Below are 72,089 nucleotides of genomic sequence, written 5' to 3' on the forward strand. Positions count from 1 at the left end.
GTGTATGTGTGTGTACGTGTGTGTGTGTGTGTGTGTGTGTGTAAGATGAGGTCAGAAAGAAGTGAGAGCTTTTATTCTAATATTGATAAAGTAGTTAGATGATCTGTAATGATAAATATTAGAATGGTACATGGCTGAGAACCAGAGTAAATTAAAGAAAATACTTTGATATAGGTTAGCTGCCTTTTTTTTTCCCTTTTCTTGGTCATTTGCAATGCCATCTTTTACTGTTTGTCTACAGTCTTCCTGGGTCATATGAACAAGCCCACCTCCCAGCATTTCTCAGGAGAATCACTAGCCATCTTGAAATAAATAGATTAATCCCTGCTGCAGCTCATCATGGAGCAATTTCTTGGAGTTGTCCGAGGTAGGAACCTCCCAATTGCAAATCAATGCTTGTAGATCACAGAACCCAATTAAGGACTCTGAGTTGAAATCTGTCTTTTTTGTGCATCTCTCTTCTCATCGAAAGGCCCTTAGGTATCTTGTTGCACCTCGGTTTTGCCTTCTCTAGAGACTGACTGCTTCTCTCATGGAGAAGGAGCTCTGATGGGCAACTCAATATGTATTTCCCCCTTACTACTCAGTAGAAATTTTATCACGCCATCCAAAACAGATCTTCCAAATCTGATGGAAATTCATCCCATCACTTCCATGTGATGTGGCGACAGTCAGAAATGTGACTCTACTTATTTGGATGGGAAACGTTGGATTTTTACTCTGTGCTTTGTGTTTAGGGCTTTCCAACAGCTGCTTACAGCTGAAACTATAGGAGTGATGGGTACCTCGGGAGCCAGCTCAGTGTTTCTCAGCATTCAGAGCAAGATCTTTTCCTTTTTTAAAGATTTTATTTAGTTATTTGAGGGAGAGCGAGCGAGCAAGTGAGAGAGAGAGCACAAGCAAGGGGAGGGGCTGGCAGAGGGAGAAGCAGCTCCCCTCTGAGCACGGAGCCCGATGTGGGACTCAATCCCAGGACCCCAGGATCATGACCTGAGCCGAAGGCAGACACTCAACTGGCTGAGCCACCCATACGCTCCCCAACACTAAGATCTTTTCAGTAGAACCCTAAGAATCAGTTGTCAGGATATTTCCAGAAGTCAAGAGCTACTTGACATTTCTACTGAAGTTTGGGCTGTCTTCAGTTGGTGTGTCCTGCAGCCACGAATCCATCCTTTACATCCTGGCTGTGGGATGCAGAAGTGAAGAGGGTCAGATATTGTTTCATTCTGAAGCATCTTTGAGTGAAAAGGTGGTTATGGTGTATGGACAACTAGATTTCAGATTGGGGTGGTCATGAAGTGTGGAAGGGGACAATCACATCTGGTTCTCTTTCCTTTAGAAAGCGTGGTTGGAAAATCCATTGAGATAGTAAAGCGTGCTTTGTCCTCTCTATATTTTTGCCTCTTGGATTCCAAGAAGACTTGCTAGCCAGATCATTTCCCCTGTCTTGGAGAGATTTATGTCACAGGGCTAAGTACCCCACTGTGCTCTGCCCCCCTTCCTGGCTTTTGTTTTCTGCCTCCCTTCCTGGCTTTTGTTTTCAAAAGCCACAGCATGGGGAGTTAGGGATTGGGGAGAGAGTTGCATTTTCTTCCACTGCTGATTATGAAAAATTTCAAACATATGGCCAAATTGAAAGAATTTTACAGTGAATACCCATTACCCACTATTTCAATTTTACCATAAACATTCTACAATGCTTGCTTTATCACATTTATTCATCCTTCTATCTACTCAGAGAGCTATGTGGTTTCGAAGCAGATGCTACAAGAGCAGAAAGAAAAGAGGGAGACCTCTCTAAGACTGGAAAGAAAGGGGTGATAATTGTGGGTAGTGGAGGCCTGGGCTTTTACAGGGCCTGAGGGGTGGAAAAACCCAAGAGAGGCATGGGTAGCGAGTTGGTGAGCAAAGGAAGGAGATCCCCAGGCATTTAGGTGCTCAAGTGGGAGCACAGACATGGCAGATCTGCAGTCCAGGAACTTTGGCGGCATCAATGTTGGCAGTCATGAGATTGGATTGAAGACCAGCGGGCCTTTCCTGACCTTGGACTTCTGCATCAAGTCCCTGGACACATTTCAACAACTTTCAGGAGTCAAATGGGAGAACTCCCTCATGACTGAGAGAGGTTATCTTTGGTGCTGTGGGAACAGGAGCTCAGTGTTCAATGTGATTTTATTTCTGAAGAATATGTACTTTCATTTGCACACCTGGATTTGTGGAGTCCAATTTCCTCTGTTGTAAATCTACTTGTATGTGGGAACTTTATCGAACACCAGGTTTTGAATGGTTATATGGTACAGGAGAGAAAAAGATCCTTGAGAGTGTTTTCTCCATCGTTCTGGTGAGCAGTGCTTGGAACATCTCAAGAAGAGAGAAGGAAGGGTCTTTGAGAGTGTTGTATGTTTCTGCTTGCTTAACTCAGAGCTACAGTCACTTAAATTCTGTCTCCTGTTTAATGTTCCCTGTTAACCAAGGCAATTATTTTTTTCATTATCTACCTGCAACCTCCCACTTTAAGGGGGGAGGGGAGGTGGAATTCAAAGCGTAGCAGTGGGAGGGGTGCATCAAAGCAAGGAATGATAATGAGCAGCGATTAGTATCCAGAATCCCCCTGGATAAAAGATGTCAAATTAAATGTTTCTTCACAAAGAGTGGGAAATTATATCAATTTTCGTTCTTTGGTCCTCCTCTCCTGTTTAGGAAGCAATTTTATTCAGAGGGACCATCCTTTTAGAATAAAGCATTTTAGGCTCCATATTATCCTAAGCCCCAAATACATGTTTGACTGCAAGATCGGATAGAGAGGGAGACTATATGGATTAATGGATCTTTTCACAACCAGGGATGTTATTTGAATCATATTGTTACAAAGTCAGAGGAGATAAAGTCTTTGGTGGCTCAGCTAAGCATCTCTGGTCTATGTTCTATAATAGATCACACTTTGGGGGGCCTGATGCTTTAGCTCAAGGTCCTGGATTTCAATCTGTGCTTGCTTCCTGTTTCCTTTCCCAGACCCTGTTTTTCCATAAGGGGTCATGTGGAGCTCCTCCTCTGTTGTGTTTGAGCGAATTTTTGAGCTGTACAATAGAAGATAAGGAAGGATCAGATAAGAAGCTGCAGAGACTTCAAGATGAAACTTAACCACACCAATGAGAGAAGCAGGGAGGTTGGAACAGGCTGACTGCTAGCCCAGATGGGATCCTGTGCCCGTTGTGGGTACAGGGGCAGGCCCTCCAGCCATGGGACTTCCCCTGCCCTCTGGTCCTTGGGTTTTAGGATACAGCCATAAGCAAGAACTGTACACTGCCTGATGAATACAAAAACAGGTTAGAGAGAGATTAGCCAAGCTTTGGTATAATGAAATAGATAAGATCATTAGAGAACTTAGTCTAGAAAGTGCCCCCTTTAAATTGTCACTTAGTCTGGCCTATGCCTTTTTGTTCCCCATGAGCTGACGAAGTGCCAGTATAGTGCCTGGCACATCACAATCCCTCCATAAATATTTGAGTGAATGAATGAATGAGTGCATGAATCAGTACTCAAACAAAGCCAAGACATCTAAGACCTCTTTGGATACCCAAGACTCCCCTCTGGTTAGAGGCCTTATCTTTCCATCCCTTTTTTCTGTTTGGTTAGACTTTAAAGAATATCTAGAGAATTACGCTATGTTCAGTTGCTTTTTCTTTGGACTTGTTAGGCTAAAGTCAGGCTAAGCTACCACATATGTGTTGGTCTTTACTTGGCTAGCCAACTGGAACCTGGCAAGGAGCCCCTTACAGAGCCCCTTACAGAAGTTTTACTGACTTCCCTGGAACCCTGAGTAGAGGGCAGAAGGACTTTAAATAGCCAAAGATCCCTTGTCATGTGAGTGTTGGTTTAGTGCTACATAAGTGGTCAAGGGGTAGAGTGGCCAATTCACTGAGGCTCAGCATAGGGAATGGTAGACAAGTGGAGAGTTGGAGTAGAGTGGAATAGAATATCGCAGTATTTTAAAACATGTTTAACTGACATAAATGGTTATGGATTAAAAAATGTGTTAGTTGTGTTGGGTATAGATTCCAAGATGGGGCTAAGAAAGTGTCTGTTTCATTGAACATGTGATCTATCATGGTTACTGAGCTGCTACCATGATAGATACCCATCATTGTGCAGTGTGCTCCTGCATACAGAGAAAAGTATGAGGTATAGTTGCCTTCAAGGAGACATCAGTGGGATTCATCTTCCCAACCAGAACTTTGAAGAGTCATTCAGTTATCTACAGTAGAGGAAGATAACATGGAGGAAGATGGCCGTGAGCTGTTCTGAAGTACCACTCAGGTCAGTAACTTCTGTAGATAGTTAATGGGCATCTTTCAACCCTTTCTCTGTGCTTGAAAACAAGCAAATGCCTTGTATACCATAACAAATGCCCTTGGCACTTACAAATTCTGTACATGCTGGCTGGACTTCTATCAGCGAGTATGGATCTGCATTTAAGGATTTTTCTCCAACTATGGGAATGTCTTCTGTCTGCATGTTAGACAAGCTGGCAGCACTGGAGACTCAACATGACCCAGGAGCAGCACCTCAACTGATAACTGATGAGCGTTGATATTTAATCCCCCCACTTCCTCACCTCCCAGTTGGAATAACTCTCAAGTGTGTTCTTCTAGGTCCCCTGTGGTCCCCAGAGTAATTAAGCTCCAGTTGCTCATGGTGTTAGTCTGCTTGATAACACATTTTCTATTGGCTTTCTTCCCTTCCCTGCCTCACATCTTTGCTCTTCTGTTGATGTCTCCTGGGATCATCTCCTGAAAAAACTTATTTGTACTTGTATCCTTATCTCAGGGTTTGCACACCAGAATACATATTATATATTCTATATAACATATATATCAAATAGGTGTTGGAGATCTCATGTTCATGCAGTTCATGCAGATTCATGCAGTTCATGCAGATTTATCTCATTATTTTTAGCATTTCACAGTATGGAGTATGAATACATCTTATTTTATTGACAATTTCTCTATTGATGGAAATTTATTTCTATTTTCCTGGCTCTTCCTTCCCTCCCTCACTAACAACAAGCTCCTGTTAAGATTCAGTTTGCATCATGTCTATTACAATGCTGGTACTGCCCGCTCCCCCAAATGCTTAAGAAATCCTTCTGAAATGTTATGGCAATAAACTTTAGCACAACATGTGCTTGAGGATCAGGAATGGTTATGTGGATAATAGGATCATTTTCAGGACATGATTGTGGTGTCTGCATAACTCATGCTTCTTACACTTCTTAACTTAAGCTTCCATGGGAAGAATCCTTCATTCATTAGGGGTCTGTGGGTCTCAAATTCAGGTTCTGATGGGAAGTGAAATGTTGACCATAATTACTTTGGGAATCTAAGGAAGACAAAGTGGGCAGGGTAGAGATTAGGAAACCTACAACCAGGCTGAACATCTCATGTTTTGGCAGAGGTATTGGGTGTGTGAGGTTATGTGGGCCTTCCTTTCCTATCACCATCTTTGAAAGAGGTTCTGTCTTTGAAAATTTTTGAATTTAACGGCACCGGATTTAGATCCAGGTTTTAGTTCCTGCTCCATTACCTAATTGAAAGGGCCTTCACATGGTCATGTGGAGCTACCTTCTACATATGTAGAAACTGAGGCCCAAAGTTTTAGTGTGCTGCTTGAGGTCATACAGTGAGATGACAGGTTATATGGAGTTGGGGACATTTATAATGAGGAATGTTCTTGGATTGTCTTGAAAAGCATGTGGGCTATCTATGGGAAGATGATTCCAGATGTAAGCTCTGATAAACATTGGAATGATGTTGCCTTCCCTGGAGATGTAAAAAGGAAGACCTCACAGTGAAATGTGCTGGGAAGTTTAGACGTCATAGCCTCTCCTAGAAACAGGAAGTTAGACCAGAACAATTAATAGACAGATTTTTCTTGAACATCTGTTGAAGGTGGAAGGTGCAGAGGAGGTCATACATGGTCTCTACCCTCCTGAAGCTTATGGTCTACTTGGTAACACAAAATGTTGTCATCAGAGTGACAGCTCAGAGGCTGCAAGTAGGGCTGACTTATCCATTAGGCACAACAGGCACAGTGCCTGGGGCCCATGAAAATGTTTTAATTTCTTTTAAAATCAGAAGAAAAACTTCTAGGTCGAGGAATGTGTTTGGATAGCTAATACTCTAATATTCATCTTAAAAACCATTAAATCATAAAACATAATTTTTAATGTTTTTGTATGCAAAAAGGGGCATCAAAATACACACACACACACACACACACACACACACACACACGTAAAATATATTTGTCTGCTGGGGCCACCATAACAAAGAACCACACACTGGGCAGCTTCAACTACAGAAATGTATTGTTTCACAGTTCTGGAGGCCAGACATCTAAGATCAAAATGTCAGCCAGGAATGGTTCCTTCTGAAGTTTGTGAGGGAAACAACCATTCCTGGCCTCTCTCTTTGGCTTGCAAGATGGCCATCTTCTTCCCGTGCCTTCACATCATTTTCCTTCTATGCAAATCTGTTTTTCTTCACATGGTATTCTTTTCATAAATCACCAGCCATATTGCATTACGACCCACTGGAATGACATCACCTGAACGAATTACCTCTATAGCTACCCTGTTTCCAATTAAGGTCAAATCCTGAGATACTAGAGATTAGGACTTCCACATATGAATTTTGGAGGGGACACAATTCATCCCATTATGGGTTGTGACAGTAACTGCCTGGGGTGAGGTGGTCAGTGCAGGAGGGAGGGTAGAAAGCCCAGAAGCTGGAGGACAGAAGACGAGGACCTCAGGCATTCTCAAAGGATGGGACAAGGAGAAGAGGAAAGAGAAGATGGCAGACATGTAGAAAGAGACAAGGTGGAAATTGCATGATCAAAGGTCTCAGGTGACAATGGAGGGCATGAACTTGGGGGATACATAGGGGAAGTCAGTTTGTCTGGTATTAGGGGAGTAGCAAAAGGAAGGTTGGAAAGGGAGCTGTAGCCTTTGTTCTGGAAAGCCTTGAACACAGGCTAAGTGGGAACACTGATGCTATGATTTCTGAGTCTCTTCCTTCTTTTGTCTACCTGAACTAATCAGCTTGGTAAGATTAAGAACCCGAAGGTTCATTCTTGTTTTAAAGCTGTTGGTTTGCATTGAGATTATTGAAGCTTATTGAAGATGATCAAGCCTCCAAATTATTGAAAAAGGGAGTTGACCTATTTCTGATAACCTTGAAATATTAATTAGTCTCCATGTGTTATTACTTAATCAGCCTCTATTTCCTATTCTAAGGGCATGGCAAGAGAGCAAAGAAACCATAGCCTGTCTCAGCTTTCAAATAAAACTCAGTCTCTTTGGAAAAACATCTGGGACTAATGTGGATACTAAAACTGTTACCTCACACACACCAGCTTCATTTGCTCTTTCATGAAAAAAATTTTCCTCTTATGGTTGCCCAGATCCACACGTCTATTATTCAGGATCTGATGTAGCATGGGCACCATTTGTGACCACATCCTCTGAAAACCACTTTAAGTGGGTCCGGAGTCTTTAAAAATAGGCTGGGCTCTGGCAGAGCTTGCAAGCATAGGAGGGAAAAAAGCAACAGCTTAGCTTTTTTGAAAATAGTTTTAATTTTAGCCCTTCTTTTCTTACTTATATGCCCTTACAGATCTCAGGATATTAGTGGAACTAATATTCTGAATTTCTTATTAAAAAAAAAAAAAACACACAACATAGATTCAAACCGACTGTCTGATTTAAAGTCGTGGATGACAAAAAGCCCGTTTTCTATATAGTTCTGGTCTCCTAAAAGTACTTAGCTCTGTGTTTTCTTGGCAAACCAGTCTGTGGGGCTGATTGAATCTCTCCACACGGTGACAGGACTTCTTCTTAATTATTTCAATTGTGACTCCTGGGACACTTCTGAGCAGTAGTGTGTTTCCATTCAGCGGTGACATTAGAGCAAGTTGCTTCTAAATGGCTGTCAAGCACGTTGCCATGGCAATGGAGCCCGGCTGGTCATCTGGAATGGAAGTTCTTCAAGTTCTGCCGGTAGTCATTCTCAGACTTGGTGTGCCACAGAAAGACTTATCTGTCTGGGTGTTTGTCTGAAACACTCACTCCCGGGACACCGCCCTCCCCCAAGCGTTCTGATTCAGGAAGTTTGGGGATGACGGTATTTATAACCATCTCTCCAGATGATGACCGTTCAGGTGGGCCATAACCTCATCATCAGAAAGACTGCACGCAGTACCCCACTATGACTGAAGCCGTGTCCCCTACAGAGTGATGGTCTTCATCCTTGTTGGGTCAATGTTCAGGGCTGCCCCCTCTTTCAAGTCTTCCGAACATCTGCATTCTGCCTGTTGCAGGGTCATTATATGTGAGCGTCTGCCATGCATATGCTTTGTGTTTATTTTCTGCCTTTTCTGGGTAAGATTCCCCAGCTCCACAAGCAAGGTCGGCTGTTAGTAATTCTCTGCTTCAATTGGCAAATGACCTACCAAGGACATGCAATTGAAATTAGCATATGCATTCTGAGACATCTACAATTTCCTTCTGCCTACAACTTCCTGAATAGTTTATTAAGGTGTGTGTATGGGGAGGGGAGGTAAATGGAAGAGCTCATGAAACCCCTTTGAAAGACCAGCACCTCATCTGCATGAGAAAGCAGCTCCTGGGGGCAGGATTAGAAGGGTGTTCTGGAATTCAAGAGTTCTGAACCTTAGGGTTTTTTTCCCAAAGGGGTGAGGATCAAGCATGTTGGTTTATGTGAATGAAAAGAATGAATTCTTTGTTGAAAATAGAGTTCAGTATCTTTGCAGTGCTTGCCATCCACCCTGGTGACTGGGTGATTTACCTTTATTTGGTTCTTTGTAAACTTCTGGAGGGACAACTATTAGCTAACTATCAAGGGGTAAAGTTAGCCCCTTGTTAGTATTGACTTGGAGCAGGAGGTGGAGCTTCTCAGCCCCTACCATTGCAGAAAGTCTAGCAGAGCCGGCTCAGTTGGAGGAATATCTAGTTATCAATTAACCTCTTAACTTCTCAGCTTCTCAAAGGATATCCTAGATGACCCTTTCTTCTGTTTAACAATCGCTAATAAATTCAACTGCATTTATTCAACATGCAAATATTGAAAGCACTAACCAACCATGTCTTAGGCATTGTGTTAGAAGCTGCTATCTGAAAGAGAGATTTTAAAAAACCCCACAATATTTTCTTGGAAGTTTTGAGCCCCACTTTCTTCCCCGAATAGGTGGCTCAGACAGGACTTCACAGGGCATGTACCAAATACGCCTATTTCGGAAACTAAAACCCACACAAGACAGCATGGGGGCTGGTACTTTATTAGTTCCTGGTGAGGGTGGAGAATCACCTTTCCAGTTCTACTTTGCATTTTACGAAGTGGAATGATCTTTTAGAACCGCAAAAACTCTCATTAAAGTGCTCTCGATCTTAAACCTCTCTTCCGGGCTGAATATGTTCAGATGCCTTCATTTTCTTCCACTTGGTCTGGGTTTTAAACATTTTTCAAACATTATCGTTTCAAAGCAATTGAGTTTGCTGTCAATGGAGGCAATTTTTGCATGGAAAACACATTGCTACTTGGAAATTCAATAGCTGCAAAATGTAAGTGGGTAGTATGGAGAAGAGATGGTACCAGTGTGGGCTTTGGTGCCAGATACTTAAATTCAAATCTCATCTTGGCCAATTAGTAGTTGTTGGGAACTGAGCATGTTTCTTAATGTACAAGGCTCAGTTTTTCCCTGTGTGTGAGCGACTAGCTCCTTGAGGAGGATGTTGAGCTGATTAAATGGGTCACCCAGTATAAAGCATCTCGCCCATAAATGTCAGTTTCCTTTCTTCATTTTCCTGCTACCCCAAATAAGAACACTTAAGGATGGAAATGCATTAAGGGCAGGATGTATGTCAAAAGGAAAAGATGAGAGAGTTTTGGTCTTAAATGACCTTGATCTTTGGTTATTTATGGAGTTATCTCTTGGTTCTGAGAAGGTTTCCAATTAGGCTTCTAAAATGTATTGGCTATTATAACTAGAAGCAAAGCTGATCTCCTGTCTATTTTCTTCTCTGGGTCTGTCCATCCGTCACCCAGCCCTCCCACATTCTTTCTTTGAAATAAAATACTGTGGAAACAAGGTAGTTGGCCAGATGCATACTTTAAAGCTCTCATGGGGGACCACATGGTAATTCTTATTTAGGACTGAGTCTAAGAATCACAAGGGAGCTTTTTAAAACTTTTTAAAATGTTCTGGGCCCATCACAGACCTAGTAAATCCCATTCTCTGGACGTGGGGAGCTGGCATGGGAAAGGTGCCCAAGTGATACGAGTAGTAACCATTACTTTAGGGCAGTGTTTGCAAACTTGAGTGTGCATCAGAATCACCTAGAGGGCTTGGCTCTCCCCATTCTCCACTTCATTCCCAGACTCTGATTCTACAGATCCAGGGTGGTGGGGCCCCAGAATTTGCATTTATAACAAGATGATGCTGATGCTACAGGTCTGAGGATCGCCCTTGAGAACCACCGAGGTAAGGCTTTCTTTGTATTAATACAGTGGGAACTCGGTTACAACCTCAGCAGCCCTAAGCAGATACAAATAAATGAAGAAATAAGCCCCTTTAAGTCAAGTTGAAAGACAACAATTGTCAAAGACAATGGATGGCAAGGTTAAGAGGTGAAAATGACTGTCTTCAATAATGTGGATATTTTCGTTTGTTATTTTTATGATTCTGATGCCAGTGGCTTGCAGAGAAAGTAGACTTTGCACCTTACTAGTGAAGGTGGGCTATGAACAAGCAGTCAGCTGCTTCTGGAAAGGTGGGCAGCCTCTTGGGGACTCTCCCCCTAACCTTCCAATGGGCTGCAGGGAGATTAGGCACTGAGTTTGACACTAAAACCACAGGCCTGGATGCCCTCTTATGCTGCCGGTGTGGGATGAGGTGTCCCTCTTACCTGTGCGTGGTTTTTTTTTTTTTTTTTTTAAGACTTTATTTGTATTTATGAGAGGTCAAAGAGGGAAACAATATATAGTTACATTTTTCGATGTTTTGGTCAGATCTCTATGGAAGTCTGCAACATGTGGCTTCCAAGCATCAGTCAGATGGAAGTGTGATTGTCAGGGTTTTCCTGTCGGCAGAAGGGTTAGGCTTCTTCGTGTAAAATATTATCTTTCTGCTTGGGAAAAGATCTTCAAACAATTCCTCAAAATATGGATTTTTTAATGGAGCTTGAAAGACAAAGCCATAATTTTCACGGAGACCATGGAGTTTTCAGAAGACATTTAAAGAGGTGGATGGAATGTTGAGTGCTGTAAAAAGAAAAGTGTAAAAGAATCTGAGGGCTGGTAAGCTGCTAGATCACAGGAAATATACGGAGGATGAGCAGAGTCTGAAAATTACATAGTTTGGTCAATTTGATTATCAGTGGGTGGATTATTTGGTTTGTTGATTATCTGCAACAAAATTTTAATCCCAATATGGTTTCTTTCGGCTAGCTTTGCCTGCAATTAGCTAGCATGTGCTTGGGGAATGCCGACACACTATAATATTAGCTAGAGGAAAATATAATCGCCAAGGTAAATCTGCAGCCACTGCAATGTGTCCAAAAGCCAGACGCCACTGGGTTTTATTTTGGATGTGGTTTTGGATTATTCAGGCTCTAAAAATGCAGATAATCAGAAGGGGAGTGAACTCTTCCCTCCCAGCACGCGGGACTTCCTTTTGATCCCCTTCCCATAGCCCTGCTTTCAATGGGCTCCCTTCCTGCTCAAAAACCTACCTGAGCATCCTGCGCTGAGAGCTGGAGCACCGGCTTTTCAGTGCAGGTGTGCGGCAAATGCCAGGAACCGCACTGGGCTTCTCCCACTATAGTTATTTGTAAATCTCTGCTGTCAATTTTAGGTGAGGTCTCCAAATGCCCCTTATGGGTCACAGGCAAGTATTGCTCTGTCCCCTAGGAAGCTGTGTACAGGTGAATGAGCAGAAGGTAGTAATGGACGGCCGCACAGAGTTGACGTTTAGCTATAAATAGAAATGCATTTTTCAGAGAAACCACAGTAAATTTAAATGGAAATTCCCCAGGAAAACAACTCAAACTTTCCCCAGGGTTCCTCCCTCCACCTGTTGGGATTAGGTTCAGCTGCATGTGACAGAAAACCCAAACCAAAAGAGCAGAAACAAATGTGAGTAAAATAAAATAAAATAAAAGTTAAAGGTCCATTTCTCTCTTATGCAGATAGTAGTTTTATGAAGTTATCCCAGTGAGGGGTTCCTGTCAGCTTGATGCTTAGCTAGGCTCAACAGGTGGAGTTCACCAAGATGCCTGCAGAAGCTCCAGTTTGTCTTTTAGCTGCCAGAAAAGCAGAAGGGTCAAGGAAGGGCATGTTCTTTCCCTATGGGGACCAATCTTGGAAGTTTCCCAGAACTCTTCTGCTCACACCCCACTGTCCCGAAGACTTAGTCATGTGAACACATCAGTGAGCCTGAGAAGTGTTGTCTTTATTCTGGATAGCTCTGTGCCCAGCTTAAAAAAAATGGTGGATTCTATTGCTAAGAAAGAAAAGCCGAATGGATATCAAGAGATAAATTAAGTCTCTGTCACACACTGCTTGTCTTTTATTAAGGGCAAAGCAAACAGACTTCCAGGAGGGCTGGTCTTCTATTACAGGTCGCCCTTATGGTTCAGAGGAAGAGAAAACCTGTTCTTTCTCTTTGTCTCCCTTCATAGTCTCTCCAAGTCCCCCTCTACTCCCTGCCCACCTTTCCCGTGGCCCTCACCTCAAGAAGCTGCTGTGATGGACCACTTTGGACGACTCATCAGGATAAATTGTGCAAGTCTTTGAAATAGAAAAGAAAATTACTAAGTGTTTCGTCTAGTGTACCTTTCATGGTTATCCCCACTGTTCACTGTCATTGAGCTTTTCTTTTCTTTTCTTTTCTTTTTTTTTTACAACTCTGTAAGTTGTTGACAACTGATAAGAATGTGAACTATTTTTCCCCCACAGGAACACAAATTCATTGTGTCTGGAGGAATGCAATTGGTTATTGGCTCATTTTGCACATCTCTGTAATTTTGTCTCAGGATTCCTTTTCTGCTTATATATGTGTGATGCTTTGAATTCTTTTTGGAATAGGCTGTAAGAATTCACTGATTCCCTTATTAACTAATGAGTTAAACCTCTGACAGGAGTTCAGTTCTTGGGTGTAAGAGAGTCACAATTATACCTTCTTTAAAAAATTAACCTTTAGGATTCTTGAGCCTGATTTTGTGCCTGGTGTTTTGGTATATTCTGATGTTCTCAGTCGTCTCTAAGCACCCCCACCCAACCTATTCTCTGTGGGTTTTTCCTGTACGCTGTCATATTTAAAAAAACAAGCCTTAAAAGGCAGCATCATTAATAACATACTAATGGCAACACCATTTACTGAGGGAGGATTAGCTGGATGACACACACACCTTCCTCACCCCACACTGGTGAAAGGAGGGTGATTATACCCATTTTACAGGTGTGAAAACCGAGGTCTGGTGTGGCTCAACATCTTTTCCAAATTTCCATAGCTACAGAATGGCAGAGACTTGATTTGAGCTCAGCTCCAACTCCAAGGCCAGTATCTACTTCCCAGTTCCCTAAGCTCCAGTGTTAATGGCCAGAAGTGACCATTGCACCTTCCCTTTCCGGGATATTTACACAGTAATGGAGAATTGTGAGACCCAAAGTTTAACCCAAAGGGATGGCTTTCTACTAGTGGGATTTCAGACTTTTTTGGGGCTGAGATACTTCCTTGGGGCACAATTCCAATCACTCCACAAATTATTCCTTGCCTATTGAGCTTCTGAGTATAACTAGCTTTGCTGGGAGTGGTGAGTGTTGGAGACAGTGGAGTTCCAACTCTCTTAGACATGGGACACACAAAAGTAGGAGGCTCTCTCTTGCTTGCTACTCATCTCACAGAGGAAGAAACCAAGGGCCAGAGAAACATCTCTGACTTTCGGCAGGGGTGGATCTCCCTGCTAGAAGAACACTTGGCAAGTAAAGGATTTAGAGGGTGTGACACAGTGATGAGGACCCAGGAGGAGACAGCCAAGGAAGTGGAAAGTGTCTGAGATGTGGATTAGAAACTCTGAGGTTTGAGGGCTGATTCTGTTGTGCGTTGCTGGATAGGTAATTTTAGCTCTTTCCCCCTAAGGGCTCTTATCTTGAAAATCAGGGAGCTACGGTTTCTGAGATCTTTGCAGTGCTAAAAATCTTTGAGTCTATGAAACAAACACATTGGATTTATTCATCACTGTCAACTCTAAGTCTTCTTGCCTGTGAGGATAAGTCACATATCTCTTTTGTTCCACCACCACACTGGCAGTGTTCACATAATTACCTTCTTTGGTCCTTTTAATAATTTCTGGAGGACATCAGGAGATTATTCCCATTCCCATTTTGGAGATGAAAAACAGAGGTCAAGAGGTTCAAGAATCTACCCCAAAGGTCATATTTGAATTTCAGGGTTCCTACAGGTGGATTTTTGGAGCATTTTGATATGTCAGAGGATTGGGGACCTTTTTTTTTCCTAAAGATTTTTTTATTTATTTGAGAAAAAGAGAGTGAGAGAGCAAGCACGAGGCGGGGGGAAGGACAGAGGGAGAAGGAGAAAGAGAAGCAGACTCCTCACTGAGTAGGAAGCCCCACACGGGGATCTTGATCCCAGGACTCTGAGATCATGACCTGAGCTGAAGGCAGATTCTTAACCAACAGAGCCACCCAGGCGCCCTGGATCTGGGGCCCTTAAGAAAGTCCCAAGTCCTCAATGCTGTGATGACAACTAAGCATGCTTTTTGCATGTGGTTTCAAACATTTCAAGAAATGATTTGGAAGAATTCTCTAGCTAGGAGAGGAAGAGTTGGCTTCATCCTGAAAATGGGATTATGAATACCCACCTTGCCTCTGCCTTCGGCTCAGGTCATGATCCCAGAGTCCTGGGATCAAGCCGGGCATTGGGCTCTCTCAGCAGGGAGCCTGCTTCCTCCCCTCTCTGCCTGCCTCTCTGCCTACTTGTAATCTCTGTCTGTCAAATAAGTAAAGTCTTTAAAAAAAAAAGAATACCTACCTTGCAAGGGTGTTGTGAAGATTAAATGAGATAATGCAGGTGAGACCCTTAGGACCCAGCTGGGCACACACTGGGCACATCCAAAGATCTGCTGACATTATTCATAATACTGTTGTGTTGGAGGTATTACTGTTCAGTAGTACTACTGTTCAAATATCTGAAAAGATATTTGCTCATGATACCTATCAATGAGGATGTCTTTGCCAATAGGCATTCAATTCCAGCACTCAGTATCAATACAATAGCCCTATGAGTATAACTCACTTATCTCTAATTTAAAATCAAATAAAATTCCTCTGGAGCAAAACAATCAGCTAATAGCATACAGAATATAAACACGATCATTGACTTGGGCAAGAGGCACATCTGTCTCTTTAATTTAAGCTGCTGGATTTGATGGCGTGTTTAGAGATTTTTTAAATTTATTTTTATTTTTTTAAAAGATTTTGTTTATTTATTTAATTGACAGAGACAGAGAGAGAGTGAGAGAGGGAACACAAGCAGGGGGAGTGGGAGAGGGAGAAGCAGGCTCCGAGTTGAGCAGGGAGCCCAATGCGGGGCTTGATCCCAGGACCCTGGGATCATGACCTGAACCAAAGGCAGACGCTTAATGACTGAGCCACGCAAGCTCCCCTAGAGTTTTTTTTTTTTTAAGTACTTTTCATTTTTAGCATAAAACGAATACATTCACAAAGTAAATATTTCAAACAGAATAGGACTTTATAAAACCAAAACTGCTGACTAGACTATTTTTTCCCCCTAATCCACCTCCTACCCTTCAGAAATAACCCTGTTGGTCATTTCTGGAATCTTCCTAAGAATTGTTGGTGAATCTAGGTGTACTTATCTCTACATCTTCTTCGGAACAAAGCTAACAGGATTGCATTGTATTGTTCTGTGCTTTGGTTTTTTCCTCTTAAGAATGATCGTGGACTTTATTCTCTATCTGTTCATCTCTCTACATTTAGTATTCCAGGTATTAATATATCATAATATAGTTAATCTGTCCCTTCCCTTTGGTTACTCAGGTTATTTTCCTTTTTTCTTCCATCACAAACCACACGATAGTGAACAGCCCTGTAATGAGGGCTGTGTGTGGACTCAGCATTGCGCTGCCAATCATTACAAGATGCACTGGGGGCTTGAAGTTCCCCAAAGGACCAGCTGTGACCATCACAATGTTTATACTGTGACCAAAAGCAGTGACTACTGAAGAGAATGTGGAAGACCACTGCATTGCTCTTATTAGCATGCAAATATTTATTGGGATATTTATTGGGATTCTCCTTGAACAGAACAGATTGTCTCCTTAAGCCCGTATGGGTCACAATGTTACCATGAAACAAAAGAAGGGATTTGAAAGGGCTCTTGTCAAGTCAAAAGTGCTGTACAGTTGACCAGTCCTGTTCTGAGCAGCATTGTTTACTGGTTACTAGCATGTTCTTTTGGGATGAGGCTCACTGAGCCCCAAAGCCAAGGGCTCTGTTCCATCCTTCTCCATCAACCTTCTCATCAATCATTTACTGAATATATTCCATTTTGCCTACACAGTGGGTCCAGGTTGGGTTCTTTCCAAACCCTTCTCTTCCCCACTACTTTCTTTCAATATGCCATCCCATCTGGCCATAGGGAAGTCCTTACTGTGTGCTAGGCACCATTAGCAGTATAGTAAGTACACAGTCTTGCAAGGTATGTAACACCTCCCCCCTTTACAGGATGAGGGGAGAAACTGCGGATCAGAGGGGTTAAGTGACATCCACAGGGATTACACAGTCTGTATTTGGTGACCTGGGATTGAAACCTAGATGTAATAAACCCCTAAGGCCACGTGTTTACTTCTGTATCAGCCGCCTGCTACCTGGTCTCTGTTAAGACTCATTTCTTCCCCTCTGGTTAATTTTGCTAGATTAGGGTCTGTAAAATATCATTTAAAAACAATTTTCCACCCAAAGCCTACAAAGACCTACTTCCCAAAACCATGCTGATTTTCTCAATGAAATGAAAATGTTAATCTTTGAACTCAGAACCTTAATGAACTTTCCAGAAAAATTGTCTGCCTGTCTTTGCCCCTCTATCACTGCAGGGAAAGAGTTTATTTAGGGAAGTTATAAGGAGATCTTTTGAGTCAGACTGACACAAGCTCCCATTCCTATTCTACCACTTACTAACTGTGTGGATTTGGGCAAGTGAGCTAATCTCTCTCTCTTTTTAAAAATATTTTATTTCTTTATTAGAGAGAGAGAGAAAGAGAGAGCAACCGGGGAGAGGAGCAGAGGGAGAGGGACAAACGGACTCCACACTGAGCATGGAACCTGATGAGGGGCTGGATCTCATGACCCTGAGATCATGACCTGAGCTGAAACCAAGAGTCGTTGGATGCTTAACCAACTGCACCACTCAGGTGCCCCTGTTTAAACCTCCGTGTCCTCATGCATAAAATGGAGGGACCATACTTATATTATCCAGAATCCTTACAACCCTACTGGTTACAAAAAGAGTCAGGGAGCTATTTTTCTGTTATTCTGTATCTAGCTCAAGACTCTGCACCTGGTGGGCGAGCCATGACAGCTACTGGAATGAATGGATTGAATGAAAGGTTTGTTAGGTGAAATAAGCTAAGCAAGGGACCGCCTTGAGAACTGGGGGATGGTGTGTGTTTGTCTGCTGGAGGGACTGTGATGAGGAAGAAGATGTGGAAAAGACAGTAGTCTCCGAGGAAACACATTTGAACAGAAAAGCCATTAATGATGGTGCCTGACCCCCAATGGAGAGGCAAGGAAGTCTAAGAAAGAGGCATTGGTACATGTGGCTCCTCCTCGGCATCAGACAGTACTTGGGCTGATTTGTTTGTGCCTATCAGAGAAGTACGGTGAGACACAAGCTACATTCTGCAATCCCCATGACACAGTACGCACACGACTGAGGTCTCAACATTAGAGTGCTAGAGTTTGATATCCTCAGGAGGGATGTTATAATAAAGGTATGTTACTATTTAAAGGATTTTTGACTGATGTTCACTGTGGTTTCTTTACATTCTCTGAAGGCTTTTATTTACTTACCCGAGAAAGTTAGGGCCCATTAACATTAAAAACACATTAAAACATTAAAACATTAAAAACACTGTAGTTTCAGATTGACCATCTAAAAGTCACTTGACTGGGGGTTTGATGCTTCATGAGAGTGGGGTGAGGGGAGGGGAACAACAAAAAACAGCAAAACAAACAAACAAAAAACCTCTGAGAGATACAGTCCCACCAATGTGGGATTGAAAATTGTTCTTTGTGTTATTATTTCACACCTGGGTCAGATCCGTGTTTGCCCAAACTGAAGTTTCCCTACATTTCTTTTAGACTTTTGTCTGTGGGAGTATATAAAATGGAGGGAGAGGCAGTGTGGCCTAGGGAAACAAAATAAAGGAGCAAAACAATAAAAAGTAAGCATGATCGTAAAATATATGAATATGTTCAAATTCAAATGATATTTTAGAAATAAGTAAATTTAAATCTGTGAGGAATAAGACAGATTGGTGCAGAAAAGCAAAACAAAAGAACAAGGATAGTGAAGAAATAGATCTGTTCATGTAACACCCACTGGTGTAAATGTTTGCTTCTTGGTATAATTTGAATAAAAAAAGCATAATATGATTTATTCCATCTTAAATAAAACCAAATGGCATTAGGGATCTCCCCAAGGAAGGACTTCAAGGGCATGAAAGGAGTTGTCCTAGGACCTACCTGCACAGGATACCAAGAATGTCTCATTGTGTGTGTGTGTGCACGTGTGTATGTGCATGAACACGTGTGTGTAGTATGACAGGCATATAGAACACTCCAGAAAGGGGATAGTGGAAACCTGGGTGGAGTCCAGAAAAGGAAGAACAAATGGTGGGGTGTTGGTGTTGGTTGTATATACATCTGTAATGTATGCCTAGGTTTTTGAGAGCATCTGAGGGTTCTGCAAATGTAGCATTTCTCATTTAGAAATCAATAAACATTGGCAGTTTTGCATTTCCTCCTTTCTGTCTATATGCAGTGATTCTCAACCTTAGTTGCACCTTGGGGTCATGTGGGCAAGTTGCATAAAATAGGGTGCGTTATGACAGATCAGTTAAATCAGAAATTCTGGGAGCTGGAACCTGGGCAGTATTTTTTTTTTAATTTCCCAAGTGATCCTAAAGCATTGTGAGAGTTAACCATTGGCCCAGAAGTATTGTTTAAAGTGCAGTGCTTGTAACTTCAATTAGGATTGTAGCCAGCAAACTACTTCTGGAATTTAAGGGTTCTTAGTGGCCATAAAGCCCTGAGACAGTCTTTAGATAACAGCTATGTATGGGTTTTGGTGATCCAAGTAGGAATCCTGGTTCCATCACTTACTATTGGTGAAGCCTTGAGGAAGTGCCGTACTTACCTGAACCTCAGTTGCTGCACCTGTAAATTGGAAATAACATTCATTTCATGGTGTCATTAAGAGGATTAAGCAAGAGAATGTACATATGCACAAATTATCTGGTACAAGTCAGCATTTGTTCCACACTTTCCACTCGTTCATCAGGCCCTGCCCCACCCAAACCAATGAAGATGTTTAAGACATTTATCAAATCTGCAGACACAAAACGGGGAACTGTAGCCAATGCAAGAAATGTTAGAATCAAAATTCCAAAAAGGATTTTGACAGGTTGGAAAGATGGCTGACACTTGCAAGATAAATGCAGGGACTTGAACTTAAAATTTAATAAAAAATATAGAGTCATGATTTATACCAGGACAGGATATGAGAGTAGTTCCTCTACACAAGGTCTGAAGTTTCACTGACAGATTTAATAAGGGGCAGCTGTGTAGTGTGACTGCTAAGAAACCTGATGTTGTTGGAAGTTGAATGAAGAGAAATGTGGAATGTCGGTCTCAGGACTGAATCTGATTTTTTTTTTTAAAGATTTTATTTATTCATTCGACAGAGAGAGATCACAAGTAGGCAGAGAGGCAGGCAGAGAGAGAAGAGGAAGGAGGCTCCCCGCTGAGCAGAGAGCCCAAAGCAGGGCTCGATCCCAGGGACCTGAGATCATGACCCGAGCCGAAGGCAGCGGCCCAAACCACTGAGCCACCCAGGCGCCCCCTGAATCTGATTTTTAAAAGCTCATCATACCACAACATATACAGAAGACCTACTGTGTGCCAAGCTCTGTTCTAGGCTGTGGGGATACAACCTCTTTGCCTCCTTGCAATTTAAATTCTATGAGGAGTAGGGCTGAAGAGACAATACACAAATAAATAAGTTATACTAGCTATTAGATAGATATAAGAGCTTAGGAAAAAATCAGCAGGGAAGGCAGAAAGGCAATGTTGTAATTACAAGGGGTTATTTGCAATTTCAAATAAGGTGACAGGAGCTAGCTTCATTGACATTTGGATAAAGATTTGAGGGCATTAAAGAATAAGATGTGGGGGAGGGGAGCACCTCAGGCGAAAGAACCATGAGCACAAAGATCTGGATGGAGGGTGTGCTTGTCTTATTCAAGAAAATGAAAGAAACCCTAATTGGAAAATTGCATTCAATCCGGGGCCTAATCTTTACTCTTTTTAGCTGAGTATAAAAGTAAAATATTTGGAAACAAAGCAACATGAAAAATACAAAATAAACTAAAGACAGTATAAATCACCCACTATTCAGGTATTCTTGACATTTTGGCATATTTCCTTCCAGGTTACAAGTAGACTGACATGCAGAAGTAGCAGAAAACAGCAAAGTTGAATTGAGATTTATTTTTTAGAGGCTCTTCAGAGCTCCATTTCTAGTTCCAGCGACTCTGTCTGTACTCCTAGAGTGTGGCATTCAAATTTGGGCCTTAGCTTACTTTCAAATTACTACAGGTCAAATGTAGCCTCTGACATTGCTTTCAAATAGTTGAAATTGCAAATGTTTATGCTACAGATCCTTTGCATTCAAAGGTGGATAACTTTTAAAGACAGCAACTTTGGCAGATAAGAAGTGTCCTCTCGGAGCTTTCATTATTATGGGCATTGAACATTTTCCCCTATGTTTATTGCCCATTTGTAATTCCCCTTCTGTGATTTTCCTGCTTGTCAATAACCCTTTACAAAATGTGCCACCTCAACTAGAGTGCTTCTACGAGATGCTGAGCCAAATGGCGAAGACTCTTTTTGTTATAGGTTGCAACCTTCAGTGGTAAGTTGTTACCAAAAATGACTGCAATGATTCCACCCAGGCCATGTGCCCTTTTGTAACATGATTTTGCCTCTCCTTTTACCAAGAGGTAGAGTTGATTTTTCCTCCTTTAAATTTTGGCTGGCCTTGCAACTTGACAGTAGAACATGGCCAAAGTGACGATGTGACTTCCTGGCCTAAGACTTCAAAGGTTTAACAGCTTCTGATTTTGCCCTTTTATGAGAGAGTTGCCACAAAATGAAACTCAGGTTGGGTGACTGAATGAGTGACCAAGTGGAGAGAGAGAATCCACATGGAAGAGAATCCAAGTGCCCACCCAAGAGACAGCACCAGTCATTTATTAAGGAGTGGGACTTCAAAAATAGATGGTTGAGTGGGCCCATCTTCTATCCTCCAGGCCCAGTGGAGTCACATGGAACAGTGAAGAGCTGTCCTGTTGACCTGTCCAAATTTCTAACCCACAGAATAAAGAGTAATAAAAATGGTGGTTATTTTTAGCCACCAAATTTTGGGGTATACAGTCATAGATAATTGACATGTAACAAATGTGGGAACATGGAATTTTTACTGTTTTCCTTTGAAGTGCTCCCATTGGGAAGCAGGACTAGACTTTTTTTATGTTGCTCTAAAGAGCAGAACTAGAACCTGCTCCAGGGAGGAGGTCACATGGAAGCATGTTCTTAGCTGGATATAAGAGCTGACAATAAGTAGGTGCCAACAATGGAATGGGTTATTTTGCAAGGTAGTGAGCTAGCTGTCCCTGAAGATAGTCCTAGAGAGCCTGGATGACCACTGATCAGAGACACCCATTATGGGGACCTGTCAAGTCCCTTCAAGTATTATGACTTCACTAGTGGGTGAAGGGGAAGGGAAACTGGATGCTGGGATTTTTAGTCAAATATGATCACTAAAAGTTACTCAGAGATGAGTTTTCTGTTTGTAGAGTATCTTTATTTTCCATCTTGGGTTCTTTTACTGTTAAATTTTTAATGAGGAGCTCAAAATAAAGGTAATGGTCAAGATATTAGGATGGCTTAATTGTCATAAACATGGTGATTTGGGATAATACAATGGACAGTACTTTATCTTGCTTACATTTCTAGTTTCTTTCTTTCTTTTGAGAATCCAGTGGCAGGATTTGAGCCCTTCCCCACTCTTCACCTCCACTTTTATATGGAAGACTCCTATGAATTTAAATTTTTTAAGAGAAAGACAAAACATTCTTGAATGATAATAATGATGAATGTTTGGTTACACAACAGTCTGGTGAACTATTCATCTATGTTCCAAATGAAGGACCAAGTTTTGCTCACCAAGAAATAATATTTGTAATATACATAAAAGCACATAATAATATGTGCTTTTAGAATATCTCTGCATTCTTTCTTCCCTTCCATTCTCATTGCTACAGACCCTTCAGAATACAGAGGTAAGAAAATGCTTAAACAGAAATCTGTAAGCAAGGTCTTTGTAAGTCATAAGTCAGAGGCTCCCTGTGCCCATAATGGCATGTTAGAAGAAAAAAATCTATGACTGTGGTTGAAATAGTCAGATGGAAACTATAAGCTCTAAAGAGATTTCTTTGGCTTCTACAGTTCTTTACAGGAGTCTGTGACCCTGGGACATGAAAGGGAGAAAATAAATATTTCTCAATTCTAAGTAATGAAATAATATCACCCATACTTTGAATTTCCAAGAAAATGATAGTAATATAAAATTTGGAGCCTGTTTTCAAGGTTGGAAGGAAGCATGAAGTAGCTACCAACTTGGCAGATCTCAGTGTATATTGATGGAAAATTACGATCTATAATTATTTTCAGGCTGGGAGAAGGGGAAGAGTAACATCTTCATTAGACATATTTAGGTATGAACTCCATAATTTGGGTAAGCTGGTTGAAGTTTAATGAACTTATATACCTAAGCCAGGTATGGCTGCCTTGGTTCTTGTCAATACTTTTGGTTGTATGGGACTGTTCTTCCCTTTAATAGAGAAAAAAAGTCCAAGCTTTTATGAAACAAGTAACAGCATGATAAAATTTAACTTTGAACGAGCCATACATGTATGGATATCAAGTTTCCAAACTAAAATATAAGACCAAAATGCAATTTGAAAATGATACTGTTAAGTTTGGGTAAGAATGGATTCTTAGAAGGTCCACCCTCCTTGGTAGTGAATGGGAGAGTACTGAAATGGGGGCTTTCCCCCTTAGTCAATCCTAATGAATGGCTCTTCTGTGGGATGACTCAGAGTGTCTGACATGTGTTTCATTCAGTTGGGGATATAGTACCTGGGGCTTGATCTTCATCCGAGAAACCTGGAGCTGTTTGCGGTGTCAAGATCAGGGTAGCTATGCTATCCTATCAAGGGTTTGGTGGGGCAAGGGATGGGATAGGATGTATATGCTTATTTTAAAGGAAATTTCACTCTAGATAGAAGCATTCATTTTAAACTTTTCTTACAAACATGCGTGTGAAGGAAGAGGACCATATGGGCCAATTCAAAGATCTACCCTTGAGAGGGACATTTTATAGGGAAATAGAATGGCTAAATAATAATTTTTGGTACAAAATATGACAGACTGGTTTAAGATCACTAGACTCTTGACTTATAGTCAGCTATCAGTTACCTTGGTAGGTAATTCATTTCTTAGAGCCAAGACTTAATCCCATTGAGGTTTTTTTTTTTTGGAAAATTGTTTAAACATTCTTCAGAAAAGGGATTGTGAATTATATTCTATTAAAAAAAATTCTGTCCCAGATTAGGTTTGAAGGAAGTTTTCTTTTACTTGCATTTCTTAGTGACTAAGGAAGTAATCACAAGTGGCCCCAGAGTTCAGAGATAGAGCTACCTGAAAGAAAAGAACTGTGAGGGGCATGGAGGGGGGACACCTGGGTACTCAGTCAGTTAATTATCTGATTCTTGATTTCAGCTCAGGTCATGATCTCAGGATGGTGAGATTGAGCCCTGCATTGGGCTCTGCACTGAGCATGGAGCCTGCTTAGGATTCTCTCTCTCCTTCTCCCTCTCACACTCTTTCTCTAAAATAAATAGTTTTTTTTTTTTTAAAGAAAAGAACTGTAGGGAATGTTGCCTGGTAATTGATGTGTAAGAAAGAGTCATTTTCAAACATCTGCCAGGACCAAAGGGTAGAGAGTAAGTTGTTTAAGTAAGATTTTTCTACCTCTACCTACCACCACCATCACTGTGGTGTATAGTGTTCAAATATGGCTGCCAATCATTCCTCCCATCTCTGTACACACTTCTGGCTCTGCTCACTGAGAGGTAGAGTCTGTCTTTTCTTCCTTTGAATCTGGGCTGGGATTGTGACTTGCTTTGACCAATAGAATTTGGCAGAATTGACTCTTAGCCTTTAAGAGGACTAGTGGATTGGACTTAATTTTAAAACCCAGAAGCCAGGTAAGAAGTCTGCGTATCTGAAAGCCAGGGTGTTTTGAGAAAGCCCAAGCTCACCATGTGGAGAGGTCACATGGAGTGAGATGTCCCTGCTATTGCCACCATCCCAGCTAAGGTTCTATTTTGAATGTACCAGCCTCAGCAAAATCAGAACGGCCCAGGTGAATCCAGGTCAGAAGGGTAGGTGCGGGGAAAGAGAGGTAATGTGCAAGTTGAGGAAGTAGACCAGAAGTCACCTTGCATACCTTCCCTTTGTAAGATTCCAATCTGAAGCCCTAGCTGGGAAAGCAAAAAGTTACAAGGCTAAATCAAGTGCATGGTTTTGCCTCCTGTCTTGGACTGGACATTCTAATTTTGCAATTGAGATTCTTTTGTGGTGCAAAATAAGCATAGGACTGTCTTTTACCTAAAAGGGAGCAGAAAATTCATGGGCCTGCAGACATTTTCATTCAGGGGCAGGGAAAGTCACTCCCACTGAATTACCATTAAGAGGGAAGTGTGAGGACAATCTAACAGTAAAGTTGAACTTTCATTATTTCATAAATTATGCTTGATCAAAGTATACTGATCACCCTGCACATGGCCAGAAGCCCAACAGCCCACTTGTCAGGGAGAAGCTTACCTTTTCCTGAGTCTAAGACACTGCTCCCATTTCTTGGCAGCCCTGGGTTCCTGACTATCATTCTGAGTTCTCTTGCTATTGCCCTTTCTGACCCTTCACTGAGGATCCCCAAAGGAAAAGGTCTCCCTTTCCCCAATTTCCCAGAAGCATCATCCACCCAAGGAAATTCTATATAGCAACATTTTAATAGTGTCAGCTACTCCAGTAAATGACTTGAAATTAACTCTTATAAATCCACATTCTTAGTACTCTTAGGCAGTGGGAAATTCCCAGTGACTGCTGCTTACCTTGGATGATCTCATCTCTCTTCTGTGGTATCCAGCCTTGGAACACCCACATTTCTTCTAATTTCTAAAGAAGAAGAGTTCAGCTCCTCTTACCTATCCCAGACTACTTTCCAGATTAACAAAACGGGTCTTTAAACTTGTTAAGGCACCTGCTACACACTGCCTTAGGCACACGATAATGGCCGACTAATATGTATTCCTGTTCTGCACCGGCCAGGCCCACATGTTAAGTCCCATATGTGTACTCTACAATGTGGACATTGCAACAACCCCAGCGTCTCATTTCATAGTGAAAAAGCTGGGGTACAGAGAGCTAAGTAAAGTGTTCAGGTCACACAACTGGATAGCTGAATTAGAACTTGAATCCAGGGCTATAGGGTACAGAGGCCAACAACTCAACCATGGCCCTAGCTCCACCTTTAAAATGATAACTCTCTCTTTTGATGATGCCATCCTTAGGTAAGACCTCACTTCCCAGTAGTCACTGTTGAGAAACTATATGCACATTATTTGTCCCCTGTTTAGAACTAGTACCACAAGCGGCTTGGAGTTTTCCCCCTTATTTCATTTTTATGGGTACTTTTCCTGAATGTTGAGAACTTATCATTTGTTTTAATTTTTTAAATTTGAATATAGTTGACCCACAATATTACATTGGTTTCAGGTGTACAACATAGCGATTCATCAAGTCCATACATTATGCCGTGCTCCCCGCCAAGTGTCGCTACCATCTGTCACCACACGATGCTAGTACAATACCATTGGCTATATTCCCTGCGCTGGCTCTTTCATCCTCAGGGCTTATTTATTTTTATGTTTAATATAAAAATGTTCAGTGGCAGTTGATTGAAATTATGGTGATGTGGAATGGTTTGAGATGGCATTAGGAATTTGATACTTCGATCCTACCACAATCTCTTGCTCATACTCCTGAGATGCCTGGAGAAATCATCCTCCTGGGAAAAAGCCAAGAAACGGCAAAGCAGTATTTTCTCATGAGCTGTGGCTTTGTCTCCAAACCTTCACTCTGAACTCCAGTGATTTCTACCAGGCTTTGAGGAGCTAGCTAGGGGCCTAAAAGTGCCTTCCTCCAAACTATAGTCTTACTCCTCAAGGAATGAAGGGCATTCTGACTCCTTCCTGAAGTTCCAGAAGAAGGAAGGAAAATTCTCTTTCCTTCATGTTCCTTTACAAATATATGCTCAGTGCTATTGACCTGCTGGGCAGTGCAGAAAATGTCGAAGACCAAACTCCATGCCTACTGCCATGCAGTTTATAGCCTAGTGGAGAGACAGACATTAAACAGCATAGCATGCAATGATGAGAATCATTTATAACATGTGCTCTGAAGAACAAGGATAGGATGGGATGGCCACTCTGAGATCTTGGAGGTGAGCAGGAGCCAGGCAGGTGAGGGTCAGGGTGTGTCCCAAGCCAAGAGAGTAGTAAGTGTGAAGGTCTGGCATCAAGAAAGGGTTTGATGAGTTGCAGGCACTGGGTCTTAACAGCAGATATGGGGCAAGTGGCATATCAAATGATATGGAGTAGGGCCTTTGAGACTATGGTAAATATGAGAGTTATTCCCCGCCTTTTGATAACCAGACCCAGACCCAGACTCTTGCCTCATTCTATATGGTCCCAGTGGGTGTTGGGCAGGGACGTCACACAAGGTAGGCCAATCAGAGTGCACGTCTTGAGGATTTGAATGTTAAATAGAGTGATCAAGGATGGAGAACATTCAGGGCCATTGTTCTGAGCGTTTGTGTGAAGAGGTTTTCTGTAAGTTTCTGAGATTCCTAGAGCCCATGAATCTCCTGTCCTTTCCAAGTCCTGCTTGTTCAGCTTTTCCTTTAATTCTGGTTGAAGTTAGGTTTGATTGCTGTGACTCGCAACTAAAGAGACCAAATGGTAAAATCCTCAATTATTAGTAATCAAAGTAGATTAGGAAGCCAGCAATGTTGACCTTTAGAGGTTAGCATGGGCCAGACACGAGGCAATGTATTTTAAAAAATCACTCTGGTCTCCTTGCTTCCTCTTTTGCCCCCTTCCCTCCTCTCCCATAACCCACTATGAGAGCCTTGTACAGCCCAGGTGAGTGTTGGGGTGTGTTCAGCCTAGAGAAAGGGCAGAGAAGTCATAGAAAATGAGACAAAGGTGAGAGCCCACTTATTTCAATGCCCTGCTGTAGGTAGGAGAGAGAACTTGGTGGCCTGCTCTCTCTCTCTCCTGCCACCCTCCCAGCACAGGTGGTCTTGATGTGTCCCATCTTCTGAGTGGGGTACCTGAAAACCTTAATACACAATGATTCCATCAGCTAGAAACGATGATCCTCTGAGAGTCTTGCAATTCACCCAAGCAGATCAGTACTCACCCTTGTGTGTAGAATGAAATAAAGGCCTTAATTTGGATATATCCTTTCAAAAGGAATGAAGTATGGAAGAAAGGTGGAGGCACTGCTTGTCTTTTGAAGTCAGCAGGGGGTTTCTAGAGAGTGGTGTCAACTCTTCTATTTGCCCCTGCCTGCTGGGAGGCAAATTTCTTCTCTGATTCTAGGCTTCCCAGGCTAGATGGTCAAATTTTTAAGCCTCCCAGGGAAAGGCTGCAATAAATACCCATGACCAAAAGGAATCTGTGACTGAGGGTACAGAGGAATTTGTGGTGGAAGAAGAATTTGCCCATACAGCAACCTAGTTCTGTGAGGGCTGAGTTCTCTGGACTGAGGTAGGATCTGTGGACTTCCTTGGTCAACGAGAATAGTCCTCACTGGCTTGGTTCATGGCCATGAACAGAGGAACACACATCATTCTCGTTGAAGTTCCAGAGTAGGAACTGGATAGACAGAGGATTTGAGTGGGTTGTTTGTCCAGGAAGGTCCCCCCACTGAGAGTGCCCTGCATTTCTTGCACAGCCCATAGATTTTTGCCCTCAGCTCTTCTCAGACCCTGATCCAATTTTCTGTGGACAGAACAGGGACACAGACACAGAGCACGCTACTAAGATGATGGTAAGTTGGGGTGGAGAATCATGGTTGGGCTGCTGTTCTCTATAGGTGTCTGAAGGACCTATGCATTCTCAGAGCCCTTCTGGGTGTCCTGGGTGGGCACCAGTTCCCATCTTCTCCCTGTAATGTATTTCCAGTCAAGTTCTTGGCTATGCAGCAACTCCCACTGTCCTGTCCCTTGCATTACAATCTCATTGTTTTAGTACAGAACAGGGCCGTAGAAGCCGTCTAGATCAGCTACTCCACTTTATGGACATGGAGACCAGGAGTACTATAACCTACATATTTTAGGATAGAAGTGTCATGGCCAAGTCCTGAAGAGGAAAAATGTGATTGTTAAGGTCAATTTGAGATGGTTATATAAATGGAGTCATACCATATGGGTTGTTTTTGCATCTGGCTTCTCTAACTACAAATGAAGCTTCTGAGATTCACCCACGTTGTAGTGTGCATTGATGGCATGTTGCTCTTCATTGCTGGGTAGTATTCTGCTGTATAGACCCAGTAGCACATCCATTCACCTGTTCATGTGCCTGTGGATTGCCTCTGGCTTCTGGCTATTTTGAGTAAGGCCACCAATGAGCATTCTTGTACGAGTCATTGGATGAACATATATTTTTATTTCTTTGGGGTAAGTAGCTAGAATTAGACTTACTAGCTCAGAAGACTTAGATTTTAATACCAGCTGTGCCACTAATTTGTTGTTGCTTTAAGCAAATTATATACCTTCTCTGTGCTTCAGAGGACTCATTTATAAAAAGAAGGGGTTGGACTATATGGATCCCTGTGAGCTGTTCTCCTTAAAGCCTCTACATTCTGAATCTGTTGGTTGGGCGGGGAGGGGAGTAAACAGTGAAGGGTTGAGTCTCCCCCTTACACTGCCCACATAGCCTGACTAAATGTCGAAATGTTGACCTTCCCCATTGGAGTTTATTTGAAGAGGGAAGTGTTTCATGATTCAGAATGTTTAAAAATCATTGGCCTACATAATCTCTCAGATTCCTTTGACTCTAAAATTTTTGGAGTTGATGAGAGAATTTGCCTTCTTCCAAACTTCCATGAGTAATGTTCTGGGAACAACATCTAAGATCACAGAAGAGCCAGCTTGGGTGAAAATTACCTCTCTTTTCTCTCTCTCTCTTTGGCAGAAGGTGAAACTAAACTGTAACTGAGCTGAAATACAAACTCAAAAGAACATTGCAGACTTCCAGTTCAGACGAGATGGTATATGCATATTTCTCCCTGCTCTTCCTTGCTAAATGTGATTACAATCCCTGCAACTCTAATTCAGAAGGCAGCCAAAGGAGAAATCTTAAAGGTGGTAGGAGAAAGAAACTTGTTTGGGACTCCCAAATTAAAACCACAATACAGCTTCAGGGCATTGTAATGTCAGTCACCCCCACTCAACAGAAGAAAATGACCAGGCCTGGGGTTTCCTAACCCATACCCTAGCAACAGAAGACACCCAGCTGGGCTTGTTTCTCTCCTAGGTCAGATGGAAGTCCTTCTGACAACACCAGGCAAGCCCAGAACCACTGGTAAAGGAGTTCATTGGGGAGCAGTAAGTGGCAAGGGTAAGGCTATCCTTCCTCGCCCAGCCTGAGATTCCTCTCTTCTCCCAAGAGATACTGAGAGATGCCTAAGCAGGCAGCTCCAGCTAGAGAGATCCCAACCCAAATGGCCCAGCAGGCCAGGTAGTCTCTTTGTCCGCATGGGCTTACGACTCCCCTCCCCCCACCTAGAGACACCTGCCTGCCTGGCCTAGGGAAACCCCTCCCCACCCAGCAGCCCGTAAATAAAACAAAACAAAACTGGAAAATCTCCATAGAAAAATAAACGTTTTCAAAAGAGAGGATATACAGATGGTGAATAAACACACGAAAAGCTGTTCATATCATTAGCCTTCAGGGAAATGCAGAATAAGCCCACACATTAAGATATCACTACACACTTATCAGAATGGCTAAAGTAAAAAATAGTGATGATACCAAATAGTGGCAAGGATGTAGGGAATCTAGATGTCTCATGCACTGCCGGTGGGAATGCAAAATGGTACAGTGATTCGGGAAAACCATTTGGCAGTTTCTTTCATTTTTTTAAAAGATTTTATTTATTTATTTGACAGGGGGAAAGAGAGGACAAGCAGAGGGAATGGCAGGGGGAGAAAGAGAGAAGCAAGCTCCCCGCTGAGCAGGGAGCCCGAAGTGGGGCTCAGTCCCAGGACCCTGGGATCATGACTTGAGCTGAAGGCAGAAGTTTAACCAACAGAGCCACCCAGGTGCCCCAGTTTGGCAGTTTCTTAAAGAACTAAATGTGCAACTACCATATGACCCAGGGATTGTACTCTTGGGCAATTATCCCAGAGACATGACAATTTAGGTTCACCCAAAAACATGTACATGAATAGAAACTTAATTCATAATAGTCCCATACTAGAAACCCAGATGTCTTTTGGCTGGTGAAGACTTAAATAATTTATAACACATCCATACCATGGCATACTTCTCAGCAGTCAGCAGGAAAAAGGAATGAACTATGGATACAACTTGGATGACTCTCCAGAAAATGATATTGAGTGAAAAAAGCCCATTCCAGAAGGTTATATACTCTGTGATTCTATGTGCTTAACTGTTTTGAAATGACACAGTTTTTAGAAAGGAGAACAGATGAGTGGTTTCCAGGTGCCAGAAATTAAGGACCTGGGTGCGGCAGGAGAGAATATGGTGGAGGGGGCCAGAAGGAGGTGGGTGGGATCATGAAAGGGCAGCAAGAGGGATCCTTGTGGTGACGGAATGTTCTGTATCTCCACTCCGGTGGAGGTCACAAGGACCTGTGCATGGGGTAAACTGATATTAAAACAAAACACACTCACACACAAGTGAGCACAGGCAAATATGGGGAACTCAGAAGACGATGGCTGGATTCTATCAATGTCACTGCTCTGGTTGTGGCATCAAGCTATAGCTTTGCTATAGTTACCCCCTGGGGGACACTGGTAGAGGCTACACATCTCTCTGTATTACTTCCTAAACTTGCACTTGCATCTAACAATGATCTCAATCAAAAGTGCAATTAACAAGGGAGGGCTTTTCAAAAACAAGGCAGTAGATGGTGAGTGAACACATACCTGGATCCCCGGAAGGACAGATGTTTGAGGGAGTCGGGGTTGCTCTTCATTTCCAGAGAGCACAGTGACTGCGGAGGTCTCCTTGTCAGAATGTGAGATGCTGGGCTGCCACGGTTTCTTGCTCCTGAGGAGAGTCCTTAAAGCTCCTAACACTCTTTTTTCAAATTTAAAAAATGAGGTAACCTGCTTTGAGGTGGGGGAGGGGCTGCCAGTAAATGAGACTGTAATTAGTGAAGTATTTTCAGGAGCACTAGGGCTCTTATCCGTTCGTTATACCGGATCCAGGATGTTTTAATTGCCCTTTTATAACAAGTGCCTTGACAGACACTTTTGTCTTCACTCGATGTGTGAAAAAAAAAAAAAAAAAGTCCACAAACTAAAACACTACAGCTTAGAAGAAACACCCCTTCTGAGAGAGGATGTTTTGAATATAACATCACATCGTTGATGGAATTTAATTATATACGAGCAGGTAAGTTTAGCACCTTGTAGCCAATTTTTACAGTTGTGATTTTAGGTTTCTGTAATATATTTACTTATATTTAACTTAACTTTTTCTAAACACTGAATCTGCAGGGAAGTTCCCCCTCTAAGTCAAGGCTGGCTGCGAGAGACAGAGATGATTGAACTTGCAGGGCTGTGGAGCACTGCCAAGAAGGGGTGACAAAGCAATGTTTTGGGGGGTCCCTTGTGCCTGGTCCAGATCCCTCCTTAAGACAAACACTCCTACCCCAGCTGCTGGGAGTACAGACTGTAGATGTGCCCCTCCCTGGAATCCTTCAGGGGGCTTCAGGGGACTTCCTCACCCAAGGCAAGGTCACCTCCCAGGGATGACCTGGGATCTATGACTGGCCGAGCCCCCGGCCTCCATCTGCGACAGCTCTGAGGGGCCCTCCCAGCTCCTGAGAGTCACATCAGGACTGGCTGAGGTTTCAGCTGCAACCACCTTGCCAGCTGCTTCGGCTTTCCTCATTCCCTTGGAGTTATATCTCCTCAGAGTCACCTTCCAGGGAACCCAACCTGGGACAGGGTCTTTGACTGGGTTCCCAGAAAGCAAGTCTGAGGAGAACTTGGGTTCACGTAGTTTACTAGGGAGGTGACCGTGGGTATCAGGAGTGAGGGAGCAAGAGGGAGAAACAGGAAAGGAAAACAAGCCAGTAAGAGGTATGTCGTCAAGCAGGTCATGGCTGCGGGCCCCTGCGGAATCAATCCCTCTGGAGATGCCTGAGGAACATGTAGGGTCTGACTCAGGTTCGTCTCAGCAAAGGCTGGGGCGTTTATCCACATACGTTGGCCTGCAGTTAAAAGATTGTTCCCTAGGGACACTCATCCCCCAGACTTCTGGCTGGCCTGTGCACACACTGAGCCATTTCTCAGGGTTTCTGTGAGCACTTTACTACAGAAAGTCAAAGAGGCCCAGCAGATATTTGAGGTGGGATGCTTGGCAGCTGGCAAGGACATTATCTACTATAGTTGAACCAAAATCAGAAGTGAGTAAGGGTCTGTGGCGGGGGGCACTCAAAGTGTCTGCTAATGGGGGGAAAGTTCCAGCCTCTTACTCTGACCAAAGTCAGAGGAGCTCCTATTAGGGGGGTTTTCCACACACTGAGTGACTGTGTGTGTGTGTGTGTGTCTGTGTGTAGCACAGAACTGGCAGGGGAAATAAAGGAGGTAGAAGAGTCGAAAGGAGATCAGTGAAAAGGTCTCTTATTTACTTGCCTGCTGAGCTGGCTGAGCGGCCATTTTATTGGCCTCCCTTCCCTCTGTGTCGAGCTCAAGGTACTGAGATGAAGTCCTAGAACATCCCAACTGTAAGATGTGTTTACCTTCAGGAACTGAAAAGAGAGGAAATAAGACTGGTTCCTGGAAAAACAAACAAACAGAAAGAATACACAGGGGAAAACCAACAAGAAAACATCAGCGGCTCCTCTGTGTTCATCCTGAAACATCTAGGCTGGTGGATCTCAAAGCTGGTCCCCAGACCAGCCAGCTCAGCATCACCTGCATGGAGGACTGGCTAGAAACAAAATTCTGTGACCCTGCCAAACACCTACTGGCTCAGGATCTCTGGCTGGGGTGGGTGGGGGCAGCCCTCTGCTCTAGCGAGGTGTCCCAGGGATTCTGATGTGAGCGAGAGTCTCAGAACTATCTAATTCCAGATTATTCGCTCATACATGTGATTTCAACAACCAGACCACAGATCGAATTCCCAAGATTTGCTCCAGCCAGGTAGGTCAGGTAGCTAGAATCGGAGGCCAAATTTTAAAGAGTTTTCAAACCATCTAAAAGGCAAGTTTTCATCTTTTATATTCTGCAGTCTGCTGCTGCCCACATCTCGCCTCTCCACCCAACACTGTTGGATCCTCCGCAATGTGCCCAGCACTCTTCCAGATGCTAAGCATATAGCAGGGAGTGAAACAGACAACAACTCTTGTCCTCACGGAGCTTGACTTCCAGTGTGTGCGTGTGTGTGTGTGTGTGTGTGCATTTGTGTCTGTGTTGCCTATTATGGGGCCCGTTTTGTTGATAATGTATATATATATCTATATATATCTAAGTTTATCTAGACTGGTCTCTGTATGTTTTTTATCACATGGTGTCTTCATGGCAACGCTTTCTTTTCGGATCTGTAAGACAATTAGTAAGGATTTCAGGGTGGATCAATGTCAGGTGAACTAATAAATCTGGAAGGTCCTTCCTTCAAGGCAAATAGCAGTCAGGGCTGGAGAGCTGGGCTGGTAATAAGGACAGGAGAGCTTCAAGTGTTTATGAAATGAGCCTGCTGATATGCAGCTTTAGACTTTCCCGTGTCAGCACTAAATGCCTTGATGTAGGTTAAACAAAAACCACCTTTGCTTAGAAGTAGCAGTCCTCAGCACACACTTTCATAACCAATTTGCCAAAGACGATGATTTATTTACTGCATTCAACAGAGGGGCCACTTTCCTCACCAGTCCGGGAAGTCTTTGGAAGGCAGTCTCGGGGCTTGATGTCCCGGGCAGGCTTATCCCACAATTCCATACAGTGCCTTGGACTGGCCGGAGGTTCAAGAAAACCCTATGTGGGGAGGTTTCAGAGCAGGTCTGGCTAAACACGAAGGGAGGATTCGCCCAGCCATTCTCGGCCTTCTTGGATATGAGAAGTCTTTTTTTAAAATCTAAATATTTAGGGTGCCTGGGCAGCTCAGTCGGTCAAGCGTCTGGCTTAGGTCAAGATCACAGAGACATGGGATCGAGGCTGGCGTGAGGCTCCTCGCTCAGCCAGATGTCTGCTTGTCCCTCTCCCTCTGCTCCTCCCCCAGCTTGTGCTCTTGCTCTCTAAAATAAATAAATAAAAAATTTTTAAAAATCTAAATATTTAGGGAAACTACTGCTCTGGTTATTCTCCTATGACCCATTGACAGAGAAAATATACAACAAATGTTTTTGAGTGTTCAAAAACATTACTTAGTTTACTTATTTAGGCTGTGAATTTTACTCATCATAATGGCATCTATAAAAGATTTGGAAAAAAAGGCAATTGTCCATATATGCGTGAGAGAAGTGTTTTTTTCTTAACCAGTCCTCAGATGAATTCATGGTTTGCACCTGACTCCCCACCCCCTCCCCCGCCCCCAACACACGGTGCCCATTGCCCAGCTGTTGGGAATTTTGGATTAGATGTCTTTCCAGAGGGAATTCTTTTGCACCTCACAGCCCTCCAGGTCTACCTTCAATGACACAGTTGGTGAATGTCTACACTGGCATTCTGGAGGTGGAGGGATCAGGTAGGAAAAAGATCTTTGAAACTGGACTTTTTTCCATCTGTGGTGGTAGGGAGAGAGCACGACCCATCTGCCGTCATTGTGCGAGACTTTCTGTCTGGCGTCATCATGCCGGCTCCCACTGCATGGCTAGAAAGAGATCCCGAGCTTTGCTCAGAAGAACTTCCTGCTGTCTTCTTTTCACTGTGTGGATTTATTTAAGTCTCAAGGTCACTCCGCTCCAGTGTCATCATTGACAAGCTCTCCCATGAGGGTCTCCTCTAGCTGTGTCGCCCGTATATGGAGGGCCCCTCCTCCTCCTCTTCAGGGACAAAAGGAATTAAGTCAATAGGTACCAAGAGCTGGAATAGAGAGGCCTCACTGACCCTGTAACTCATGTTGTTGGGAAGACTTGATTTTATTTTATTTTTTACATGGAATCATTTGCAAACTTGAATTTCAAAACAAGAAATTCGCTCTTTCTAAAAATGCGAGTGAAATGAGTTTGGAGTAGTTCCAGTTGCTTCTCTTACTCCAGCGATGAGTGTGGGTGTTTTATATATCCTGCCATGTGTAGGACTCACACAGACCTTTTAAAGTTAATTAAAAAGCCTTCCATGGGCTGCCAGATTTGGGCAGCAGTATTCCTCTGTAACCTTTTGTATCCGATTAAAAACCTCTGACAATCAGGGATGTTGCCAAATTACAAATGAAGTGTTCTGAGTAAATTCAATCAGTGGGACAATTCAGTCGGCTCTATAGTGACTCCTGTTTCTGGTTCAGTGAGATCCAGGGGATTGAGAGTGACTGAACCCCTTCTTTCGAAAACCTGCTTACTTGTCTTGCCCTTTTCAGTAGCAAACCCCCCTACCCCACCCCAACACCCACAATGTTTCCAACCAAAGAAGAGTGCTGCCCTGGGTGTGTTTTTGACAAAAATCTTCCCTATCCTATGCAGGAGGATAAACCCTGCACACCTCATTCCTAATTCATAGCAGCAGAGCAAACCTTCTGAGTGTTTCTGTAGAAAACGGGTTCATTTTGTTTAACATGGTGCTTTCCAGATAGGCTTGACCCTACTGCCTATTTTTCCCTAATAACCTTTAACAACTTCCCAAAGAGCTTGCAACATTTTGCAAAGGACTGGTGTGAAGGCTCTGAAAATGAGCACTCTGACTCATGAATCTTGTAAAGGCCATGGTTTCCTGTGATAAGCACAAAGGATACATCCCTAGCAGAGCCTACTAGGGGAACTGGGCTGGGGAGGGATGGTCAGTGAGCAGCTGTTTTGAGTTTCCCTGGTTTCCTGTAGGAGATTTGATGTGGCTCATGGTAATGGATTATTTATTTCTTTTTGGACAGAGATTTGGTCAGCTTATATAGAACTAAGACCCTCATGCTCCCAAGATAGATCACTCTAAAACATCACCTCATATGTATGGTGGCAAAAATTGTCTTTAGCCAACCATGTCACTGTCATCTGTCATCTGGCTATAATTCAACACCACTGACGCCATCTTGCTCCTTTGTGCACTGTGTGTATAGTGATGAGCAGGCATTGCGCATGTGTGATGGCATCACAACCATGTAAGGAAGACCAGTCTGTGCATGCACCTGCTTAGGTCCTTACCAGGTTTATGTCGCTCTCAGCACAGCAGGCTCAGCTAGAGTGTGCCCCCGAACTAGTGCTCTATGGAGAACATTTTGACCTGTCATTACTAGTTCTCAAATTCCTCAACTGTCTGGGCCAGTAGTCTGGAGATCACTGAACAAAATTGGAATGCTTTAGTAAGGGCAGAATCCGGGTCGCAGCAGGGGACAAGTGGCACTCCCTGGAGGTTTTAACTGGAAGAGCGTTTAATGGAGAGCTTATTGATGTAGGAGCTATTGTAGGTAAAGGAAATGATAATTATAAATAATTAACTACAGGCATGCTTAGACCAGCTCTGGAGAACAGAGAGAACCATGTGGAAACTTTAATTGTGTACTATCTTTTACCCTCCTCCGACTCCATCTTCATACTGGGCAAGAGAAACAACAAAGAGGGGAGGGAAGATTTTATAAGAATAACCCAAGGGTTGTAGATAAATTGTGCTAAGAGTCTCTACACACTGGGGCCCTATATTTAATTGTTAGGTTAGAAGCAAGTAACAGGTTACTTATATTTCAAGTGTGTTTTGAGAATTATTTACTTATAAATTTTAAAAGCTTAAGGGCATTCCTTGTATTCTGATACCCTTCCTGAGTGAGAGACAGGATGGGTGAGAGCAGCAAGTTCAGGCGAGGAATGAATGCCATGCTCGCATGATCAGAACTCTGTATGAGTATGGCCATACTCATTTTTAAAATTAAGTAACAACAGTGAAGCCTGGATTCTTAGCTATAGAAAAATGTGGATTTTGATATAAATACCAAAGCAGTCCAAAAATAGTTTAATCAACTTTATTCATACAAATTTATATATTTCTAGGTCAAGTGCTGGTCATTAATCAATTTCTGAGAAAATTGATGTGAATCTTGACATTTTACAGATTGAATGGGGTCTACACTTCCTCAGAAGAGCTTAATTAAAGTACTCTTAGATTCATTTGTCACATTGAGATCATTGCTCCTTCCCCATCTCTTTTGAGGTTGTGTTATCCTCTTCTTTTTTTCCCTTGGAATCATCTGTTAACCTCCTGTGTAACTTCTTCCTCGTTTATTAAAAAAATCTTTGTCCCTATGTCACAGTTTTCATTCTTATTATTCTGGAACTGAATTAAATGTCCCATGGAGCACCCTTCCCAACCCCCTGGCTGCTCAGTTCTTAGGCCTCTTCATGTTCAATGGCTTTCTCTCTCACCCTCTATCAGCTGCTTGATTCCACAGTCAGAGTGGGCGCCATCATCAGTGAAAACCACACCATCTCTATGTGTACTCTTGAACATCTGTCTCACTCTGTTCACAACTCCTTCCCTTTCCAACTTATTGCTCAAATATACACACTTTAACATTCCTAAAGTCCCATAGACCATCTTCCTCCAGATCTCACTTCTCTCTTTATCCAGTACTGATTTAGGTGAATCTCATCATTAAAATAATTCCCTTGTAAATATTCTTAACCACTATTTCCCCCTTTTTGGATCCAGTATGACCTAGCAAAACTATTTCCTGGATGAACCCCATCGTTCATCACTTCTATAAGGGTCAGTTGAGAAATCCACCATTGCTGGAGGACATCTACAACTACTTAAAGAATCATGATAAATTTATGATCACCAGTCCCAATCAGCCTTCCACACTGCCGAGCAAGACTCATCTTCCATCATCAGAAATCACCATTTGCTACCTTTTCTATCTTCCTCAACTTCTGACCTTCTCTTTCACCCCCACTCTTTTCCCATTCTTAGTAGAAAATTACTTCACACTTCATGTAGAATATATGAACACCATTGGAAGGGAACTCCCTTAACCTATGGCCATTGAATTTCAAAATCTACTTGCATCTTAACTCATGGCTCATTTTTCTTCCTTCCACAAGGTGCACAGTGCCCCTCCCCCTTGTATCAAAGGTCAAACACTCCACTGTCCTCTGGATTCCATCATTCCTGCTTTCTGGGGGAACCTCATTTCATTATTTTTCTTTACTCTCTCTTGTCTTTAGTCTATCATTTTCACTACTGGATTCTTCCTAAACATGGAACTTGAATTAGGCCGTGCTTCTCTAGGCACAGACAAACACACATAAAGACACCCAGCCCCACCCCCAGGCATCCTTTCCCTGTCTGGCTCTCATTCTATTTCTTTTCTTTTCTTCCTTTTCTTTTTTTTTAAACTAAGCTTCCTAAAATGGTGACCTACACTTACTGTCTCTGTTTCATTATTTCTTATTTGTTGTTGTAGATATTACTAGGGATCACTAGTATCTGGTTCTCTTTGTTCTTGGCACATAGAAAGTTTCATTTTCTGGCTTCTTTGCAGTATGAGACCATGTAAGTAGTCCAGCCAATGAACTTCCAAAATTTAAGAGTGAGTACACGAGTCTCCATGCTTTCTTCCTCTGCAACAACTACTGAGACAGGTGCATATTATAGATGGTCCAGCTTTAGGATGATGGAACCTCTGTCACTTTATGTAATCAAGTGATATAACAGGGATCCCTGCTGATCTGCACAGTACATATTCCACAAGCAAGAAATAAATTCTTATGTGTTTAAACAGTGAAATTTTGGAGTTTATTTTTACAACAGCAATACTTACCTTATAGTAAATAATTCACTCTTTAATCCATTCCCCTTTGGCATTTTGCTTGATGACCATCTACCAAAACTGTGTTTGCTCAGATTGCCAGTGTCTTCCATATTGCTGAACCCAGTAAATTCTTTTCAGTCTTATTTTTTTAAAAGATTTTATTTATTTATTTGACAGAGAGAGAGATCACAAGTAGTCAGTAGGCAGAGAGGCAGGCAGAGAGAGAGAGAGGAGGAAGCAGGCTTCCCGCTGAGCAGAAAGCCTGATGCGGGGCTCGATCCCAGGACCCTGGGATCATGACCTGAGCCAAAGGCAGAGGCTTAACCCACTGAGCCACCCAGGTGCCCCATTTTCAGTCCTATTTTAATGGACTCTTCAGTAGCATGCAGTATAATCTATCATCTTCCTTCTTGAAATAGTCTATTCCCTTGGAACACAAGGGAACACAAGATTCTCTTTGGCTGCTCTTTCTTGGTCACTTTTCCTTTTCTTCTTTTCTTTCTCATCTTTATATCTTGGAGGTCCTCAAAACTCAGCCTTAAAAGTTTCAGCCATACTGGCCTTCTCTCAGTTCTTTGAGATAACTCTTTCACAACCTTTGCCCTTATATATGCCTTAGCCAGGAGAAGAGAATGGAAGAGCTAAGGCAAATGGAAGGAAGGGGAAGAACATGCCAGACAAATCCCAACTTATACTTTCGATTTCAGCTGAAATGAGTATGTCTGTCACCTTTCCACACTAGGTTGGGTCCCTCTAATTACTCTCTCTCATAATACTCTGTATGTTTCCTTCATGGCATTTACCATCTATGATTGTAACTATAATGACTTATGCAATTATCTTCCTCCTTAATTAATATGTAAGCTTCTTAAGACAAAGGTTGTTTCTGTTTTGTCTACCATTGAATTTTTAGTGCCTATTACAGTGCTTGGTTCATAGTAGGTGAGCAGTAAATTTTTGTTGAATGAATGCATGAGTGGTAAGCCTCATCTTTGTTGTTATACTTTTATGAAATATAGTCCATTTTTAAAAATTATGGGGAGCAAAAGTATGGTCACATGGTCAGAAATTTTAGTTTAATCCTGGAAATCATATACACCTTCAAATTCTAGGGACTGTGTGTCTTCTTAGGAGGTATAGTTCGTGTTCAGTCTAAATGCTTCTTGAAATTGAGCTACTCTTATGGAACAGATGCTTAATAATTCAGATACATTGTTAGGTTTGTCTTTCAAAGAAAACTGTAGAAATTTAAAGTATAATTCAGTGCATAAAAGTGTATGAATCTCTTCTGAAATTGCATTTTTATTTCTACCTAATATGTCTACAATTTTTAGTCTGCCAAACTACACTGAACTCAATGACATCCATACAAAATAAATGCAGTCTTAATGTCAATTTGTTCACTCAGTTTGAATGTGAAAACTTGTACTTCCTTGATTAAACAGCCAAATCAGTCTCTCTATCACCCCTGTAGAACATTTTGATAAGAAAAAGACTTAATCTATGAAATTAGTTTAGATGGCTGGATTATATGTATTTGTTGAAGAGATTTGCTGAGTAGCATATTTTCACTTATCTGTCAAATAGCTTTTCAATAAGGAGGTTGATATGAATAAATTAACAATTTTTGATAAGTTCCTATATCTTGTACACAGTAAACCTTATTTGCAAATTTAATAGCATAAATTACCCTTACAAATATTGTGGTGGGTGTTCATGCACAACAGCCTATTTCCACTCAAAAGGAAAAAGACATAAGTTTCTAATCACATGATTATCTCGGTAGATGCAGAAAAAGCATTTGACAAAATCCAACACCACTTGATATTAAAAATTCTCAACAACTTGGAAATAGAAAGAAACTTCCTTAGCCAGATTAAAGAGGGCAAATGAACACCCTAAAGCTAATATCATACTTAATGGTGCAAGACTGAACGCTTTCCCCTAAAGACTGAGAACCAGGCAAGTATTTCTTCTCTTACTATTCCTATTCAATATGTACTTGAAGTCTTAATGCAATAAGGCAAGAAAAAGAAATAAAAGTCATCGAGGTTGAAAAGACAGAAGTAAAACTGTCCTAATGAGCAGATGGCATGATTTGATGTATAGAAAATGATGAGATATATACAAAAGTTATAGCTATAACTAACAGCTTTAGCAAAATCATAGGACACATTATCAATACATAAAAATTAACTGTATTTCTAGTTATAAGCAATGAATGTTCCAAAATACAAAATTAAGAAAACAATCCCATTTAAAATAGCTTAAAAACACAGAAGAAAATACTTAGTAACAAATTTAATGAAAGAACAGGAATTCTACACAGAAAACTGCAAAACATTGCTGATAGAAATGAAAAAGTATCTTAATAAATGGAGAGATATTGCATGTTTGTGGATTAGAAGACTCAATACTATTAACATGGCAATTCTTCTCAAACTGACCTATAAATTCAAGGCAATCCCTCCCCAAATTCCAGCTTGTTGGTTGTTTTTTTTTTTTTTTTTTTTTTTTTGAGAAACTGATAAGTTGATCCTAAAATTTATATGGAAATGCAAGGGACTCAGAATAACCAAAATTGTCTTGAGAAAGAACAAAGTTGGAGAATTCATACTTCATGATGTCAAAACTTAGTGCAAAGCTAATCAAGAGAGGGTGGTCCTGGCACAAGAACAGACCTATGGCTCAAGGGAATGGTATAGGGACAATTGGATAGCCACATGCGAAAGAATGGATTTAGACCCTTACCTCGCACCATACACAAAAGTGAACTCAAAATAGATCATGAACCTAAATGTTAGAGGAAAAGCTATAAAACTCTTTTTTAAAAATATTTTATTCATTTATTTGACATTTATTTGACAGAGATCACAAGTAGGCAGAGAGACAGGGAGAGAGAGAAGGGTAAGCAGGCTCCCCACTGAACAGAGAGCCCGATGTGGGGCTCGATCCCAGGATTCCGGGACCATGACCTGAGCCGAAGGCAGAGGCTTTAACCCACTGAGCCACCCAGGTGCCCCAAAGTATAAAAGTCTTAAAGGAAAACAGGAGTAAATCTTTATGACCTTAGGATTAGATTTCTTAAAAATAAAAAAATTTTATACTGCAAAAGACATCACTGAGGTGCCTGGGTGGCTCAGTCGGTTAAGCATCTGACACTTGGTTTCAGCTCAGGTCATGATCTCAGGGGCATGGGATTGAGCCCTGTGCCAGCTCCAGGCTCAGTGCAGGGTCTGCTTGAGATTCTCCCTCCCTGTTCTTCCCCTTCTCTTGCTTACGCATGTGCACACCCTCTATTTCTCTCTCTCTCTCTCAAATAAATAAATAAACAAAATCTTTAAAAAAGACATGATTAAGAAACTGAAAAGACAAGGGGTAGACTGGGAAAATATTTTTAAATCATAGATCTAATACAGAAATTTTATCTAGAATGTATTAAGTACTCTTGCAACTCAATAATACAAAATGCAATGTAATTTAAAAAACCCTATCTAGGGACACCTGGGTGGCTCAGTCGGTTAAGCAGCCACCTTCAGCTTGGGTCATGATTTCAGGGTTTGAGATCGAGCTCTGCATCAGGCTTCCTGTTCAGCAGGAAGTCTGCTTCTCTCTCTCTTTCCCTCCCTCTGTCCCTCCCCACTGCTCATTCATTTTCTCTCTCTCTCTCTCTCTAAAATAAATAAATAAAACCTTTAAAAAACCCTGCCATTTAAAAACAAACAATGGATATGAGTAGGCATTTTTCCAAAGAAGTGATACAAGTAGACAATGAGCATATGAAAAACTGCTCAAAATGATTAGCCATCAGATAAACAATCCAAATGTCCACCATCTGGTGAATTGATATACCAACTGTGGTATATCCATTCAATAGAATACTATGGGACAATAAAAAGGGATGAAGTACCAACACATGCTCCCTCTTGACAATTTCAAAAACTGTATGCTAAACAAAATAAGCCAGATATAGGAGATCACATATTGTATGATTCTCTTTATGTGAAGCATCCAGAATAAGCAAACCCATATAGAGACAAAAAGCAGATTAGTTGTTGCCAGGGGCTAGGGTTGGGATGGGATGGGGAATTGGGAGTGACTGCTAATTGGTCTGGGGTTTCTTTTGGGATAATGGAATATTTTGGAATTAGATAGTAGTGATGGCTGCCTAGCTTCTTGAATTTACCAAAAACTGTTGAATTGTACACTAAAAAATAGTGAATTTTATGTTACTTAAATGCTACTTTCGTAAAAGCAGTTAAGAAATAAAGATAACATTTTAAGAATCCCTTCATTACCAGTGCCATTTCTGTGGCAAGTGAAATCAGTTTTCTGTATTAGATCAAACTTTTAAAATGCTTTAACCTGTGGAATGTTAGTTCATTGTTTGTGTGAGCAAACTCATTAGGCAATGGTTTTCTTTCTTCTTCAGTTATTTTTTTTTCCATTGAAAACTCAGGGGGAATCTTTTCCAGGGTCAACTGGACTGCATTTGTTATATGATGGTTAAACCCTCAGGCTCTGGGATTTGAGAATCCTGCCACTACCATTTAGCGGTGTTAATTTGTGACACAATCACTTAAACTCCTCAAATTCTCTTTCATCTTTAAAGTGGAGATAACAATAGAAATGACTTCATGTTTATTGAGAAGGATTAAGTAGGCTTTTTGCAATTCCTGGTCCAGAGTAAGTGCTCAGTGAAGATAAATGCAATCTACTCTATGAGCTGAGGGCTAGACACGCTGATAGAAACCAATAAGCCACTTCCTAATTACAAGGCTTGCTTAAGTTTGTCTAAGGCTGAGCGGGAACTAAGATCTGGCTCTTTGTTCCATTTTAGTTCAGATTTCAGCATTTAGAGTGGCTGCCCTATCTGTTTGGGCCCCATGCGCCCAACCTGGTCTCAATTTTGAGTTTCCTGGACTGCTGGTTTGTAGAACCATCTCACCCATCTTTAGGCTGAGTGCCCCCTCAAAGTGACTTCATATGTGTTCCAAACCCTCAGAAATTCTGGGTAAAGCCAGAATGGCTTTGAGGATGGTCTCAGACCTATGGTGTATATGTAACAGGAAGAGCTTTTACCTTCTTTTGGAAGTGTCTGTCAAATTGTACTTTCTAGTTCACCATGATGGAAGTCTTCAAAGCTTCAAAATCAGACAAGAACTGTGCCTAAGGAGAAATTTATAGCTTGGATATAAAATGAAGTGGATATCAAAGGGGGACAATTGTCCTCTAAAAATAACAAAATCAGAGGAATGGTCTTAGAAGCGGTACCTCTGAGAGACCTTGACAACAGAATCCAGCTCGTTGTTAAGTAAGCAGTTTGTAGAGTAAAAGATCCCATTCCAGCGACCCAGACTCTTAGCACTTCATAAATTAATGTGAACCCGACTCCAGGTCAAAAGCACACACTGACATTGTGAAGGAGAATTTTTGCTATTTGCACCTCTTTGAAAAAGCCTTGCTTCAAAGGGTTAAGCTGCTTACTCTGTTCTTTGCCACTACCTTAATTGTCTTTCCTGTGTGCCTCTCCTCACCTCTCCACCATTGGCTTTGGTGATTTCTACCTGGCTCTCCCTTGTGACAAAATAAAGAGAAGGAGAGAAGCAAGTGAATGTGATATAGCCTGCACATTGATTTTCCTCTATCCAAATCTTTCTGTGCTCATTTTAAGAAAAACGCTTCTTCCATAATCCACCCCCCAACACTTTTGATTCTACTTTATAGTAGCAGTGCCTCTTGTTGGAAGAGCATTTTCCTTTTATGACCCCAAGTACAGAGAGCTGAATCTATTACTCCTCCCAGTTCAGGTCATATGTTCAGGTTATTCTTCATTTGTTATCCTGAAATCTTCTCCCAGAAATCCTCCCAGCCCCCACTAATGGAAAATGCCCACCCTTCTCTGCCTTGGGATGTCAACCACTGCAGACTCCATTACCCAAGCTCCTTTGTTGCATGGTTTCTGGTGAGGTTTGCCCAATGAGAAGCATTGGCAGGAGAATGGGGGTGGGGTGGGAGAGGTTGGGGTAATTTTCCCCCATACACTTACTCCTTAGAGCAGTGTCTGGCAATGGTTGCCCCACCCCCCACCTCACCACAGCACCTTTTTGATAGTTCCTAGGTTCTAGCTCCCCCAGAGTTCCCTTAACACTAAGTCCTTTAATTGTTCCTTCTGCCCTGGGGATCCTAATGGCTTCCTGCTATTGCTTTCTGGGGTAGGTAGAATAATGGTCTCCCAAATATGTCCACATTCTAATCCCTGGAACCTGGGAATGTGTTACCCTACAGGGTAAGCAGAATTTTACGGAAGCCATTGAAGTTATGAACCACGAGATGAGAGATTATCCTAGATTATCTGGATGAACCCAATCTAATTACATGGGTCCTTGAAGGCAGCTGTGGTCAGAAAGAGGAGATAATGGAAGCAGGGTCAGAGAGAGGTTAGCTGCTGCTGGTTTTAAAAATGGAGAAAGGGGGCCATGAGCCCGGGAATGTGGACAGCTTCTAGAAGCTGGAAAAGGCAAGGAAACAAATTTTTCTTCAATGCCTCCAGAAGGAATGCTGCCCTGCTGACATCTTGGTTTTAGCCCATTGAGATTCCATGCCAGTATTCTGACCTACAGAATTGTAAGGTAACAAATTTGTGTTTTTTTAAGCCACTAAATCTGTTGTAATTTGTTAAAGCAGCAATAGAAAACCAATACACCTTCCCATCTTTTTTTATTGAAGAATTATTGACATGCAATATTATATTAGGTTCAGGCATGCAACATTGTGATTTCACAATTATATACATTACAAAATGCTCACCACAATAATTCTAGTTACCATCTGTCACCATACAACGTTATTACAATATTACTGACTACCTTTCCTATGCTGTACTATTCATCCCCATGACTTATTTATTTTATAACTGGAAGTTTGTGCCACCTAACCCCTTCATTTATTTTGCCCACCTCCCTTCCCCTCCCCTATGGCAACCACCGGTTTGTTTTCTGTATTTATGAATCTGTTTCTATTTTTTGTTTGATTGTTCATTTGCTTTGTTTTTTTAGATTCCACATCAAAATGAAATCATATTGTATTTGTCTTCCTCTGTCTGACTTATTTCACTTAGCACAACGCCCTCTAGGTCCATCTAGGTTGTTGCAAATGGCAAGACTTCATTCTTTGTTTTTTACCTTCACCCTCCCCACACCACTGTAAGTAGTCCCTTTATTAACACCCCTTCAGTTAAAACATTTGGAGTGAAATCTGTGTTCTGCCCTTACAAATGTGGACCCTTGTCTTTCTCCTCTTTCCTTCCTTCCTTCTGCGTTTCAGAGTGTGAGTGATTTCAGAGAGTTAGAAAGGCTCACTCTCCTTTCTCATTATCTTAAATGTTTCACAAATCCTTATATATGGAGCTAACCTAAGAGATACATGTGAAGGTATACATTTTAAATTGATATAAACTATTTTCTACTATACATTACATTTTTTCTTAGTTTTTGCTTTTCCTCCAAAGCTTTATTTTTCAGAATGATCCATGTGGTTGTCTGTCATCTAGTTTCTTTGTTTTGATTGCTGCATCCTTGAAAGATGAGATGCCATCATCAAAGGAATCAAGTGAAATCAGGAGGGGCCTGGAGAACTCTTGGAAGAGAGCAAGGTCCCCCATCTTAGAGGGTGGGGTGAGAGCAGAAATCAGGGAAATTGGAAGTGGAAGGAGGTAGAAAGAGGTGGAAGGTGAGGAGATGTGGCTGGGGAGATGTTCTCAGGAATCTTTTACTATAAATTTGTAAAGCGAGTGTGAGAGAGACAATTCATCAATAACAAGTAGCTTACTGGCATTTCCATTTGGTCCAGTCTCCCTAAATTTCTATGTGTTTTATCAGCTTACCTCAGACAATTTTTCTCTGATTCCAGGAAGTAAAGCAAAGAAAAGCACAGTATGTCTCAGCCAGGTCTTAAATTTTGGTGCTAACCACGACCTTATTTACTGTCCTGACACCTTCATATTCATCTCCTTTGTGTAAATTTATGGCCTCTTCAATTTGGAACTATATGTAGATTTAACTCATGCAAATGACTTCTTTGTTTGACCCATGATAGTATTTCTTTCTAAATAATTATATTTTCTTCTTAGTGGAGATAGTTTTTTTTTTGCATTTATTCCTGATTATAAAAGCAATTCATGGCTATTATACAAGAGCCTTATTACAATATAGAAAAGTATGATTATAATGTAGAAAAGAATGAAAACATAAATGTTACTTATTATGCTATCATGTGATTTTAACATTTTCTGTATATATTATTGCAGCCTTTCTTTCTCATTAATAATAGTCATTCAGTAAATATTTATTATGCAATCTACTGTGCTAGGTACTGGGAGACAATGGAGTTGTTGCAGCCCTCTGGACCTTGTAATCTAGTGAGAGAGAATTACATTTAATTATATGATTATTTAACTAATGTCTGCTACATTTGGGAAGTTTTTGCAGATGCATCAGCCAGCTCTTGCCCCAATAATGCTCCGTATTAAGTCATCCCAAAACTCAATGGCATGCAGCAAGAAGTACTTATTCTTATGATCACAGTTATGCAGGTCAGCCAGAGCAGTGGTGCTTTAGATGGTGGGTCCATGAACTTGCAGAAGCAACTCTGCTCTTGGGGATGGATTAAGCCTAGATCTACTTTATATATATATATATACTGATTCTAGTACCAGGCTGAAAGGGAAGGCAGCTACCTGGGGGATGTTTTTCTTGTGGTGGATCACTGGAAAGAACAAGAGAACCAACCAAACCATGGAGGCACCTATGGAGCTTTTGCTTTCATCAGGTCTGCTAACATTCCATTGGCCAAAACAAGTTACGTGAACAAACACAAAATCAAGGGGCGGGAAAGATCACTCTTCCTACTATGAGGACATGGCAAAGGATTAGATGTCTATGACAGAGAAATGAAGAATTGGGGTCAGTAGAGCAACCTACCATGTGACACACAATCAGAAGTGTTATTTAGATTTTCTTCTCATGGTTAGAACTGCTGAAATGTTCTTAAGCTTCTTATCCTGTTATGATGTCATTCAAAGGCAGGAAGATATGAGTCTTATCTTGTTCTTTCTCAGAAGTCCCACTTCCGACCTCTGTGTCCTTTTACTTCTCATTGGCAAGGGTTGTTTCCCATGTCCATTCTTGATTCAATCATTGGTGGGAGGAATAGAATTGCTGTGACTGACCCAAACTGGAAAACATTCACACCCGGGGGCTGAGGAATGACTTCTGAAAAACAGATGCTCAGTATCTGAACAAAAGAAGGGTTACATTATCATGAATGTTGAAGTTAAATGGTAGTTAGGCCAACATCATCTGCTTCAGTTTCTTACTGAAGATTGTCATAAGGGTTCCAAAAAATGAGAGATTACAATAGGAGAGCTTTGGTTTGGAGAGAAAAGTCATGGACATGAATATTAAGCTGAAATTTGAAGGATAAGAAAGAGTTACCTGTGCAAGGAGGACAGGTAAGAATATTCCAGGTAGAAAACATACATAAAAGTTTTGTAGTAGAGTGAGTTTAGGGGTATGGCAGTCTTAAGAAATGTAGAGTGTGGTAGAAAGCATGATGGGAAACAAGGCTCTAGGGAATAAGAGCCATACCATTCAGGTCTTTTCAGATCAACTTAAAGCTTTTATTCTTCATGATAAGAACAATGGAAGACCACTGAAAAGTTTTTTTTTTCATAATCTCACCCCCCTCTCCCAACCTCCTTCCCCCCAGCAACCCTCAGTTTGTTTTGTGAGATGAAGAGTCACTTATGGCTTGTCTCCCTCCAAATCCCATCTTGTTTCATTTATTCTTCTTCTGCCCCCTTTACCCCCCCATGTTGCATCTCCACTTCCTCATATCAGGGAGATCATATGATAGTTGTCTTTCTCCGACTGACTTATTTTGCTAAGCATGATACCCTCTAGTTCCACCCACGTCATCACAAATGGCAAGATTTCATTTATTTTGATGGCTGCATATTATTCCATTGTGTATATATACCACTTCTTCTTTATCCATTCATCTGTTGATGGACATCTAGGTTCTTTCCATAGTTTGGCTATTGTAGACATTGCCGCTATAAACATTTGGGTGCACGTGCCCCTTCGGATCACTACGTTTGTATCTTTAGGGTAAATACCTAGTAGTGCAATTTCTGGGTTGTAGGGTAGCTCTATTTTCAACATTTTGAGGAACCTCCCAGGTGTTTTCCATAGTGGTTGCACCAGCTTGCATTCCCATGAACAATGTAGGAGAGTTCCCCTTTCTCCGCGTCCTTGCCAGCATCTGTCATTTCCTGACTTGTTAATTTTAGCCATTCTGACTGCTGTGAGGTGGTATCTCATTGGGGTTTTGATTTGTATTTCCCTGATGCCGAGTGATGTGGAGCACTTTTTCATGTGTCTGTTGGCCATCTGGATGTCTTCTTTGCAAAAATGTCTGTTCATGTCTTCTGCCCATTTCTTGATTGGATTATTTGTTCTTTGGGTGTTGAGTTTGCTAAGTTCTTTATAGATTTTGGACACTAGCCCTTTATCTAATATGTCGTTTGCAAATATCTTCTGCCATTCTGTCAGTTGTCTTTTGGTTTTGTTAACTGTTTCCTTTGCTGTGCAAAAGCTTTTGATCTTGATGAAATCCCAATAATTCATTTTTGCTCTTGTTTCCCTTGCCTTTGGCAATGTTCCTAGGAAGAAGTTGCCGCGGCTGAGGTCGAAGAGGTTGCTGCCTGTGTTCTCCTCAAGGATTTTGATGGATTTCTTTCTAACATTGAGGTCCTTCATCCATTCTGAGTCTATTTTCATGTGTGGTATGAGGAAATGGTCCAATTTCATTTTTCTGCATGTGGCTGTCCAATTTTCCCTATACCATTTACTGAAGAAGCTGTCTTTTTTCCACTGGACATTCTTTCCTGCTTTGTCGAAGATTAGTTGACCATAGATTTGAGGGTCTATTTCTGGGCTCTCTATTCTGTTCCATTGATCTATGTGTCTGTTTTTGTGCCAGTACCACCATACTGTCTTGATGATGACAGCTTTGTAATCAGGCTTGAAGTCCGGAATTGTGATGCCACCAACTTTGCCATTCTTTTCCAATATTCCTTTGACTATTCAAGGTCTTTTCTGGTTCCATATAAATTTTAGGATTATTTGTTCCATTTCCTTGAAAAAAATGGATGGTATTTTGATAGGAATTGCATTAAATGTGTAGATTGCTTTAGGTAGAATAGATATTTTCACAATATTTGTTCTTCCAATCCATGAGCATAGAACATTTTTCCATTTCTTTGTGTCTTCCTCAATTTCTTTCATGAGTACCTTACAGTTATCTGAGTATAGAATCTTAGCCTCTTTGGTTAGGTTTATTCCTAGGTATCTTATATTTTGGGTGCAATTATAAATGGGATTGACTCCTTGATTTCTCTTTCTTCTGTGTTGTTGTTGGTGTAGAGAAATGCAACTGATTTCTGTGCATTGAATTTATATCCTGACACTTTACTGAATTCCTGTACAAGTTCTAGTAGTTTTGGAGTGGAGTCTTTTGGGTTTTCCACACATAGTATCATATAATCTACGAAGAGTGAAAATTTGACTTCTTCTTTGACATTTTGGATGTCTTTAATTTCTTTTTGTTGTCCCATTGCTGAGGCTAGGACCTCTAGTACTATGTTGAATAGCAGTGGTGATAATGGTGATCCCTGCCGTGTTCCTGACCTTAGCAGAAAAGCTCTCAGGTTTTCTCCATTGAGAATGATATTTACGGTGGGTTCTTCGTAGATGGCTTTGATGATATTGAGGTATGTGCCCTCTATCCCTACACTTTGAAGAGTTTTGATCAGGAAGGGATGCTGTACTTTGTTAAATGCTTTTTCAGCATCTATTGAGAGTATCATATGGTTCTTGTCCTTTCTTTTATTGATGTGTTGTATCACATTGACTGATTTGCGGATGTTGAACCAACCTTGCAGCCCTGGAATAAATCCCACTTGGTCGTGGTGAATAATCCAATTAATGTACTGTTGAATCCTATTGGCTAGTATTTTGTTGAGTATTTTCGCATCTGTGTTCCTCAAGGATATTGGTCTATAGCTCTCTTTTTGGATGGGATCCTTGTCTGGTTTTGGGATCAAGGTGATGCTGGCCTCATAAAATGAGTTTGGAAGTTTTCCTTCCATTTCTATTTTTTGGAACAGTTTCAGGAGAATAGGAATTAGTTCTTCTTTAAATGTTTGGTAGAATTCCCCTGGGAAACCATCTGGCCCTGGGCTTTTGTTTATTTGGAGATTTTTGATGACTGTTTCAATCTCCTTACTGGTTATGGGTCTGTTCAGGTTTTCTATTTCTTCCTGGTTCAGTTTTGGTAGTTTATATGTCTCTAGGAATGCATCCATTTCTTCCAGATTGTCAAATTTGTTGGCGTAGAGTTGCTCATAGTATGTTCTTATAATTGGCTCTATTTCTTTGGTGTTAGTTGTGATCTCTCCTCTTTCATTCATGATTTTATTTATTTGGGTTCTTTCTCTTTTCTTTTTGATAAGTCTGGCCAGGGGTTTATCAATCTTATTAATTCTTTCAAAGAACCAGCTTCTAGTTTCCTTGATCTGTTCTACTGTTTTTTTGGTTTCTATTTCATTGATGTCTGCTCTGATCTTTATGATTTCTCTTCTCCTGCTGGGTTTAGGGTTTCTTTCTTGTTCTTTCTCCAGTTCCTTTAGGTGTAGGGTTAGTTTGAATACTTGAGACCTTTCTTATTTCTTGAAAAAGGCTTGTACTGCTATATATTTTCCTCTCAGTACTGCCTTTGCTGTGTCCCACGGATTTTGAACTGTTGTGTTTTCGTTATCATTTGTTTCCATGAATTTTTTCAATTCTTCTTTAATTTCCTGGTTGACCCATTCATTCTTTAGAAGGACGCTGTTTAGTCTCCACGTATTTGGGTTCTTTCCAAATTTCCTCTTGTGATTGAGTTCTAGCTTCAGAGCATTGTGGTCTAAAAATATAAAGGGAATGATCCCAATCTTTTGATACCAGTTGAGACCTGATTTAGGACCCAGGATGTGATCTATTCTGGAGAATGTTCCAGGTGCACCAGAGAAGAATGTGTATTCTGTTGCTTTGGGATGAAATGTTCTGAATATATCTTTGATGTCCATCTGGTCCAGTGTGTCATTTAAGGCCTTTATTTCCTTGTTGATCTTTTGCTTGGATGATCTGTCCATTTCAGTGATGGGAATGTTAAAGTCCCGTACTATTATTGTATTATTGTCAATGTGTTTCTTTGATTTTGTTATTAATTGGTTTAGATAGTTGGCTGCTCCCATGTTAGGGGCATAGATATTTAAAATTGTTAGATCTTCTTGTTGGACAGACCCTTTGAGTATGATATAGTGTCCTTCCTCATCTCTTATAGTCTTTGGCTTAAAATCTAATTGATCTGATATAAGGATTGCCACCCCAGCTTTCTTCTGATGTCCATAACCATGGTAAATTTTTTTTCCACCCCCTTTAAATTTGGAGGTGTTGTTGGGTCTAAAATGAGTTTCTTGTAAGCAACATATAGATGGGTTTTGTTTTTTTATCCATTCTGATACCCTGTGTCTTTTGATTGGGGCATTTAGCCCATTAACAGTCATTGTAACTATTGAGAGATATAAATTTAGTGTTTTTGTATTGCCTGTAAGGTGACTGTTACTGTATATGGTCTCTGTTCCTTTCTGATCTACTACTTTTAGGGTCTCTCTTTGCTTAGAGGACCCCTTTCAATATTTCCTGTAGAGCTGGTTTGGTGTTTGCAAATTCTTTCAGTTTTTGTGTGTCCTGGAAGCTTTTTATCTCTCCTTCTATTTTCAATGATAGCCTAGCTGGATATAGTATTCTTGGCTGCATGTTTTTCTTGTTTAGTGCTCTGAATATATCATGCCAGCTCTTTCTGGCCTGCCAGGTCTCTGTGGATAAGTTTGCTGCCAATCTAATATTTTTACCATTGTATGTTACAGACTTCTTTTCCCAGGCTGCTTTCAGGATTTTCTCTTTGTTACTAAGACTTGTAAATTTTAATGTTAGTTGACGGGGTATGGACCTATTCTTGTTGATTTTGAGAGCGGTTCTGTACACCTCCTGGATTTTGATCCTTGTTCCCTTTGCCATATTAGGGAAATTGTTTACAATAATTCAATCCAATATACCTTTGGCTCCCCTCTCTCTTTCTTCTTCTTCTGGAATCCCAATTATTCTAATGTTGTTTCATCTTATGGTGTCACTTATCTCTCGAATTCTCCCCTTGTGGTCCAGTAGCTGTTTGTCCCTATTTTGCTCAGCTTCTTTATTCTCTGTCATTTGATCTTCTATATCGCTAATTCTTTCTTCTGCCTCATTTATCCTAGCAGTGAGAGCCTCCATTTTTTATTGCACCTCATTAATAGCTTTATTTAATTTCAACTTGGTTAGATTTTAGTCCTTTAATTTCTCCAGAAAGGGCTTTTATATCTCCCGAGAGGGTTTCCCTAATATCTTCCATGCCTTTTTTGAGCCCGGCTAGAACCTTGAGAATCGTCATTCTGAACTCTAGATCTGACATATTACCAATGTCTGTATTGATTAGGTCCCTAGCCTTCGGTACTGCCTCTTGTTCTTTTTTTTGTGGTGAGTTTTTCTGCCTTGTCATTTTGTCCAGATAAGAGTATATGAAGGAACAAGTAAAATACTAAAAGGGTGGCAAAGACCCCAGGAAAATGTGCTTTAACCAAATCAGAAGAGACTCAAAATCATGGGGGCAGGGGAGTGAAAGGGGATAAAAAGAGGTTCAGAAAAAAAAAAGAAACAATTAAAAAAAGAAAACAAATGAAAAAATATAAAAAAGAACAAATATATATTAGATAAACTAGTTAAAAATGTTAAAAAAGAAAAGGGTAAAAGTTAAAAAAATTTAGCAGAAGAAGAAAAAAAATTGAAAAAAAAATTAAGTTAACTGCAAGACTAAGGAATCATGGGGAGATAGCCATGAGTTCTGTTCTTTGTTTTCTCCTCCTCTGGAATTCCACTGCTCTCCTTGGTATCGAACCTGCACTCCTTGGTAGGTGAACTTGGTCCTGGCTGGATTTCTTGTTGATCTTCTGGGGGAGGGGCCTGTTGTAGTGATTCTCAAGTGTCTTTGCCCCAGCCAGAATTGCACCGCCCTCACCAGGGGCCGGGCTGAGTAAGCTTTTGGGAGCTTCTGTTCCCTGAATGCTTTCCATAGAGTTTTGGAGGACAGGAATGAAAATGGTGGCCTCCCAGTCTCCAGCCCAGAGGAGCCGAGAGCTGGGGGCCCCACTCCTCAGCGTGCCCTCAGAGAATAGCGCCCAATCACTCCCGTCTCCCTGGCCTCCGGCCGCGCTCTGAGCTCACCCAGCCCGCGACCGGTTCAAGGTAACCCCGATCTGAGAGCTCACTCCTCAGCTCTGTCTCTGTAGCCAGCTTTCCCGTTCTAATACCTGCAAACTCTGCGACACTCAGACACCCCCGATCCTTCTGTGACCCTGTGGGACCTGGGGCCACACTGATCCTGTGTTGGCCTCACACTGGTTTAACCTCTGGAGCGATGTCCCTCAGCAGAACAGACTTTTAAAAGGCCTGATTTTGTGTTCCGTTGCTCCACTGCTTGTGGGGAGCCGGTCCCTCCCACCGCAGTCTATCTTCCTGTCACTTTGGATTCACTTCTCCGGGATTCCTACCTTTCAGAAAGTGGTTGATTTTATGTTTCTAGAATTGCTGTTCTTCTCTTCAATCTCCTGTTGGACTTGTAGGTGTTTGCAATGTTTAGATAAGCTATCTAGCTGATCTCCTGCTACCTGATGTAGTCTCAGCCTGCTACTTCTCCGCCATCTTGACTCCTCCAAAAACCACTGAAAAGTTTTAAACAAGGAAGTGATATAATCAGAATTGAGTTTAAAAGAAGGTCATACTAGCTACAGTGTGGAGACAAACAGAAGAGATGCAAGAGTGGAGGTAAGGAAATCAGTTGGAAATTTATTACATAGTTCAGCTGAAAAGATAACAGCTTGGCTAGAATGATAGTAGTAGAGATAAAAAGATGTGACTAAATTTGAGAAATATTTAGGAGGCAGAGTTCAGAAAACTTAATGATGCATTAGATCTGGGGGCAGTGATAAATGAAGGTTTCAAAGACTACTCTTAGATTTCAGGATTATATAGCTAGATCGATGTTGGTACCATTCACTGAGACAGGGATTACAAGAAGAGATCCAGGTTTCAGTAGGAAAACCACAAGTACAGATGGTGACATTTTGAGATATTGAAAAAAAAATGTTGGATTTATGGGTCTGAGATATTATGAGTTATCTGCACATAAGTGGTAATCGATGCCAGAGACATTAATATGGGAGAATAGAAAGTGGGAGGGATAATGGGTCTAGGAATAAGCTTTGAGGAATCCAGCATTTAATGAGCTATGAGATCGCAAAGGAACCTGAGAAGGACCAATCAGAGAGGTCAAAGAAAACCCCAAATGTATAAAGAAGACTAAAAGCCAAGGGAACAAAGTATTTCAATAAAGAGGGAGGGGTGAAGAGAACTGAACAAGTTAAATTGGATTTGGAAACACTGAGGTCATTGCTCATAAGTAAATTATCAACCACTGTTTTGGTGAAGCATGACTGTGGATGGATTGGAGTGGGCTGGAGTGTAAGGGTTGAGAAAATGGAGATGCTGGCTAGAAGAAATCTTTCTCAAGAGTTTGGATTTGAAGGAGAAAGAATATAGAAGTGGGAAGTGTAACTAAGGGAACTTGGTCACAGAAGTGACTAAGACAACACAAAGCTGATGGGAAGTAGCAGTTGAGAGGTTTTATATCCAAGACAGAGATGGTATAAGAAAGGTTAAGACTCTTCAGAAAACGAATAGGATCTAGGTATCCCATCTACATATGTATCTTTATGTATTCATGTAGTTAAAACCTGTATGTTCAGATATATTTTAAACATTGAAATAATATATATTTGCTTGTAAGGAATAAAATGTCCCACCAACAGAGTATTAAATGATAAAGACATTTAATTGATGTGCATAATCAAAGCTTGTAAGTTGGCAGGTCCAGAGTTGTTTCAAGGGCTCACCTCTATCACCAAATACCTCAGCTATGTTCATTCTATCTTTTCTATTCGACCTCTGCAGTGTGTCAGTGATATGTCTTTTCATGGTCTCCATGTGGCAGCCATAGCTCTGAATATCTCATCCTCATACGGTAGCATCCCAAGCAGAAAGCAAGTGGCAGAGATGTGAGTAACTAAAATGTTTTCTGTATCTGCCACCCTTTTTATTAGGAAGAAATTTTAACCTGTAGCCATTAACAGACTGCCTCTATATCTCATTGGCAAGTACTGGGTCACATGACTACCTCTAGACCAGTTGCTAGCAAAGGGATATGAAATTTCCACAATTGGCCTAGATCCTTCCTTTCTCATCCCTGAGATTGGGCACATAGTCACCCAAAAGCATCAAGGCAAGAAAGGATGTGCACTAAGTCTGAACTGATGTCTCCAAGAGTGGTTACCATCAAGAATGTATGCCTCGATGGCTATATGAATTCGTTCATATTTGTGTGTGTATGTGTAATTAAAAAATTAGTTCATAAGATTAAAAATTTACACAATATTGAAAGATGTAATAAAGTTAAAATAAAATAATGTACAATCCCATTAACCCCCAAATAAGCAACTACAATTAACATTTTAGCACAGAAACTTCAAGAATTTTTTTATACTTAAAAAAAGGTTTTTTCCTCTCTCAAAATTGGGATCATAGTCTGTGTATAACATAGTCTGCTTTTTTTCCACATGAAGCATATTTTTTGAAATGAGATGTTAAAAACTGTAAACTAGATCTTTCTAAATTGTTCATTTCTTTTATGTTTTTGGTTTTTCCATATTCTAGCAGTATATGAGCATGCTCATTTCTTCATATCCTTGAAACGTTTGGTATATCAATCCTTGAAATCCAGTAGTATCATGAGATAAAAGTGATAGATCAATATAACTTATACTTTTTTGTTTTAGGTGAAAAAACATTCCATGAATACATTTGCCATTTGAATTTTTTTCTTTTCTTTTGCTTATTTTTTCTGATTAATTTGTGTGAATTCCTGTATATACTTAAGGACATTGATTCTTTGATATATATGTTTCAGGTTTTTTTTTTTAGTTTTCTTTTTAATTTTTTTTAAATTTATTTTTATTTGACAGATAGAGATCACAAGTAGGCAGAGAGGCAGGCAGAGAGAGAGGGAGGAGGAAGCAGGCTCCCTGCTGAGCAGAGAGCCCGATTCAGGGCTCGATCCCAGGACCCTAGGATCATGACCTGAGCCGAAGGCAGAGGCTTTAACCCACTGAGCCACCCAGGCGCCCTTTTTTAAAAAAAATTTTTATTTATTTATTTGACAGACAGAGATCATAAGTAGGCAGAGAGGCAGGCAGAGAGAGAGGAAGGGAAGCAGACTCCCTGGTGAGCAGAGAGCTTGATGTGGGGCTCGATCCCGGGACCCTGGGATCATGACCTGAGCCAAAGATAGAGGCTTTAACCCACCGAGCCACCCACGTGCCCCTTTTTAAAGTTTTTTGATGATTTAGGAGCATATGTAGAAATATTTAATTTTTAGATAAATTCATCATGACTTTTTCTTATGGCTTCTGAGGCAGTATAACATAGATTTTAATATCTGGGTCTTGGTGTCAGACAGACTTCGACTTGAATCCCAGTTCTATCCATGATCTGACTGCAAAGGCCCTTGAGATAATGACCCAACTTTCTTTATGTAAAGTAGGCTCCACACCCAGCATGAAGCCCAATGTGGGGCTGAATCTCACGACCCTGAGATCAAGACCTTAGCTGAAATCAAGAGGCAGACACCTAACTGACTGAGCTACCCAGGCACGCTCCAAAGGACTTAACTTTTCAGACACCTTGTTTCTCTATCTGTAAAATGGAGATAATATCTTCCTCAAAAGACTGTTATGCAAAGTATATGAAAATCATGTACAAAGAGTTTAGTCCAGTGACTGACACATTGATGTGCAATAAATTTTAATTATTGTCATAATAATTAATATTATGATTATGATTACATAGAGTCTTTCCAGTAACATTTTACTAAAATATATGCATGGATTTTCTTGTCTTTAAATATAAGAATAAAAAGATTTATTTTAAACATAATGAGAACACTGAAACAGTTCACATAAATGAAAATTGGAATTTGAGTAATACAAATTCAAGGAATATGTTGGGGGATATTATATTATAGAAATATAATCTACTGGGAATGTATTTATTTTAAGTATAGGTTCTATTTAATGGTTGAAAGTTATTTTGTGAAGTTATTTATCCTTTATGCAGCCATCCCAACTTTCTCTATTTTCAGTGAATCAAATGAGTTGTTGACTATGGAAGAAATCAAATAGATATTTTTTATATTCATATTTGGTCTGAAAGTGTTAATTAAAAGATAATCCTAAAGGGGAGCCAGGTTTGCTCAGTAGGTAGAGCACATGACTCTTGATGTTGGGGTCATGAGTTCAAGCCCCACTTTGGGTGTAGAGATTACTTAAAAACAAAATTGTGTAAACCTGGTGATTCACAGACCTGTACCCCTGGGGATAAAAATATATGTTTATAAAAAATAAAAAAAAAATAAAAAAAGATTAATTTTAAAGATTTCATGAAAACATGAAGAATCTATAGTGCTCCTTTCAGTGTTTACCTTCCATTTCAGTTAATATTCAGAGGGATGGCCATGTTCTTAAGGTAAATGACCACAAACCAAATTATTTATCTTGTCATGGACGACAAAGAATTTTCTACATATATTTAATTCTAAAGTGATTGTGATGTGATGGTAACAGAAATCATTGTTCTGAGAATGCTGACAGTATAACGAATCCTTCTGCTGGATGAAGCTGGGCTTCATGGCAACACAGACAGGGTGGGAGTCTCTCAGAATCCATTGCTCCTTAGACAGGAAGTGTGGTGTGGAGGTTAGAGCAGGGCTCCCCACTGTCTGCCTGTGCATTCCAGCTGTGCTGCTTGGTAGCTCTTTGACCGTAGGCAAGTTGCCCAACTTCTCTGTACCTTGGTTTCTTTGTTTGTATGATCAAGGCAAGAGGAGTTCCTAGACCCCTAAGGGTATTGTGAAGATGCCATGACTTAAGAGCTTTAAAGCACTTAGAACAGTACCTGACATAGTCAGCATTCGGTAAATATTATTCTTATGCTCCTGCCCTCCTCTGTACAACCTCTATCTTGCCCTGTGACAATTACTTTTGATGTATAATGTTGAATACAGCTATAGAAATACTTTGGATTTGTTGATAGTCTTTAGGGAGAGGAAACCCCAGAATCTCTTAAGGTTCCAGGCTCCAATATGAGTAGAGAAGAAGGATGCAGATGGAAGGGAAGGAAAGTGGAGAGTATCTGCTGTGTGTTAAGATATCAGTGCTAGTACCCCCCCCCCCAATGAAGAAAGGCACTCTTTTATTTAGTATACTAAATACAATCTATTTCAGGCATTCACAATATAGCATTAAAATCCATTTATGATATCCATGGGCTATTGCATTATGCAGGTATCTGTTGGCATATTTCTTTGTATAACTGAATAATGAAGCACTCATTTAATTTGCAGACTTGCAAGACAGTGTATTGAGGGATTAGCTTAATGTTTCATCAGTGTTTGTTATGAAAAGGACAGATAATGGAAAGATTGCCCTGCTGTCTCATAGCAGAAAACTCTTCAGTGATAGCTGGTCGAGGTACAAGCTCATCTGGAAATCCAGATAATTTTCTTTGCCTTTCTTACTTCCCCTTTCCATGAGAATCTCTTCCACTTCCTTTGAGCTAGGTGGGGCAGAGAGGGGCAGGAAATTATTATTAAGCCTGGAATTATAAGGTCTGGTGTCAATGATGGTCTCTCAGAACTAAGAAGAAGCCCTTTAACTAGAGAAGTAGCTACAGAACCAGCCCCAAGAACGTCGAGCACTGACACTGTTCCTGTTTTGAAGATGTTTTTTTGGTAACACAGTGAAGTTGAAATCTAAAAGGTAATGCAGAGAACTTGCTAGTAACCTCAGTATTGAAGTAGGAGGGAAAAAATAAACAGCGGTCTTCCTTTCTTAGGGAAAATGCCAAGTTCTTGGCGGCTTGAAGAATAATCCTTCAATTTAATAAAGTAAAACATTTTTTTTTGCTTAACTCTTTATGCTTCAGGTAAAATTCTTTTTAAGACTGTTACACAGTACACTTAGATCCAGATTTAAAATCGTAACATCCTAGATTTGTGTAGACCAATCTGGTGTTTATTAGCACATGCCTCTTGAGGCAATGTAGCCCTACTGGCAAGGGCAGCACTGAATGTTCCAGGGCCCAGTCATGGGTTGAGTGGTAGGTTCATCTTCATTCAAAGGCAATATGACCTTTTAAAATCAGATGTAAGGGTTAAGTTGGGAACTTCTGTGTTTTGGCTATTTCTGCAAGTGACCCCATCAGAATGTGGCCTTTTCCTGAATGGATAATGAATCCTACCCCAAGACAGTTATGAGGGTAAAATGGACCAGTCCATGCATGAGCCTATTGTTTGCTGCCCCGTGTGTTAACTTGTCTTGTTCATATTCTTCTTTTATTGTGATACAATATACATGCCATAAAATTTTACCATTTTAACCATTTTTATGTGTGTAATCCAGTGGTGTTGATTACATTTACATTTTTTTCCTCAAAAGATTTTATTTCTTTATTTTATTTTATGGAAAGAGAATGAGAGAGAGTGAAAGAGTGTACACACAAGGGGAGGGGAGGGGCAGAGGGAGAGGTAGAGGAAGAGAATCTCAAGGAGACTCCATGCTGAGCTTGGAACCCAACTCAGGGCTCAATCTCATGACCGTGAGATTATGACCAAGAGCTGAAACCAAGAATCAGATGCTTAACTGACTGAGCCACCGAGGTGCCCCAACTACACTGGTATTGTTGACCAATCATCACCACTACCCATCTCAATAACTTTTTCATCCTCCTAAACAGAAATTTGTACCCTCTCCCTAGCCCCAGGCAACCACCCTTTAACTTTCAGTCTCTATACATTTGCCTTTTTTGGAAACTCATAAATAGAAGCATACCATATTTGGCCTTTTGTGTCTAGTTTCTTTAACTAAGTATAATATTTTCAAGGTTCATCTATGTTGTAACATGTATTAGACTTTCTTTCCTTTTCAAGGCTGAATAATATTCCATTGTATGGATATATTGTATTTTGTTTATCCATTCATCTGTTCATGGACATTTGGGTTACATTCTTAAAAGGTTGCATATGGATGACTAGAAAACTTACATTGGATCCTCTGGAGTAAAGCCCTCATGCTTGGTAGATTGTATTTGCTGCATTCCCGCCCCACTATTATCATGGTCCACTATGAGTAGAGTATATTTCACCACCCCAGTGATTTTGGACTTTACCATGTGACTTGCTTTGGCCAAATAATCTATGCAGAAGTTTTAGTGTCCCTTTTTGAACCAAGGCCTCAAGAGATAGTGCGTGTTTCTGTTGGTCATTTTGGGCTTAGAAAAAAAAAAAAATAAAACGTGACCTATAAAACCACTTAAGTAGGAGACACATGGAACAGACCTGAACCAACTCGTAGCCTGGAGGTAAGGCCAGGCAATCCCAATAAATTCCAGCACAATCACAGATAATGCACAGACCTGTGAGTCAGAAATATATGATTATTCTTTTAAGCCACCGAGTTTGGGATTCTTACATAGATTTGTTTCAGCAATAGGTGACTAATTCAAGCCTTGGTGAGAGAAGCATGAAGCTTCTTTCCCATAACTCCAGGGATCACTGTAGGTTGTGGGTGGGTAGAATTCTCTCCGGGAAAATTTCTTCCTGATCTTGACCCAGCTCAGGACAACCTGACTCTTCCCTGCCCTCAGAGGCAAATGTGACACTTTGGGATGAGATGGGAGCTGGAAGGCCATGTTCTTTCCTAGCTGTTTCCTCAATTACTGAGGCTCTTGTGGGGATGGTAATCAGCCTATTTATATCTCAAGGCAGACCTTTCCATTGGCTTCTGCTCCTCCAAAGGCTCTACTCTTCCACTTACCCTGAGCTGAATATTCATCATACGTGAGGCTCTTTTCAGTTTTCTTCCAGATTATCCATCCTTCAGCTCATGGCCTTCAAGCTTGTCTTTTCTTTAAGGTGGCATTGCCTTTAAGGCCACTGTTAAGAGGTCTTTTCAGATAGATGTTGGTGGACCAAAGTCATCCAAAGTATCAACCAGGGGGCATGCTGAGGTGATGTCTGGCAGGGGATAAAATTTCCTTCTATTGCTCCCTGACTGCTACTTACATAGGGCTGTGTCATGATTCCATATTATGGATTGAACATGGGTGAAACAAACTCACTGCTTGGGAAACATTTCAGATGAAATAAACATATCTAATTCAAAATATGAACTCTGTAGGCTAGAGTTTATTTGTTATTATTACGGTGGGAAAAAATGAGTTGCTAAACTATTACTTAAAAAATTGTCACACACTTTACTCATTCCCACCCCAGAATATTTTCCTTCCTCTTCTTGCCATCTCTGCCCACTTTTCTAGTCCCACTGGCATGCAAATGTATTGTTCCTGAAATATTGGCCACTGGAGACATGAATTATGAATTGATTTGAGCAGTTGATAGTATGGTCTTGAAAACATAGTCCTGTATATTGATAAAAATAGACACTGCTTAAAACTAAAGAGTTCAGGGGTAAGGTTTGAGCTTCATCATAAACAAAACTGCCTTTGGATTTTTGCCTAAAAATTTTGATTGGCTCCCTTTAAATAAAGTAAAAGACTTTTTTAACACTTGTGCTAAAAATAATCACCATAATATTGTCTAAAAAAGAGTTGAAAATATGTATCATTTTCTATAGGAGTTAGGAAGCCCATCCCTGGAAGTTTTGCTTTACCTTTGGTTCTGACAACATTATCTGATAACTTGAGGTTAGCTGACATCGTGTTTTTAGAGATTGCCTGTCTGGGTTGTTTTAAGGGTAAAATAAGTTCAACATTAGTATCCATTTTTCTTGAGACAAGGGAGAGAAAAGAAAGTGACATCACCTTTTGGTGACATCATGCAAAAATCAACTTTCATTTTGAATTGGTTCTTGAAAAAGCCTGCCTTCACTTAGAAGAATCTTAGGAAAAAAAAAAAAAAAAAAACTATGAGTAACATTGTATAAAAAGCAAGTTGAGAAATTCAGGACCAGAATATGGTATTAGTCAATGTGCAAATGTGGTTTGTTTAGACGACTCTGTTGTTTAGGACACACACACACACATGCCTATGCACACACACACACATCACTGAGCTGCCAAGTGTATGTTGCCTTTTGTATTTTGCAGCTTCGGATAGTTGATGCTTCAGTTTTGCTGGTAATTCCGAGGGCTTAGTTTGGGGTAAATAATAATCATTTAGTGCATTAATCTTACATTTTCAAAAAAATGCCATTTTGTTTCCTAGGGACAAGACTGTCAAATCAAATTCACTCATGGACCAGTTTTCCCTCATGAAAATCCTGGTGGGCTAAACTAGTATTTCACACACAAAAAATACACCAACTAAAGTAAAGCTGTTGACAATGAGATTGTGTCATTGAATGATGACCTTCTACAGGCTTAAGCTGGCCCACAGGCTCAATGTTTGACATTTATACTCTAGACTATTTCAGGTTTACTTCTCCTAATAATCAGCGTAATACTGTTTCTAGGCTTTTAGGCATAGAAGGGATTTTGAGATCCCATTTATTGATGATGTGGGACTGAATCCTTTTCTCTGCAGTGGGACATTTTGTACGTATGTGATACAAATGACAATATGGATCCTGTTTGATGACACTTTTGGAGAAATGGCAAAAAGAAATAAGTTTAATGTGGAGGATAAGAAATTGAAGTTGGATACAAAGAAGTTCCTGATAGAACAAGCAAAAGGCATGAGAAATGGCTATGAGTGTCGACTTGCTAATCTCTCCCTCTCTCTCCTTTCATGGTTGCATTTTTGTTGATGCAGTTTGTTAATGCATATTACATAATCATAATTTTTGCATCTTCTTTTTCTTTTTCTTCAGATTATGTCAATTCATGGTGATGTGGACCGAAGAAGGTATAATGGTGAGTAAAAACTTAACCTGAGTGAATGCAACTTGATCTAATGATTGGGTTTGGCCCTTAGCCTTGTCAGACATGGTTCCAACACAAAGGAGTTGATTAAAAATACACAGGTCACAAGAGACTGATGTGTAAATGGAATGTCAATGCATTACATTCTGGTGGGAAATATTCTCTGGTGAGCAGAATGATCCTCTCCTCCATCCAAGGTACTCACTACCTAGAGCCTGAACCAAATATCATCTTGACATACACTCACTCCTTTTCCATTCCTAAACAGATCTTTAATCCAGGTGTCATACACTCCCACACATAGCCCCTAAGTCTTAGGGGGAGCTGGTTGAAACCAGATCTTGGGATTCTGATTAGTCTAATCTTATTATTTCTGCCCTAGTTTGAAAAGAGTCTGGGCCAAATCAATTTGGTCCAGTGAGAAACAAACAGAAATTTTCTGAGAGCTTTTGGAAGAGCAACTGTCTTGTTATGAAGCATGGTTACAGGAAGGCAGCCTTTTACTGGATTTAAATGAGTAGACATTTAGCCCTAGTTGCTATAGGGGTCATCCTAGAGCCATGAAGGGAGCTGGCCTCTAGGATGAAGCTGACAGTGTTGGTGTCAAAATGGAATGATGGAAGTAATCTGTGTCTTTGATGAGCTCCTTGGCCAGTTAACCCTAAAGCCTCTTCTACAGCTGGAATTGAGTTTTGGTTGCCCATATACTTTATTATTGTTACAGATAGTTTGGGTTGAGTTTTCAATTTCATGCAGCTTAAAAACCCTAACAGTTACAAGGTTTGTTGCCAGAAATGGGCTCCATCAGGTAACAAATTGTAAGCTATGGAACTGGCTGATTGGAGGAGGTAAGAAAGAAGCTTGTGTTTTTCAATTATTGACCGAGTAAGATATTTGTCATTTTCCAATAAGTAATGTATCTTCCAGAGCTGTAGCATGAAAGAATTTCATAGAAAAATTTCCAGGGATTGATGACTTCTTGCACCTTCCAGTAAGACCTTAGAAGAATAAAATAAGACTCAATGCTCATCTTGGATGTTGTCACTGGAAGAAAATGGAGTCTCTTTTAGAAAGAAGCACTGTGGGATGCTAGATTGGTTGACTCAGGAACTCCCTTCGCTACCAGAATAAGGACCCAATCCGCAGTTGGAGCAACTGCCAAGAAATGCCAGCTCATCCCACCAGAGTCATAGACAACCCACAGATTGTGAGCAAGAAATAAATGCATGTAGGTTTATTGCATTTGAGGCTTGTGAGTTACACGGAACTATTGTAGCAATAGCTGACTTATGTCGTGGGAATGAGAGATAGAGGAGAGGAAGTAGTCTCTTAGAACCTGAAAAAGTTACAGATTACCCCACATTACTTTTAAGAATAGAAGCAGCCCAAACATATTGGGGCCATAGTGGGAGGAAGTAAGGTTTCATTTTAGGGAACATTTCCCCTTTCTATGAGAAGCAGGAGATATGATGACCTTGGAGTCACCTGTCAAGTTCTCTAGATATCCATTTGGATGACCAAATAATGAAATGTAATGCAGTGGAAGGAAGAAAGGAAAAAAAATGGGAGGGAGGGCCCTGAGCTGTCTCTGTCTTTGCTAACAGTACCAACAACCAGAACAAGGAGGGGTTGTCTTTAGAAATGACATATGGCTAGGAAGGTTTTGAAAAATTAAAAATCGGAAAGGATTTCTAGTGTTTCCAGCTTACTAAGGCATGAAAACAAGAACCAATTTGCAAAGATGTGGGCAGTAGCAGAATGGATAGTGGAGGCTGATTAGGTATGTTTGCTTGGGGCAACTCATTAAAAGCACCGGACTATCGTACTGAAATCACTATAATTTCCACTGCATCCCACCATTACCACTTATCAGCTTCAGAGCAAAAGTCAGTTTATTCTTCAGAAAGGCCCACTCCTGAAGTGTGTGGTTCCCTTTTCTTGCTTTGTAAAAACACACCGAGGTCATTCAGTTGCTTTTGGATGGGGTGCATAACAATACCTCTCTTTAGAATTGAGGCAGGAGAGTCAAGATTGACATTGCACTTCTCTTCCTGACACTTCTTGGCCTTTATCTTTCTTCTAGTCAACAACATACCATTACAGATGAGGTAAGACACCATGTGCTCATCCTCTGTGTGCATTTAAAATGTGGAGTCAGCAAGTTCCTCTCTTCTTTCTGCTTTGACGATGGGGAAGGGAAGGCTGCTTTGATCTTCAAAAATTATGACTGTAAATAGTGCCTATTCAAATATTGGCTCAAGATTAAAACAGTGATTGCTTTTGAGTTGTTTTTAGAATCTTCTATTTCCAAAGCCCCCTTTCTGCCTTTGGGTGTGTAAGCTGCTGACCAAGTTCAAATTTCCACATTTTATCTATATATCTGAAGTGTATTCGACACACAGATGCTGGATAAATAGTTTGTGTTTTAAGGTTTTTTTCCTATCATGAAGGTAAGGCATGCTTCTCATAAAAGTGTACTGTACATAGAAAAAGAGTAAATAAGGAAGAAGTAAAAGCCTGTAAACACACCACTCAGCAATACTGCTAGCACCTAGATTATAAATATGAGTATATGTAAATCTCATATATGTATATATATTTTTTATATAAATTATTCATTATATTTGATGTACAGTTTTGAGTTTTCCTTTTCTGAATAAGCTATCATCTTGTGAACTAGATGGTGCTCAGTTCAGTGTGTCTGTTGTATACATGGTGAGATCTATTATTTTTGCCATGGGTGCTTTGTTCAAAGAGCTTTCTGTGGCCAGGATTTTTACTCTGGTTTCATATTGTGTGGAGATGGGCTCTCTGGTGTGTATGAACAAGGATCTTGCATTTGCTTCTCTTGCCAGAGAGAAGGACAGCTATGGTTTTTGGTTTACCTCCAAGACTGATATGTCTTTGGCCATAAAATTAAATGCTAGGTAGCCAGGCTTCCAACATGTATTAATTCTACACCACACGCAGAACATGCTACTAATTGTTCTAGAGGTTTCGGTGCGGATAGAAAGACACAGCCATCAAGAGACCAGCAGTTCATGTAACAGTTGCTAAGGACAGAATGGGTTATTGGGGGCATCTGGCACTGGTTGCTTTTGCAGGGAGATAAACAGAAGAGAATGGCCAAGCCCTAGGGTTTCGGCCTCAGAGCAAGAAACGTGACACTCACAGGCACAGAGGCTGGAAAAGCCTTTACAAATGTAAGGAATGGCAAGCAGCTTTGCTTGGCAACAGCAAAGGAGCCATGCAGGGGAGAACATACTGGAGGCTGATCGGTTTGGAAGGCCTGGACAAAGGGCAAACAACCCTGAACTCAACAACACAGACGGGAAGGGTCCCCAGTAGGTATCCCAGCAGGGGAGTGACATAAAGACAGGGACAGGCAAAGTGGGTTATTTTTTTGCCTGGGTGCTTCTGCAGTTCCCATTATCCAGTGTAATCATCCTAAGAGCATGCTCGCGAGGCTTGGCCCTGTCGGAGTCTGGACATTGAAGTGTGTGCAGCTTGTGCAGCCAGTATCACATCCTGTCCTACTGGGAAGGTCCAAAGTGGGCCAATGCCGGCCCCTTGGAATAATTTGTTCCCACTGCTGTCCACATACAGCACCAAAAAGAGCAATTTATTGGCATTATCGGTAATTCTCAGACTGCCAACAGAATGTATTAAACTAACCAGATTGTAGGAGAGGAAAAGGGGTAATTATTTTACAACTACAAATCTAATTTGAGAAGGAGCACTTGTCTTACTTTACTCTCTAAAGCTACCACAAGTTTTTACCATACATGATGCATGCTCCAGCTCCCATGTATTGCTGGTGGGATGCAAAATGGACCCATGAAGAATTTGGTCATGTCTAACAAGCTTACATATGCATTTACTTTTTGAATTATTAATCCTACTTCTACAAATCTGTCCCAAAGATATAATGGCAAAAACTATAGGAAGATATATGCCAGGTTATTCATCACAATACATCACAGCAAAAGATTAGAAACAACCTATATCCCATCGATGGGAGATTGAAAAGTTGTCGTACATCTACGCAAAGGAGTACTAGGTGGCTATAAAAAGGAATGAGTTATATCTCTATATATTGCTAGGAGTGGTGTCCAGCACATATTATTATGTTAAAAATGCAGAGTGGAAAAAAGTGTATGTTTATTAAAGAAAGGAGGTTATGAATTTATATGTATTCATATATAATACATATATTTACTTTTATTAAAAAGGAAGAATAAGCCTAAAGCTAAAAATTTTAAGAAAGAGGTTACCAATGGGAAAGGAGTCAGGAAACAAGGAAACAAGATGAAAGGGAGGAGATAGAAGTGGGACTTCTCTGAATATACCTTGTTCTGTCGATTTGAATTTGGAAACAGGTAATTATCTTATGCAATTATAATATAAAATTAAATTTACAAAGCAATCTTTAACAATAAAAAGAAACAATGTGAAGTATCAGAAACAAACTATGTAACAAGTTTTTGGATAACCATACAAAGAGGAACTGTTCTGTGTGATTTCGATTAAACATAGTAATTTGACTTGATCTTCCCAGATGGATATATGCTAAAGACCAAAGGAACTATAAAAATATCTTAGCCATGTTGGTGTTCTAATTTTGATATTGTTGTGTGTAAGTGTGGGATAGAGCCAATGAATATTTGTGTTGGTGGTGGTATTTAGAATCAGTATTTTTGGAATGGAAAAAAGGAGCTACAGATATAATATAGGTGAGATTAAGCAAAAACATTATATTTTTGAATTTGAAATGGAAATATTAGTATAAACACATGCTGTTTTTCATCTTAAAAAAATCTATTTTCTAGTTTTGAACACTGAAAAGATCTAAAAACAATGATCAGCCTAGTAGCAATGAACATCCTTGGTAGCCAGGTTATGGTCTTGAAGTACCATTTTCCATCAGAAGACACCAGGAGTCCTTGAAAAAATAGCTGATACCAGAACTGGGGCAGAAAACGTACAAGATAAGCCCAATATGTCCTGTTGTAGTAGGAATCAAGGAAATTTTCCATAATCATTGTGTGCCTCTTAAAAGGACACAAAAGCCACTTGAAGAGGGACAATTTGATCATCATTAAGAATAACAATTGCAATAGATTGAAACATTTATATATCCATGTGCTCATTCTGATTAAAAAAAAAATACAGGTCATTGGTCACTCTTGGATCTCTTTTGGATATGTTAGAGAAGCAACAGATATCTTGAAAACCAAAACATAATGGGGAAAAAATCCTGCTTTTCTCTTGTCTTCTTTACATGAAAGGCACATCATGATAATCAAATAATTGATAAGGGCAAGTTCCTCCTTAGAGAAGTGTCTTAGCTAGTAACTGAAGGAGGAATGATAGAATTATAAGACGACTATTTTGCAACCTCTAATGAAATATTGACAGTGATCATTAATGACCACTAACAATACAAAAAGAGAACACCAGTCTTTTTTGGCCTTCTAATGGATGATTGCAACACCACCTACTACAGATTATTGTCAAAGAATTGAAACTGAAGATCATCAAGACCAGCTTTAATTACCAATTTACCATAAATACAGGAAACAGAAGAACATTTGCAGGAAATATTGGGGACAGGTAAACAATAGCGTGATATACAATGAGCAAAATCTAGACTGCGGAGAATAACATGGTACCCACTACTTAGTAATTCAACAAAAAAATTGCAAGAAAGATTGGAGAACTGAAAGAGATTTAAAAGAAGGAAACAAATTGCTTCGTATAGAACTCATTTGGATTCTGGTTCCACAAATGCACTGCAAAAACACAAATATGAGACAACCAGAGAAATCTGAATATTGACTGTCTGAGGATATCAAGAAATTGTTGTTAATTTTTACACATGCTATTGGCATTATCTTTTTTCAGGTAAACGCTGAGATACTTGTAAATGGCATGATAAGAAAAATCTTGGCAGCAGTCAATTAAGTGTCCAACTCTTAGTTTCAACTCATGTCAGGATCTCAGGGTCATGAGATCAAGCCCTGCACCAGGCTTTGCTCTCAGCGGGGAGCCTGCTAGAGATTCTCTCTCCCTCTCCCTATGCCCCTACCCCTACTCACATGTTCTCTCTCTCTCAAAAATAAATAAATGAGTATTTTTTTTTTTTAAATCTTGGATTTATTTCAGTGTAAGAGAATATCATGGAATGGAGAGGACAGTGAGTGAGGCAGGGGATGCAATAAGATAGACCAAGGCTTAATAGTTGAAGTTTGGTGATGTGATGACTACAGGCATCAAGAAATCATGATAAGCAGACTTAATTCTCCAAACAAATATAAAGACTAGAACACAGAGGAGAAAAGCAACGTCTGTATTTCTTCGGAGTTTAAATCTGCTCTTCAAAGTTTATGAGTAATCGTTAAGGATTCTAAGACTCTCTCCTGATGTAAAAAATACCATTAATTTCATTTCTTTGGCTCTATTAGAATAATCAATTAGAGCTGAGAACTTCCATAAAGAATTTGAATTTTACCTTAGTATTTGTGATGAATTAGACAGTCCTAAATGTTTGGGCTTTCTAGAAATAGTGACATTTCTGCTTGTAATACTTAGGCACACATCATCTCTAATATCAGAGTGCAAGGTGATAGTAGGCTAGGTTTTAGGTAAGTCTATCTGCTGTGGACTCTGTGCTTCATTTCTCAGTAAGTCTTGCTGGGTGTTAGCACAAACACTGCTCATTTGTCATCTTTACTAAGCAAAACTTTTCTGTACAGATGGCACACAAGTCTACACTTTTATCCCTGACCTTCCTGGTACCTTTGTCCCCAACAGCAATATTTTCCTTGACTACCTTACCTTACTGTCATCTCAAAGAGAATCTACCAATCCCCTTATTTCTTCTGAAGTGCTTCTCTCTTGACAAAGCCTAGCACTTGATGACCTCAGTCCCAGGAAATATTCTTTCTGTTTCCCTTTCTTTGCCTATGACTACAGGTCATCTGGGCAAACTGTTTACAGTTTCAGACACCACCAGCCACTACTGAAAAAGAAGAAAAATAGAACTCTCTTTCTTTTGAACTCTGTGGAGATACAGATATTTTAAACTCTGGAAGACAGGAAAGGAGGGC

At 40.7% G+C, this 72,089-nt stretch overlaps 1 long non-coding RNA gene across 1 annotated transcript; it reads right to left on the bottom strand.

Moving 5' to 3' along the window:
* Positions 1-6,250: 6,250 nt before the first annotated feature.
* Positions 6,251-31,883, bottom strand: LOC131821840 (uncharacterized). Its single transcript, XR_009349995.1, has 5 exons — positions 31,765-31,883; positions 19,537-19,556; positions 11,810-12,051; positions 11,067-11,339; positions 6,251-8,507 (listed from the first exon to the last, which is right to left on the bottom strand). It is a non-coding gene; the product is annotated as an uncharacterized LOC131821840 (long non-coding RNA).
* Positions 31,884-72,089: the final 40,206 nt, after the last annotated feature.

The sequence above is a fragment of the Mustela lutreola genome, chromosome X (assembly GCF_030435805.1).
Source record: "Mustela lutreola isolate mMusLut2 chromosome X, mMusLut2.pri, whole genome shotgun sequence".
NCBI classification, from domain to species: domain Eukaryota; kingdom Metazoa; phylum Chordata; class Mammalia; order Carnivora; family Mustelidae; genus Mustela; species Mustela lutreola.